The following is a 72,089-nucleotide window of genomic DNA, read 5'->3' as shown; positions in this document are numbered from 1 at the left end:
ATTCTTGAACCCATCATAAATCACACGCCTATCATATTGCCAAGGTCTTCCCAATAAAACATGTCCGGCATACATGGGAACCACATCACAAAGCACCTCATCCTTATATCTCCCAATGGAAAAAGAAATTAGCACTTGCTTATTTACCTTCACAACACCACTATCATTCAACCATTGCAACTTGTAAGGCCTTGGGTGTTTGGTAGTTGGTAATTTCAATTCTCCACAAGCAAAGTACTAGCAACATTAGTACAACTTCCACTATCAACAATCATGTTACACAACTTATTAGCAACTAAACAATGAGTATGAAACAAATTCTCACGCTGCTCTCGATGTTCATCGTGTTTACATTGCAAACTAAGTGTGCGTTGTACTACTAACACATCCCCTTTAGCATACTCAACATCACTAACATCCTCTAAAGTTGGCATGTCATCATTCTCATCATCATTTTCATTTTCACTTTCAGATTCAACAATTCCATCTCTAACAATCATGGTCCTCTTATTAGGGCAATCACGTGCATAATGACCATGTCCAAGACACTTAAAACACTTCAAGCTTCTAGATTGATTAGCCTGATTCTCAACTTTGTTTTTGCTGCCTATTTCATTTTTATTCTTATTCTCATCCACTTTAGGCTTAGCAAATTTATCATCCTTTTACACCAATTCGATTTCCAATTAGAAGAACTAGAACTCGAATTAAGTTTAGAATCAAACTTACTTGCACCTTTCGCTTGAGTTGCCTTTCAATTTTCATGGCCACATTCACCATGTCCTCAAGCTCCACGTAATGTTGCAACTCCACAAGATCAGCAATATTCTTGTTTAGACCATTCAAGAATCTTGCCATGGTGGCCTCTCTATCCTCCTCCATATTTGCTTTAATCATTGCCATTTCCATTTCTTTGTGGTACTCCTCCACACTCATGGTTCCTTGCCTTAGAGTTTGCAATCGTTGATGCAAATCTCTATAGTAATAGTTAGGAATGAACCTCTTCCTCATGATGCGTTTCATCTCCATCCATGACCCTACGGGTCTTTCTCCATTTCGTCTCCTTTCCTACACAATTGATGCCACCAAACACTAGCGTAATCACAAAACTCAACGGCAGCAAGTTTTACCTTTTCTCCTCCGAATAGTTATGGCATTCGAAGATCATCTCCACCTTTGCTCCCATTCCAAGTAGACATCAGGATCATTCTTTCCTTGAAAGGAAGGAATTTTCATTTTGATGCTGCCTAGGTTGCGATCTACACCATCTTGCCTTGATCTCCTATTGTGTCTCCTAGGATGGTCATCTCCACCAAAAGTGGTTGCTTGGTCATCCTCCAAATCATCTTCGGCATCATAATCCTCTTGTTCAAAGGCTAGTTGCCTTTCTCTTCTAGGCTCGTTTTGAATTCTTGTAATAGTTTCACCTTGCCTTCTCACACTTTCAACAACATCATCCATTCGCCTATACATTCTTTCAAACTCTTTTGCATTGCTTGCAAAGTTTGCTCAATGGATGCTCCAACACTACTTGAAACTTGTTCTTTTGACATTGCGTGAAAAACCTGAAAACAAGTTAGTATAGCCTCACAAAAACACTCGCTCGTGTTTCACTCCAAAGTTTTGGCTTTTCTCGATGCTAGTCTCACCACTATTGCCTTTTACCTCTCTTGCTTTTGCTTTAGGTTCTTAGATGAACTAATCACCTAAACAAACCAAATCAGATTATGGCAATTCAATGGAGTGAAAAGAAGAAAAAAAAAAAGGTTGGTCTAGATTTTGTTAGGTCAGGCCAAATTTAAAGTAGCTAGACACAAGAAAGCAATAAAATAAAATAATAGAATAGGATTTCTATGCCGCCCAAACTTTCTCTTTTTTTTTTTTTTTTTTGATCTGGTGATTCTTTTTTTTTTTTAATGATAATAACACAAGTGAAAAGAAATTATGAACAACACAATTTTCTTTTAGCAAGGGACAACGAAGTTTTACTTTATGCGCATAAAGGTGTAAACTTTGAAAAGAATGAGTACTTAGAAGGAAAATATTGAAACAAGAAGAATTTGGCACAAAAAAAATAAAGAAGATGAGAAACTTTAATAACACACAAAACACAAAGATAAGCAAACCTCAACTTGAAGCAAGCTCTGATACCAAATGATAGGAAATCATCATCATCTTAGCAACCATACACCCCAATAACTAATGAGTTACGATACATATGGAATGCAAGAAAACACCCTCCAATCAAGATGATTCCAAAACCCAAGGATCTCCTCAAGTGAAGTTAGAAAAAACTAGTTCCAACAATGAAACTAGCACTTGAATTCAACTCCAAACGCCACAAACCAAGTATGATTTGATAAGTTATGAATCAAACACAAGATTTTGGTTAGAGAACGCCACAAACTAAAATTAGTTTGATAAGTTCAAAGTTCATGCAAGAACTTAAGCAAAAACACTCACAAAGAGCAAACAAAGATTATCATTCAAAATTCTATGTTTACAAATGGATTTGGCTTTGATATTTATAGCCAAAACAAGACAAAGAAACCTAAATGGATGTCTTTTTGAGCTTCCCCACGTTTCTCCCTTTAATTCCCCTTAAAACTTATTAAAAGTGGCTGTTTTTTACATTGATGTCACTCATTTTTGTAACTCCCAAATGACAACTAATTATGTGCATCCATTTTGTAACTCCAAATTATGACTAATTATGTGCATCTATTTTGTAACTCTAAAAGACAACTAATCACACCATAACTTAAGAAAAAACCTAATAAAATGAAAATAAAAAAAAAAGGCTTCAAATGAATCTTATTGGACCTATGAGTTCAGCCCAAACTTATTGCACTAAATTGATGATTTTGGATCCTTTTTGCAATCCTAAATCTTGGACTGAGCCTTGTTGTGTTTGAACATTCCAAATGTCTTTAATTAAGCCCAACAAAGCTTCTTGCATACTTTTGGACTTGGATCTTGTCATTGGACCTCCTTGAAAGCTTAAAGGATCATTTGTAATTCTTATCTTTATTGCATCAAAGACTATCAACAGGAATGTACAGTTGATGATGCTAAGTTGCAGTTTGAGGAATTGTTGGTAGATTTTCCACAAGTCCCTTTGATGATGGAAGATGAGCACGAGTTATCCAATGAAGAAGTCTTGGAGGAGCTCGAGTTTCTTCTAGCAAGTGAACCAAGCCAAGGACTGAAGAAAACCATCGACACTCCTGAAGAAATTGCCCAACCATCGATCCTTCTAATTGTTAAAACTCCAGCTTTCAAATTGGAAGAGCTCCTACAGCATCATGACTACATTCAATTATACGAGGAGCGAGTTTTGCCCATCATACTGGCAGCTTGCTTGACAGTCGGGAAGAGGAAGTCGACGATTATCCCTTTAAGCGGATACTTGAACCAATTTGCTTGGAAGAAGGATGGATGGTCGTCAATCCCCACCGTTTGCTTTTCACCATGAGTCCAGCTAAGAAGACTCATCACATCAAAAAGAAGCGCTTTTGGGAGGCACCCCAAACTTTATCTTTAATCTCTAATATTTTAACCTTTTGTTTTGAAACATTTTATTAGTTTTAGTTTTCATATTTTATTTAATTTTTGTTTCAGTTTTGATTTTAAGTCTTTATTTTATTATTTGCAGCCACTCCTCCACCACAGACCAGCCAACGCCCTAATATCCCTGATGATGCACCTCTTTTCACTCCGGAGCCATAGTCAGGGCAGTATTAGTTCTTTTTCCCTTTTCATTTCTTATATATTTTGTACACTGGGGATAGTGTGTCCTTCAAGTGTGGGGTGGGTGATATTTATCCCATCTCAGTTATTTGTTTATTCTTTGTGCAATTTTTTGTAAAATTTTGAAATTTTTCACTTTGTTTCGATGCTCTTACTGTTGACTTGCTTTTGAAATCCTGTTTATGTCCATGTGATCGAGTAAAACCGATAGTTTTGAGTTTTGCGGAAGAATGTAAGATAATTAGTTTGAGTTTTGCACTAAGTTGCTTTGGTTTATTTAATTCTGTTTTGATGATTTTTGTTTGGAACCTACTCAAAAGCACACTTGTGAGAAATTGAGCCTAAATTGTAAGCATACACTTTATATGCTTGTATTTATTTCTTGTTGAGAGTGCCAATTACTGTCTTTACTTTTAGAACTTGCTCGGTAATGCTTATGAGGGCCACAAGGAGAGTTTAACACTTTGGTATGATAGAGGCACTTAGGTTTTTCATTCTAGCCAAATAGCCTTCATTCGTTTATTGATTCTGTAGATAACCCCTTCTTTCACCATTTTTTTATCATATTCCATTACCACTTAGTTTTATTCTGCTTTGGGTTATGATTTTGCACATGAGTTGTTTTTATTGGAAATTTTTATCTTGGGAATAGCTTTGGAATCTTGTAGCAGCTTACTTCAATCCAAAAAGAAATTCACTCTATTATGTGAATGTTCTTCCCTTATGAAAAAAAGAAAAAAAAAAGAAAGAAGAAAAATATATAAAAAGAAGAATAAGAGGGAAAGGTGATGAAAAGAAAGAAAGTAAGTGAGCTAAACATTTTGACTTGATTCCTATTTCCCACCTTAGACTATTGTCCACTGTTTACCCCTTGTGATCATTGTGACTTGTGTGCAGGTCATGTATTTCATTGTAGAACACCATAGGTTCAACTCTTACCAAATTTACCTACCCCTACCTAATCCCTATTACAACCCTTATAAAGACCTCTTGACATGGTTGTTGACTCTCCATAAGTGGTAGGAGTAAGATTTAAGAGCAAGCATATAGTAAGTGAGGCAGTAGTTGATGCATTAAGCGATTAAACACTACCCTCTAAACACTTTGAGTGATTTAGAGTGAATCTGGTGAGGAGTTGGTTCTGAATAATTTTGTTGAGACAGTATTTTGTGAATTATTGGCATCTTGGTTGTGATACTTGAATTGATTGCTTCGTTTCTTTTTGTTTGACTTACGCTTGTTAAGGATATGTGCAGGAGCTCTCTAGCTTGTCTGTCAGTTTAAGTATTGTTCCTTAGTGGTTTATTTTCCTTATTTTACTTTTGATTGCTTGAGGACAAGCAATGAGCTAAGTGTGGGGCTATTTGATGTGCGTAAAATACACACATCTAAATGGGGTTTTTAAGATTGATTTTATGGACATTTGGATGTGAATTGGTCCCAACACTCACCTTATACGTCTGTTTGTGTGCATTAGGTCCAAAAGAAGTCAAAGGATGATAAAGGGAAGAATTAAAGCATTATTGGACGCCGAAGCTGCCGAAACAAGCTAAGTACGAGCAAGAGGAAGCTGAACATGGACGTGTTGGTTTCAACACTGGCCGTGTTCCCAACACGTTCACCAACAAGGCCGTGTTGGTGCATCAAACATCAAAGAAACATAAGTTTTAGGGAGCACAGCCACAGAGAGTAACACGGGCATCAACACCAGCCCGTGTTGGGAACATGGGAATCAACACGGCCATGTTGGCAGGCGACAGGGGGAATTAGTTAAAAGAACGAAGAGAGGAAAGAAAAAAGGGAGAGCGAGGGAGAACGTCCCAAACCCTAATATTTCTCTCTCTAAGGGTTTTCTAAGTTGAAACCAAGGGAAAAGGAGACTTGGATCAAGGTTTCAATCAGATTCCCTTCAAGGATTGAAGATTGGGCGAGGTTCGTTGATTGGTTTTCAAATCGAGCAAGAGGAACAAGAATCGATTCAATTTGAGCAAGAGGAATTGGGGCTGTTTACTCTCATCCAAGGGTGTAATCGGGTTTTTTCTACCTTTACTCATTGTTGTAATTGTATTCTTGTGGATTTTGATAATGGACATGATTAGCTGGATTGATTAAATCCATTGGGATTCCTTTACTATGTTGGCTTAGTATTATATTGTTGGATTGTTTGGGTCAGTTTTGTATTCTTCTTGCTCCCAGTATTAATGAGATAATACATTATTCATGAGACGTTGTGAATTGTGTGTTTAGATTGCTTTGTGTGATTGAGAAGTCCATTTGGCAATTGGAATTTTGAATAGCAAGAACTGGTTAATAATCGCTTAGAGATAAGGATAATTTAAGAATTAACAAAGCTTAATAGAGGCAGATTAAAGCTTAATGCTAATTTAAGAATCAATCGTTAGGAAGAGATTCCAACTTTAGGTTATTAGGTTTAGGAATTTGGTTATCTCGAGAGAGAAACCGAATTCGGTTAAGAATTCGTCCATGGGTAGCATAATTAGACTCACCAATCCTTTATCTTTTGTTTGATTGCTAACTAGTTTAGGTTCCCTTTGGGTTTGCTTTCTTGTCTTGGTTATTTTAGTTATCAATTACTCCTGCAGCTCCCTTAGAACTTAGATTATAGCTATTAGCTAGTTTAGAAAGTATTCATCACTCATTTTAGGTTAATATAACAAAGAACAAAGGAGTAACTCTGGGCTTTCACTTTCCCGAGGAATACGACCTTGATACTCGCCACTACTGCTAGACTGCATCGATAGGTACACTGCCTTAGATTGTGGCTAACACAAGTAGCACCCATCAAGAAACTTACTTGAGTTGGCCATGAAAAATAAGAAAATGTGAGAAAAGGAAGAACGCCTTAGAATTCAGTGAGTGATAACATTCAAAAGGTTGAAGATAGGCACGGGGGTGGGCACGGGGGTGAGCATGGTCGTGCTGGTCAGCACGGCCTTGACTCAGGCCATGCTGAACCTTAAAGAGAATTTACGTGCGTTTCCAGCACGGGTTGTACTCCAGCCGTGCTGTTGAATCCCATGATTCCCTCAGGAGACGTGGTTAACAAGCCATTTTCGAGCCTTTCCTTGTCCTTCTTCAGCACATTCTTGACTCGGCCCGTGCTGACCAGCACGGCCTTGACCACGGCCATGTTGAACCTTCGAGTTCGACATCTCAAACTGTTCAACTTTCTGCCTGCATTTGATGTGGAAAAGGAATAGGATCGTTTTTGGAATGAGTTTGAGTACTTTGAATGGTAGGGAGCAAATAAAAGAACACGACACTAAGTAAAGCACTCTCAAACTTCTACTCTCAAACACTAAGTAGTAAGAGCAAAAGGGCGTGTAAACACAAAGTAAAACACTTAGAATAATTTCACAAAGAAATCAGATTTGTTTTCAACTCTCAATGCCTATAACACTTGGCCATGAGTTCTATTTATACTCAACCACTAGAAGAGTTACATGACATAGATAAACTCTTCAACTTCCTCCTAAAAACTGACCAGCTACAAGGATTCACATTCCCTTGTAACATCCCTAATTAAACAGCAAATAAAAGTGCTAAATAAAGAAAATCTTTGTAACAGCTATTAAAGGCTGATTACAAAGGTTTTATTACACATTTAAAACTGAAATTCTAACAGCAAATTAAACAAAGAATAACTCCAAAACGTCCACCTTTATGAACAGCAAAAACTGAACATAATGAGCAACAAATAGAGTAAGGAATAACTCCAAAACGTCCACCTTTATGAACAACAAAAACTGAACATAATGAGCAGCAAATATTCCCCTTCTCAAGCTTTTATTCAACCATCCAATTAAGGCAAGTGATAAAGGTTTGTTTTGATGAGAATCCCATGAAATGTTCTGATCTTTGCTTAGCATTTTCATGCACTAGCAAGGCATGGACCGTAGCATCATTATCTTGCACTTGAGCTGTGTGATGGACCTCTTGTTGGACTGATTCCATATCATTCTCCCCCTCTTCGAAAAAGTTTGTCCTCAAACTTTCATTATCAAGGTATGGAGTTAAATCCCCCACATTGAAAGTTGCACTTACACCACCATACTCACTTGGAAGTTCAAGTTTGTAAGCACTTTCTCCAATCTTTTCTAACACACGAAATGGACCATCTGACCTAGGCATGAGTTTGTTTTTCCTAAGATTAGGAAAACGTTCCTTCCTCAAATGTAACCACACTAGATCACCCTTAGCAAAGGTAGGCTGTTTTCTTCTCTTGTTAGCTCTTGCCTTGTAAACTGCATTCATTGCTTCAATTTTCTCCTTAACTTGAGTACATGTTTTCTGAAATGCTTCCCATCTTTTCTTTGAATCAACATGGACTAAGTCCTTTCTTGGCAATGGAACAAGTTCAACAGGAAGAAGAGGATTTACCCCATAGACCACCTCAAAAGGAGCACGACTTGTAGTTGAAGAAGGTGATCTATTATAGGCAAATTCAGCATGTGCCAACTTGATATCCCAATCTTTCTGCGTTTTACTCACAAGTCCACGCAACAAAGATCCAAGTGTTCTATTAGTCACTTCCGTTTGGCCATCAGTTTGAGGATGATGAGAAGTACTAAAAAGAAGCTTAGTACCTACCAACTTCCATAAAATTCTCCAAAAGTGACTTAGGAATTTAGAATCCCTATCTGAAACAATTGATCTTGGAACACCATGCAAACGAATGATCTCACGAAAATACAAGTCAGCAATTTTGGATGCATCATCCGTCTTATGGCACGCAATAAAGTGAGCCATCTTTGAAAATCGATCAACCACCACCATGATGCTATCCTTTCCCCTTTGAGTCTTTGGAAGCCCCACAATAAAGTCCATACTTACACTTTCCCAAGGGGCATCAGGGACGGGTAAGGGATGGTAGAGACCTTTATGGAAGGTACTCTTGGACTTTTGACAAGTAGAACATCTCTCCACCACATGAGTCACGTCTTTTATCATGTGTGGCCAATAAAAGTGTTCATTGAGTATGTCCATGGTCTTATGAACACCAAAGTGACCAGCAATTCCACCTCCATGGACTTCCCTAATCAAAAGCTCACGAACACCACACTTAGGGATACAAAGTTTGTTCCCTTTAAATAAGAAACCATCTTGAACTATGAACTCCTGAGTAGGCTTTTGAAATATAGTAGCAAAGTGTTCATCATTCTCATATAAACCTTTTAAATGTTCAAAGCCTAGAACTTGAGTATGGACAGTAGCAAGTAGGTAACGTCTCCTTGAGAGAGCATCCGCAACAACATTGTTCCTTCCCTCCTTATACTTCGAATGGAAAGTGAAAGATTGCAGGAACTCTACCCACTTGGCATGTCGGTGATTCAGCTTTTGTTGGCCATGTATGTACTTCAAGGCCTCATGATCCGAATGAAGAACAAAAGGTTTTGGCCTTAGATAGTGAGACCAATGTTCTAAAGCTCTAACAATCGCATAGAACTCACGATCATAGTTGGAATAATTCAGCTTGGCTCCACTTAGTTTCTCACTAAAGTAGCAAACTGGACGCTTCTCTTGAATAAGGACAGCTCCAATACCCACGCCGCTTGCATCACATTCCACTTCAAAAGCTTGTCAAAATCTGGAAGAGCAAGGATGGGTGCATTGCATAATTTTGTTTTGACTTCTTCAAAGGATTTTTGGGCCGCTTCACTCCATTTGAATTCTCCTTTCTTCATTAACTCCGTCATCGGGGCTGTAGTTGTTGAGAAGTTCTTGATGAAGATTCTATAGAAAGAAGCAAGGCCATGAAAGCTCCTAACTTCATGAACATCCCTTGGAACTAACCATGTGGAAATGGCCTTCACTTTCTCTGGATCAACCTGTATCCCTTCACTAGAAACAATGTATCCTAGGAAAGAAATACTATTACACATGAAAGTACATTTTTCCATTTTTCCATACAACTTGTGAGTTCTCAATTTTTCAAATAAATCTCTCAAATGCAACATATGCTCACTTTCAGATTTGCTATATACTAAAATATCATCTAAGTATACAACAATGAACTTATTGAGAAAAGGTCGAAGTACCTCATTCATAAGTCTCATGAACGAACTAGGGGCATTGCAAAGTCCAAATGGCATGACAAGCCACTCATACAACCCTTGTTTCGTTTTGAAAGCTGTCTTCCATTCATCACCTTCTCGAATTCTCATTTGATGGTAGCCACTCCTCAAATCAATCTTGCTGAAAATTCTGGCACCACTCAATTCATCAAACATATCTTGGAGCCTAGGCATAGGAAATCTATATTTGATAGTTATGTTATTGATTGCACGACTATCAATACACATTCTCCATGTTCCTTCTTTCTTAGGCACTAAAAGAGCCGGAACAGCACATGGATTAAGGCTCTCACGCACATAACCTTTCTCCATTAGTTCTTCCACTTGCCTTTGCAACTCTTTAGCTTGCTCGGGATTGCACCGATAGGCTGCTTTGTTAGGCAATGGGGCTCCCGGGATTAAGTCAATTGCATGCTCAATCCCACGAAAAGGTGGCAGTCCTTTCGGTAAATCACTAGGAAATACATCAGAAAATTCTTCAAGCAAATGACTCAAAAACAAAGAGTTAGTGGCATAGGAGACAACATTAGAAATGGGTTTAACAAGAAGTACAAACCCTCCTCCCTCCATTGCACACTCTTTTTCGAACTCTTTCCTCGAAATCAGAAAATTAGGTCTCCTTTCCACCATAGGTTCAACCTTAGGAGGCAAAGGCAACAATCTAATCTTTTTCCACCCGTGGTAGTAACCAGATATATATTAGAAACACCATCATGTACAGCATTTCTATCAAATTGCCATGGTCTACCAAGCAAAATATGACATGCACTCATAGGCAATACATCACACCAACGTTCATCATGATAATTGCCAATTGTAAATGAAACTAAAGCTTGTTTCTTGACCTTCAAACTAGTTTCATTATTCAACCAATTCAATTTGTAAGGCTTAGCATGATTTCGAAGAGGAAGCTTAAGCTTACTGACAAGTTCTGTGGATGCCACATCCGTGCATGATCCTCCATCAACAATCACATCACATGTCTTATCAAGAACCTTGCACCTTGTATGGAAAAGGTTCTCTCGTTGCTGCATGTCTTTGAGAGGTTCGGAATGTAAGACTCTCCTAACAACTCCACAAAGAGGGTTGTCATTCTCCTCCGCATCATACTCCTCAACATCTTCATTGTTACTTTCAGATTCATAGCTGTAAGAATCCTCCTCACTCGGGTGAATTGTGAGAATATTCCTTTTTGGGCATTCACTAGCAATATGCCCACGTTCTTGGCACTTGTAACAAGTCCTTTTGAATCCTTCTTGCTTAAAACTAGATTTTCCACTTTGAAACTTTGAAGGATTAGTAGAAGAAAGTTGTTTAGAAGAGCTAGAAGAAGACTCACTCTTCCTAAAAGGTATGTATGGTTTATATGGAGTCTTGACGCCACTTGTGTTCGCCTTAGGCTTCTCCTGTTTCACTTGTGCTTCCACCTTCCTAGCTACTGTCACAACTTCATCAAAAGTAGAAAAGCTCATAAGATCTACCTTGTGAGAGATGGGTTTGGACAGCCCTTTAGTGAAACGAGCAATCTTGAGGGCTCCTTCTCTTGCAAGTCACACATCAAGCCTAGCCTCTCAAATTCACGAACATACTCATCAACACTGAGATCGCCTTGAGTTAGTCGAGTTAGCTTGACATATTGATCTTGCTCATACTCACGTGGTACCCAACGCCTCTCCATTTTCTTCTTGAGTTTCTCCCATGACTCGATCTTTTCTTTCTCTTCTCTTCGTCTCTTGGCTTTTATATTGTCATACCAAAGCCCAGCAAGCTTTGTTAATCTAAGGACAGCCATCTTACACCTCCTCCTATCATCAAAGTCTTTATAATCAAAGACACTTTCCATTCTTCGAACCCAATCTAAGAAGTTTTCCGGATCACTTGAGCCATCAAATTCAGGAAGTTCCAATTTGAAACTCCTATCTTCTTCTTGAAAATTTCGATAGGTAGGATTCCCACCGGAGCTTGCTGTGTTCTCCAAGTCTCCAACACGTTCTCCCATCTTTAAGGATAGTTCCGCAATGGCATCCATCCTAGCTTCATGTTTCCTCAAGTCTCCTTGTAGCTCACGAAGTTGCTTCATGATAGCAGCCAACATTTCAGAATTAGACTGATTTGTTTCCATTACAATAGCGTGCAATTTTAATCAACCAAAAAAAAATATCAAACGGACTTCAAAAATTTTGTAACTTTACAATCACAAAACTCTCAAAGAGAAAAACAATTTAAACTCAAGAAACACTCAAAAATCTTCAGGAACAAGGGAGATACGAATCAAAACCTTCAGACCTGTTTTCAGCAACGTAATCTGTTTTTTTTTTTGTACGAAACTCACACTCTCCAAAGCCTAAGCTCTGATACCAATTGATGTGGAAAAGGAATAGGATCGTTTTTGGAATGAGTTTGAGTACTTTGAATGGTAGGGAGCAAATAAAAGAACACGACACTAAGTAAAGCACTCTCAAACTTCTACTCTCAAACACTAAGTAGTAAGAGCAAAAGGGCGTGTAAACACAAAGTAAAACACTTAGAATAATTTCACAAAGAAATCAGATTTGTTTTCAACTCTCAATGCCTATAACACTTGGCCATGAGTTCTATTTATACTCAACCACTAGAAGAGTTGACATAGATAAACTCTTCAACTTCCTCCTAAAAACTGACCAGCTACAAGGATTCACATTCCCTTGTAACATCCCTAATTAAACAGCAAATAAAAGTGCTAAATAAAGAAAATCTTTGTAACAGCTATTAAAGGCTGATTACAAAGGTTTTATTACACATTTAAAACTGAAATTCTAACAGCAAATTAAACAAAGAATAACTCCAAAAACGTCCACCTTTATGAACAGCAAAAACTGAACATAATGAGCAGCAAATAGAGTAAGGAATAACTCCAAAAACGTCCACCTTTATGAACAACAAAAACTGAACATAATGAGCAGCAAATATTCCCCTTCTCAAGCTTTTATTCAACCATCCAATTAAGGCAAGTGATAAAGGTTTGTTTTGATGAGAATCCCATGAAATGTTCTGATCTTTGCTTAGCATTTTCATGCACTAGCAAGGCATGGACCGTAGCATCATTATCTTGCACTTGAGCTGTGTGATGGACCTCTTGTTGGACTGATTCCATATCAGCATTTAACACACATACATACGCATTCAGGCTATAAGTCAAGTAAAAATGTATCAAACATTGAAGCTAATGTTCACCAATAACCAAAAATCCAACTTAAGTTATTAAAAACTTTAACTTAACCAATTAAGTTCAATGATTAAGCAAGTGCTCTAACTACAACCGAACATGCAAGCAACTAATTAAAAATGTAAAGCTAAATATGAGAATGCCTCCCAAAAGTGCTTCTTTTTGGTTTAGTCTTTTAGCTGGACTCAACAACAGACTACTCTTGCTAGAAAAGCACCATGTTCACTCGCTCCTCAACTTCTAACGAGTTCTCATGATAATGCTTCAGCCTATGCCCATTAACCTTGAAGTCTCCCTTCTCTGGATGATGTAGCTCCACTATGCCATATGGAAGACTTGCTTTACTATGAACGGTCCTGACCATCAGTTCTTCAGCTTACCTGGAAACAAATGAAGACGTGAGTTATATAAAAGAACCCTGTCTCCAACTTTGAACTCTTTCGAGCCTTTCAATAATTGATCATGCCACTTCTTCATCCTATCCTTTGAAATTAGGGAGTTGTCATAAGCTTGCTGACGCCACTCCTCTAACTCATTCAGCTGCCATTGTCTTTCTTTACCTGCAAATCAATACTAAAGTTGCATGATTTTAAAGCTCAAAGGGCCCTGTGTTTCAATTGAACAGGCAAATGACATGTCTTACCATAAATTAGCCTATATGGTTAAACCCAATAGAAGTCCTATAGGCTATTCTTAAAGCCCACAATGCATCATCTAACTTGGCAGCCCAATCCTTCCTACTAGTCCTTACGGTTTTCTCTAGAATGCGTTTCAAACCCCTATTAGTTACCTCCACTTGCCCACTAGTTTGTGGGTGATAGGGTGTAGAGAACCGGTGTGTGACCCCATAGCGTTTAAGTACTTTCTCTAATTGGGAATTACAAAAATTGATCCCCCCCTATCATTAATCAAAGCTTTAGGTGTATCAAACCTAGCAAATAATTTCTTAAGGAACCTAGCAACGGCCATAGCATCATCAGTGGAAAAAGCTTGCGCCTCTGGCCACTTAGAAAAGTACTCAATATCCACATGTATATACTTATTTCCATAAGAAGAAGGAAAGGGTCCCATGAAGTCGATGCCCCAAACATCAAAAGTCACAACAACTTGTATACTAGTCTGGGCATCTCAACACGGGAGGACATGTTACCTGACCGCTAACATGCATCACAAACCTGGACAAAGGCTCTCGCATCCTGTAAGATCGTAGGCCAGTAGAATCCTGCATCTAGCACCTTTCTAGCAGTACGATTGGGCCTCATGGCCTCCAGTTAGTCCCTTATGGCAATGCTTAAGGATTTGGAGAGTTTTCTCCCCATATACACATCACCTAATCACTTGATCTGTACATACACGAAACAGAAAGAGGTCTTCCCAAATGTAGTATTTCAAGTCAGCAAAGAATTTCTTCTTTTGTTGATATATCATACCCTTTGGTAAGACCTTTGCCACCAAATAATTCGCATAATCAGAAAACTAGGGAGAATCGTTGTATACCTACAATGAACACAAATGCTCATCAGGGAAACTATCATCAATGGCTCTCTCATCAAGTGCCGTGATAAGCATCATACTACACATGTTTTCATGCCCGATTGTTTACATTTTTATGCATGATTATCCCGTTTTATGCTAGAATCACCTGTCTTTTGTTTCCTTTCTCGTTTCAGGTCATTTTTGAAGGACACCATCAATAATCGAGGGAAATACGTGTGATTACGGACCAAAATCCATCAAATTGGGTGAGAACTAGCACCCCGAGGGTTGAGCACGGCCTGGACTCCGGCCGTGCTGAATTACCAAGAGGCTATCCCCAATTGTGCCATTTCAGCACGACTTCCGTAGCCACCACGGCCTCCAAAGACGGCCTGTGGTGGCTCAGCACTTGGGCATCGGCTTGGAAGGAGTCGACAACAGACTCCACAGACCGCTCGACTCGGCGTCTGAATCAACTATATAGGCAATTTCAAGTTCTTTTAGAGAGGAGACGATTTTTGGACTCAATTCCAAGACACACACTCAATCAATTGTTTTCCTATACCTCAATTGTAGACCTTGAGAGATCAAAAATTCATCAATTGAAGGAGGGATTTCACTTGTTCCAACATCAAATTGAAGATCAAGACAAACTTTGGGAGCATTCAAGAGGCAACTAGGGTTTGAGATTTCGAATTTGCAATTTTAGTGTTTCTCATTCAGCTTGAAAGAGAAGGGTGTACATGCCTTTAATTTGTTTTTCCTTATTTTGTTCCCTAATTGCTTTAACCATGAACATGAGTAGCTAGATCTTTTGAATCCATTAGGGTTCACCTTTGTTGATGGATTATGCTTAATTGTTAGTTTTTATAATTGTCATTCTTGCAATCTTCTTGCTATTCAGTAATAAAAGTTTGATTCAGTTAATTTGAGACGTTGGATTAATTGTTTATTAGGTTGTTTCTTGACATTGAGAAATGCTTGTTACAACTGGACATTGAATAGTAAGGACTGGTAGTTAAACTTAGAGATAAGGTTGATTTACTCGCCGGATTAAGAACTAATAACTCTTAATAGATTTAAATCATACTTAATGCTAATCTGTAGTAATCCGATAGGAAGAGATTCCATTAGGTTAGTGCAGGTTTAGGAATCCGGTAAGCTCGAGAGAGGAACCGGGATTCAATTCAGGATTTAGACACGGGTAAGCAAGATCGGCAATCCATACAATCCATTTTTAGAATTCCATCACTTAGTCTCCCTTTTGGGTTTGTTTCTCTCTTTGCAATTGTCTTTTGATTGTCCGTTGTTCTTCATTTATTTATTTGCACTCATAACCATTAGCTGGTGCGTTAGAACTTTCACACCCTATTTCAGACTAGATAACATAACAAACAGTAGTAACTCTAGGTTCACCCGATCTCCAGGGATACGACCTTGATACTCACTAGTGCTAGGCTGCATCGGTAGGTTCACTGCCTTAGGTGTAGATTGCATAAAGAGCCCATCAAGTTTTTGGCGCCGTTGCCGGGGAACACAGTAACGGTGAACTATAGTGAATTGTTTTTGTGTTAATTTAGTCATTATTTGTTTATTCATTTATTCTTTATTTATTTTTTATTTTTATTTTTTAATTTTTTTTATTATTTATTATTTATTATTATATTGTTTTTGTTGATTGGTGGTTGTGTGGACTTTCGATTTCAGGTAGTTTATGACCAGGAGCTCAAACTCGAATCTTATAGAGCCTCTATCTGATCCAGAACGATCCCTCAGACTCTTAAGGAAGAGGTTGCAATTAGAAGAGGAGGAGATTGAGGTTGAGGTACCTGTGGATAGACTAGACACGATGGAAAACCATGACCCCCAGGCCAACGATGATCAAAGGACGATGTACGAGTTTGCTCGACCATCTTTAGATGGGACGAAAATGAGTATAATCAGACCTGCCGTAGCGGCCAATAATTTTGAGATAAAGGACAATGTTATCCAGATGATCCAGCAAAGCGTGCAATTTGGAGGATTGCCAGCGAGGATCCCAATGCATATATCTCCAACTTTTTAGAGATTTGTGACACATTCAAGATAAATGGAACAACCGATGATGCCATTAGGCTGAGATCGTTTCCATTTTCCTTGAGGGACAGAGCAAAGAGATGGCTGTAATCTCTTCCAGAACAGACGATCACTACCTAGAAGGCGTTGGGTGAAAATTTTTTATATAAGTATTTTCCTCCCGCTAAAACTGCTAAACTTAGAAATGACATATCTTCTTTTGTGCAGTTTGATGATGAAAGCATGTACGATGCATGGGAGAGATTTAAAGATCTTTTGAGATGCTGCCCACATCACGGATTGCCAGTGTGGATGCAGGTTCAGACCTTCTACAGCGGGTTGAACCTTGCAACGAGGCAGATGGTGGATGCTGCAGCAGGTGGGGCGCTAAACAGTAAGACGCCCGAGCAGGCTCAGAACTTGATAGAGGAAATGGCCATGAACAACTATCAGTGGCAATCCTCTAGGAGCCGACCAGGAAGACAGGGAGTGGTCAACCAAGTGGACTCTACAGCAACCTTGGCAGCTCAAGTGGAGCTTCTAGCCAAGAAGATCGACCAACTCCAGATGCCGGTTCATGCAGCGAACGTTGGCTGCGAGTTTTGTGGTGGCCCGCATTACAGTGCGAACTGTACCGCGGGAGGTATGTTTGCTTCATCCTCTACTACTTTTCCATCTAATTCTGCTATGTCTTCTGATGTTGAACAGGTTGATTATATGGGGAATGCCCCAAGGCAGCAGAACGATCCTTACAGCAATACATACAACCCTGGGTGGCGCAATCATCCCAACTTCAGTTGGAGGAACAATAACGCTCAGGGTCCACCTGGTTTTCAGAGACTTCATCAGCAGCCGCAGCAACATTCAGCTGGGCCTGCACAAGCTCCTCCTCTACCAGAAAAGAAGTCAAATTTAGAGGAGCTTATGATGAAGTTTGTGACGTCTATAGAGATGAGGTTCCAGCAAACTGATAGTGCACTTAGGAACCAGCAGGCCTCGATTCAGAACTTGGAGACCCAGATTGGCCAAATCTCTAAGATGTTGTCTGAAAGGCAGCAAGGAGCGCTCCCGAGCACCACTGAGTCTAACCCGAGGGAGCACGTGAACGCCATCACTTTGCATTCAGGTAAGTTAGTTTCAGCTCCTTCTAAGCCTGTTTTTGATGACGCCACTATTGATGTGCAGGTTAAGGCAAGCAGTAAGGTTAGGGAACCTGAGGGACAAAAGGTGAAATCAATTCCAGTCAGGGAATATCAACCTAAGATTCCTTATCCTGCTAGAGCTAAACAAGCAGAGGCGAAAGAGCAGTTTGATGCAACCAAAGATGCATCTAAGTCAACTAGCATGGATCCACTAGCCTATGGAGGACCGATGACACGAGCAAGGAGTAAAAGGTTCAAGCAAGCCTTAAATTCTTACTTGGAGCATGTTTTGAAGATGGCTAATGATGGTGCTTTTAATGAAGATAACAACGCCTTGAAGATAGTGACATTAATTGCTATTAATGAAGCTTAAACTTCTGGTCATGGAACAAGGTCAAGGTCAAAGATCAGGGATCAAAGTCAACAGGCTTTCCTAGGGTTTCTAGAAGCATTGGGCCGCACATTAGGGTTTCTAGAAGTATTGGGCCGCACATTAGGGTTTCTAGAAGCATTGGAGGTCTCACCTAACCCTAGGGCAGCCACCACTTATGCTTAGAGAAGGAGGCAGCCGCACATTAGAAGTCTTTTAGGGTTTGATTCTTTATTGCTTATCTCTTAGTCCTTTTAGGGTTAGAATCATTTCAAAACTCTATAAATAGAGCTATGTATTTCGGCTAAAGGACATAAGATCAATATACATTTCTGAATGAAGTTTAATTTGAGTTGTTAACTCTTATTCCTTAAGGTGTTCCTTATTGAATTTCTTGAGATTAAATTAACTTGTTTGATTTAGTTTCACATCTACATGTTTGATCAATCAATTAACTTTTTATTAGTTTCTTGAGTTGTTTGAACATTCTTCATCTATTTATAACTAAAGGGCTTAGTAGTTCTATTGCTAAGTTTGTTAGTTCCATAATCAATTGCAAACTTTCAAGTTAGATCTTGGGGCGACAAATTCGAACTTATTGGTAAGGGTGCTTCCTCTTAAATAGGGAGAGCGTTTATCAGTTTGATTTTCTCACCATTACTTATCTTGGTGTTTGAACGTATCCGGTTCGAGTTCGTATCACAGTTCAGTAAGTTTTTAGATATTTTTAGACAACTGCATATTAACTTGCCTTTTATTGATGCATTGGAGCAGATGCCGAAGTATGCTAAGTTCTTAAAGGACATACTTAGCAAAAAAAGGAAGTTGGAGGAGGTCGCCTATGTTCAGCTTAATGAGGAGTGCTCAACGGTGTTTCAGAGCAAGTTGCCAGAGAAACGTCACGATCCAGGGAGTTTCACTATTCCCTGCACTTTAGGTAATTTATGTGTTGATGATGCATGATATGGAATCAGTCCAACAAGAGGTCCATCACACAGCTCAAGTGCAAGATAATGATGCTACGGTCCATGCCTTGCTAGTGCATGAAAATGCTAAGCAAAGATCAGAACATTTCATGGGATTCTCATCAAAACAAACCTTTATCACTTGCCTTAATTGGATGGTTGAATAAAAGCTTGAGAAGGGGAATATTTGCTGCTCATTATGTTCAGTTTTTGTTGTTCATAAAGGTGGACGTTTTTGGAGTTATTCCTTACTCTATTTGCTGCTCATTATGTTCAGTTTTTGCTGTTCATAAAGGTGGACGTTTTTGGAGTTATTCTTTGTTTAATTTGCTGTTAGAATTTCAGTTTTAAGTGTGTAATAAAACCTTTGTAATCAGCCTTTAATAGCTGTTACAAAGATTTTCTTTATTTAGCACTTTTATTTGCTGTTTAATTAGGGATGTTACAAGGGAATGTGAATCCTTGTAGCTGGTCAGTTTTAGGAGGAAGTTGAAGAGTTTATCTATGTCATGTAACTCTTCTAGTGGTTGAGTATAAATAGAACTCATGGCCAAAGTGTTATAGGCATTGAGAGTTGAAAACAAATCTGATTTCTTTGTGAAATTATTCTAAGTGTTTTACTTTGTGTTTACACGCCCTTTGCTCTTACTACTTAGTGTTTGAGAGTAGAAGTTTGAGAGTGCTTTACTTAGTGTCGTGTTCTTTTATTTGCTCCCTACCATTCAAAGTACTCAAACTCATTCCAAAAACGATCCTATTCCTTTTCCACATCAATTGGTATCAGAGCTTAGGCTTTGGAGAGTGTGAGTTTCGTACAAAAAAAAAAAACAGATTACGTTGCTGAAAACAGGTCTGAAGGTTTTGATTCGTATCTCCCTTGTTCCTGAAGATTTTTGAGTGTTTCTTGAGTTTAAATTGTTTTTCTCTTTGAGAGTTTTGTGATTGTAAAGTTACAAAATTTTTGAAGTCCGTTTGATATTTTTCTTGGTTGATTAAAATTGCACGCTATTGTAATGGAAACAAATCAGTCTAATTCTGAAATGTTGGCTGCTATCATGAAGCAACTTCGTGAGCTACAAGGAGACTTGAGGAAACATGAAGCTAGGATGGATGCCATTGCGGAACTATCCTTAAAGATGGGAGAACGTGTTGGAGACTTGGAGAACACAGCAAGCTCCGGTGGGAATCCTACCTATCGAAATTTTCAAGAAGAAGATAGGAGTTTCAAATTGGAACTTCCTGAATTTGATGGCTCAAGTGATCCGGAAAACTTCTTAGATTGGGTTCGAAGAATGGAAAGTGTCTTTGATTATAAAGACTTTGATGATAGGAGGAGGTGTAAGATGGCTGTCCTTAGATTAACAAAGCTTGCTGGGCTTTGGTATGACAATCTAAAAGCCAAGAGACGAAGAGAAGAGAAAGAAAAGATCGAGTCATGGGAGAAACTCAAGAAGAAAATGGAGAGGCGTTGGGTACCACGTGAGTATGAGCAAGATCAATATGTCAAGCTAACTCGACTAACTCAAGGCGATCTCAGTGTTGATGAGTATGTTCGTGAATTTGAGAGGCTAGGCTTGATGTGTGACTTGCAAGAGAAGGAGCCCTCAAGATTGCTCGTTTCACTAAAGGGCTGTCCAAACCCATCTCTCACAAGGTAGATCTTATGAGCTTTTCTACTTTTGATGAAGTTGTGACAGTAGCTAGGAAGGTGGAAGCACAAGTGAAACAGGAGAAGCCTAAGGCGAACACAAGTGGCGTCAAGACTCCATATAAACCATACATACCTTTTAGGAAGAGTGAGTCTTCTTCTAGCTCTTCTAAACAACTTTCTTCTACTAATCCTTCAAAGTTTCAAAGTGGAAAATCTAGTTTTAAGCAAGAAGGATTCAAAAGGACTTGTTACAAGTGCCAAGAACGTGGGCATATTGCTAGTGAATGCCCAAAAAGGAATATTCTCACAATTCACCCGAGTGAGGAGGATTCTTACAGCTATGAATCTGAAAGTAACAATGAAGATGTTGAGGAGTATGATGCGGAGGAGAATGACAACCCTCTTTGTGGAGTTGTTAGGAGAGTCTTACATTCCGAACCTCTCAAAGACATGTAACGAGAGAACCTTTTCCATACAAGGTGCAAGGTTCTTGATAAGACATGTGATGTGATTGTTGATGGAGGATCATGCACGGATGTGGCATCCACAGAACTTGTCAGTAAGCTTAAGCTTCCTCTTCGAAATCATGCTAAGCCTTACAAATTGAATTGGTTGAATAATGAAACTGGTTTGAAGGTCAAGAAACAAGCTTTAGTTTCATTTACAATTGGCAATTATCATGATGAACGTTGGTGTGATGTATTGCCTATGAGTGCATGTCATATTTTGCTTGGTAGACCATGGCAATTTGATAGAAATGCTATACATGATGGTGTTTCTAATATATATACGGTTACTACCACGGGTGGAAAAAAGATTAGATTGTTGCCTTTGCCTCCTAAGGTTGAACCTATGGTGGAAAGGAGACCTAATTTTCTGATTTCCGAGGAAAGAGTTCGAAAAGAGTGTGCAATGGAGGGAGGAGGGTTTGTACTTCTTGTTAAACCCATTTCTAATGTTATTTCCTATGCCACTAACTCTTTGTTTTTGAGTCATTTGCTTGAAGAATTTTCTGATGTATTTCCTAGTGATTTACCGAAAGGACTGCCACCTTTTCGTGGGATTGAGCATGCAATTGACTTAATCCCGGGAGCCCCATTGCCTAACAAAGCAGCCTATCGGTGCAATCCCGAGCAAGCTAAAGAGTTGCAAAGGCAAGTGGAAGAACTAATGGAGAAAGGTTATGTGCGTGAGAGCCTTAGTCCATGTGCTGTTCCGGCTCTTTTAGTGCCTAAGAAAGAAGGAACATGGAGAATGTGTATTGATAGTCGTGCAATCAATAACATAACTATCAAATATAGATTTCCTATGCCTAGGCTCCAAGATATGTTTGATGAATTGAGTGGTGCCAGAATTTTCAGCAAGATTGATTTGAGGAGTGGCTACCATCAAATGAGAATTCGAGAAGGTGATGAATGGAAGACAGCTTTCAAAACGGAAACAAGGGTTGTATGAGTGGCTTGTCATGCCATTTGGACTTTGCAATGCCCCTAGTTCGTTCATGAGACTTATGAATGAGGTACTTCGACCTTTTCTCAATAAGTTCATTGTCGTATACTTAGATGATATTTTAGTATATAGCAAATCTGAAAGTGAGCATATGTTGCATTTGAGAGATTTATTTGAAAATTGAGAACTCACAAGTTGTATGGAAAATGGAAAATGTACTTTCATGTGTAATAGTATTTCTTTCCTAGGATACATTGTTTCTAGTGAAGGGATACAGGTTGATCCAGAGAAAGTGAAGGCCATTTCCACATGGTTAGTTCCAAGGGATGTTCATGAAGTTAGGAGCTTTCATGGCCTTGCTTCTTTCTATAGAATCTTCATCAAGAACTTCTCAACAACTACAGCCCCGATGACGGAGTTAATGAAGAAAGGAGAATTCAAATGGAGTGAAGCGGCCCAAAAATCCTTTGAAGAAGTCAAAACAAAATTATGCAATGCACCCATCCTTGCTCTTCCAGATTTTGACAAGCTTTTGAAGTGGAATGTGATGCAAGCGGCGTGGGTATTGGAGCTGTCCTTATTCAAGAGAAGCGTCCAGTTTGCTACTTTAGTGAGAAACTAAGTGGAGCCAAGCTGAATTATTCCAACTATGATCGTGAGTTCTATGCGATTGTTAGAGCTTTAGAACATTGGTCTCACTATCTAAGGCCAAAACCTTTTGTTCTTCATTCGGATCATGAGGCCTTGAAGTACATACATGGCCAACAAAAGCTGAATCATCGACATGCCAAGTGGGTAGAGTTCCTGCAATCTTTCACTTTCCATTCGAAGTATAAGGAGGGAAGGAACAATGTTGTTGCGGATGCTCTCTCAAGGAGACGTTACCTACTTGCTACTGTCCATACTCAAGTTCTAGGCTTTGAACATTTAAAAGGTTTATATGAGAATGATGAACACTTTGCTACTATATTTCAAAAGCCTACTCAGGAGTTCATAGTTCAAGATGGTTTCTTATTTAAAGGGAACAAACTTTGTATCCCTAAGTGTGGTGTTCGTGAGCTTTTGATTAGGGAAGTCCATGGAGGTGGAATTGCTGGTCACTTTGGTGTTCATAAGACCATGGACATACTCAATGAACACTTTTATTGGCCACACATGATAAAAGACGTGACTCATGTGGTGGAGAGATGTTCTACTTGTCAAAAGTCCAAGAGTACCTTCCATAAAGGTCTCTACCATCCCTTACCCGTCCCCTGATGCCCCCTTGGGAAAGTGTAAGTATGGACTTTATTGTGGGGCTTCCAAAGACTCAAAGGGAAAGGATAGCATCATGGTGGTGGTTGATCGATTTTCAAAGATGGCTCACTTTATTGCGTGCCATAAGACGGATGATGCATCCAAAATTGCTGACTTGTATTTTCGTGAGATCATTCGTTTGCATGGTGTTCCAAGATCAATTGTTTCAGATAGGGATTCTAAATTCCTAAGTCACTTTTGGAGAATTTTATGGAAGTTGGTAGGTACTAAGCTTCTTTTTAGTACTTCTCATCATCCTCAAACTGATGGCCAAACGGAAGTGACTAATAGAACACTTGGATCTTTGTTGCGTGGACTTGTGAGTAAAACGCAGAAAGATTGGGATATCAAGTTGGCACATGCTGAATTTGCCTATAATAGATCACCTTCTTCAACTACAAGTCGTGCTCCTTTTGAGGTGGTCTATGGGGTAAATCCTCTTCTTCCTGTTGAACTTGTTCCATTGCCAAGAAAGGACTTAGTCCATGTTGATTCAAAGAAAAGATGGGAAGCATTTCAGAAAACATGTACTCAAGTTAAGGAGAAAATTGAAGCAATGAATGCAGTTTACAAGGCAAGAGCTAACAAGAGAAGAAAACAGCCTACCTTTGCTAAGGGTGATCTAGTGTGGTTACATTTGAGGAAGGAACGTTTTCCTAATCTTAGGAAAAACAAACTCATGCCTAGGTCAGATGGTCCATTTCGTGTGTTAGAAAAGATTGGAGAAAGTGCTTACAAACTTGAACTTCCAAGTGAGTATGGTGGTGTAAGTGCAACTTTCAATGTGGGGGATTTAACTCCATACCTTAATAATGAAAGTTTGAGGACAAACTTTTTCGAAGAGGGGGAGAATGATATGGAATCAGTCCAACAAGAGGTCCATCACACAGCTCAAGTGCAAGATAATGATGCTACGGTCCATGCCTTGCTAGTGCATGAAAATGCTAAGCAAAGATCAGAACATTTCATGGGATTCTCATCAAAACAAACCTTTATCACTTGCCTTAATTGGATGGTTGAATAAAAGCTTGAGAAGGGGAATATTTGCTGCTCATTATGTTCAGTTTTTGTTGTTCATAAAGGTGGACGTTTTTGGAGTTATTCCTTACTCTATTTGCTGCTCATTATGTTCAGTTTTTGCTGTTCATAAAGGTGGACGTTTTTGGAGTTATTCTTTGTTTAATTTGCTGTTAGAATTTCAGTTTTAAGTGTGTAATAAAACCTTTGTAATCAGCCTTTAATAGCTGTTACAAAGATTTTCTTTATTTAGCACTTTTATTTGCTGTTTAATTAGGGATGTTACAAGGGAATGTGAATCCTTGTAGCTGGTCAGTTTTTAGGAGGAAGTTGAAGAGTTTATCTATGTCATGTAACTCTTCTAGTGGTTGAGTATAAATAGAACTCATGGCCAAAGTGTTATAGGCATTGAGAGTTGAAAACAAATCTGATTTCTTTGTGAAATTATTCTAAGTGTTTTACTTTGTGTTTACACGCCCTTTTGCTCTTACTACTTAGTGTTTGAGAGTAGAAGTTTGAGAGTGCTTTACTTAGTGTCGTGTTCTTTTATTTGCTCCCTACCATTCAAAGTACTCAAACTCATTCCAAAAACGATCCTATTCCTTTTCCACATCAATGCATTAGCTGATTTAGGGGCTAGCATAAATGTCATGCCCACTAGTTTGTTCAATAAGCTAGGTTTGGGGGAGGCAAAATCCACTAGGATGTGCATTCAATTAGCTGACTGTTCTGTTAAGCTTCCTAGGGGAATTGTGGAAAATGTGCTAGTTAAGGTAGATAAGTTCATATTCCCTGTGGACTTTGTGGTTTTGGATATGGACAATGAGCATGGTGTACCATTAATTTTGGGGAGACCTTTCCTTGCCACAGCTAGAGCTAAAATAGACGTATTTGAGGGGAAGTTAGAACTTAATGTAGGGGACGACTGTGTCACTTTTAGTTTACCCTCATTTGATAGTTCTTCCACCGACCATGTTCATGCCATTTGTTGTATTGATGGAATTGATCTTGCATGTAATACACAACCACAAGATGTACAAATGGATGATGCTATACATGTTTCTTCCCCTACTAGTATGTGTTATTCATCTGAAAAAAATAACTTGTATCAATATGAGACTTTGTGCTGTGATAGACCCGAGAAGGGTAGTTGCAAGTTTGTTTTTGACAGGTCACTTAGCCGGAATTCGGAGTGGATGAATGGACATCCCAAATCGGTCCAGAGAGCACCTCCTTAGTCACCTACTGCACACATCAGACCTTTTCATTACGCTTATATGCCTCGAGCCCCAACTTACATTGAGCCTACCTTCTTAATTTGCCCGCGATGCAGGAATGCTGATCTAGAGTCTAGCTAGACGACTCGAACAAAAAGAAGCGCCTTCGGGGGGCATTCCCGAATCTGTTTTTGCTTTCTGAATTTTTGGACATTTTTTTTATTTTATTTTATGTAGTCATTTGCAGTTAGATATTTTAGTCTGTTTTTAGTAAGTTTGATTTTGAGGAGATGCTATCTTATTGAACCTTTTACTAGATGTTGCTTGGAATGTGTTTATTCTTGAATTTTGCAGGAGTTAGCCTACTTGATGCTCGTACGTAATTTTGAGGACTAACATATTTTGAAGTGTTAAAGTATACATCAAGGGCAGTATCTAGTAGACTTTCTAGTTTTTATCTCTTTTTGTCGTCTTGTTTTTCTCTTAGTTTTCTAATTTCTTTTATGGACTCCCATAATTAGCTTCATTTTACGTATTTTATTCCTTTTATTTTGGAGTGCCTACCTTGTTCACACTGAGGACAGTGTTTTTCACAAGTGTGGGGTAGGTACCGTAGATTTGTGCAGGTACCAATTTTATCTTTGCTATTTTTATCTTGTTTTAATATCCCTTATTGATTGAGTCCATTCATTATTACTGTCCTTATCTTGAGTTTTGTTTTAATCGAGTAGTTAATGATTTTCTCCTTTGAATGGATTCCCTTATAGCTTTTATCGAACCTTGTTGGAAGAAGGCAATGAACGAATCTCTTAATTACAATCCAGCCAGGTAAAACTGGTATTTTTCCTTAAATTCTTCCATTTTACTTTATCTTAGATATAGAACACTGTTAATATTGTTGCTTATTATTGTGATTGACTGTTTAAACTTTGGTTTGAGAATTCATGCAATTTTAACCCACTCAAATGGTGAGATTTTGAGCCAATTGGTGCATCACTATTATGCTCTCTTTTCTTTCATTAGTGAGCATTGTACAGAATCTCTATTTCTAGAACTTGCTTTACGATATCTTTTGAGATTACATGAATTGTCAATAATCGTGAGATGATTTGGGCACTTAGGATTTACACAATTTGGCCAAAAAGCCTAACCCTGTTTTTCCCTTAGTGAACCAATTTTGAGCCTTAGCCTTTCCTTTTGTGATAATAATAACAGTGATACTCATTTTATCACTTCTATTCATTTGACCATTCTTTCTACCATTGTTGCTGGAAATTATGTAAGTTTATACTGCATTTTATTTTGGATCAATCTGCAATCATATATTTCACTAAGTTGCTAGATTTTTCATAGATGCTCCCTTCAATTAATTAAAAAAAAAAAAATTTCAGTCTTATTGTATGTGTCGATAACCAACAACCCCTACATAAGCTGTTGTAATATATATACATAGTATATATATATTCAATAAAAAAAAGAGTATTAATTTAGTTCATTTTGAGCATCATCTTATTTTTAGAGCAACTTAGTATTCATTTTGGTACAACACTTGATCCTTCGTTGCTTTCTTGCATTACTTGCTTAACTTCCAGCAACTTGTAGCCTACTTTCCATATTTATACGTACCCTACCTTAACCCCATTACAACCTGGCTCAAGACCCTTTGATCATGATTATTGATTATTTCGTAGTAGTGGAGATTGGATCTATAAGCAAGCCTATGGTAAGCACTTTTTCTGTATTTTTGCATTGAGAGCTTGGCGATATTCTTTCACCTATATACACTTGTGTGTTTTGAGTGACATCTTGTGAGGCATGGTTCTCAATTTCTCAATTTAGATGGTTTATCATTTTAACTTTAGCAACTTTATTAAGTTTGTTCTCTCTCTTAAGGATTTAGTGATTTGGGGATTTTGGGAAAAATCATTATGGAGTTTTGAAATTTGTTTTGAGCTAACCTCTTGCAATACATTGGATTGAGTTATTTGGTATCTGTTTGAGGAGTGAGTTGTTGATTGCTCGAGGACAAGCAAAAGTTTAAGTGTGGGGTAATTTGATAAGCATCATACTACACATGTTTTCATGCCCGATTGTTTATATTTTTATGCATGATTATCTCGTTTTATGCTAGAATCACCTGTCTTTTGTTTCCTTTCTCATTTCAGGTCATTTTCGAAGGACACCATCAATAATCGAGGGAAATACGTGTGATTACGGACCAAAATCCATCAAATTGGGTGAGAACTAGCACCCCGAGGGTTGAGCACGGCCTGGACTCCGGCCGTGCTGAATTACCAAGAGGCTATCCCCAATTGTGCCATTTCAGCACGACTTTCGTAGCCACCACGGCCTCCGTACGACTGTGGTGGCTCAAAGACCGGGTTGGGCACGGCTTGGAAGGAGTCAGCACAGACTCCACAGATTCAAGATCGCCAGACTCTGTCAATCATCACAGCCTGGACTCCGGCCATGCTGAATCATCACTGCCTGGACTCCGGCCGATCTGAATCAACTATATAGGCAATTTCAAGTTCTTTTGGAGAGGAGACGATTTTTGGACTCAATTCCAAGACACACACTCAATCAATTGTTTTCCTATACCTCAATTGTAGACCTTGAGAGATCAAAAATTCATCAATTGAAGGAGGGATTTCACTTGTTCCAACATCGAATTGAAGATCAAGACAAACTTTGGGAGCATTCAAGAGGCAACTAGGGTTTGAGATTTCGAATTTGCAATTTTAGTGTTTCTCATTCAGCTTGAAAGAGAAGGGTGTACATGCCTTTAATTTGTTTTTCCTTATTTTGTTCCCTAATTGCTTTAACCATGAACATGAGTAGCTAGATCTTTTGAATCCATTAGGGTTCACCTTTGTTGATGGATTATGCTTAATTGTTAGTTTTTATAATTGTCATTCTTGCAATCTTCTTGCTATTCAGTAATAAAAGTTTGATTCAGTTAATTTGAGACGTTGGATTAATTGTTTATTAGGTTGTTTCTTGACATTGAGAAATGCTTGTTACAACTGGACATTGAATAGTAAGGACTGGTAGTTAAACTTAGAGATAAGGTTGATTTACTCGCCGGATTAAGAACTAATAACTCTTAATAGTTTTAAATCATACTTAATGCTAATCTGTAGTAATCCGATAGGAAGAGATTCCATTAGGTTAGTGCAGGTTTAGGAATCCGGTAAGCTCAAGAGAGGAACCGGGATTCAATTCAGGATTTAGGCACGGATAAGCAAGATCGGCAATCCATACAATCCATTTTTAGAATTCCATCACTTCGGCTCCCTTTTGGGTTTGTTTCTCTCTTTGCAATTGTCTTTTGATTGTCCATTGTTCTTCATTTACTTATTTGCACTCATAACCATTAGCTGGTGCGTTAGAACTTTCACACCCTATTTCAGACTAGATAACATAGCAAACAGTAGTAACTCTAGGTTCACCCGATCTCCAGGGATACGACCTTGATACTCACTAGTGCTAGGCTGCATCGGTAGGTTCACTGCCTTAGGTGTAGGTTGCATAAAGAGCCTATCATGCCGCGAAACTCAGGTTTTCCAACCTCCACAAGTGATCCGATCCTAAGTTTTCAATGCCCTTTTTATCCTTAATCTCTATATCAAACTCCTACAAGAGTAAAATCCATCTAATCAGTCTCGGTTTAGCATCATGCTTTCTAAATAAGTACCTCAATGCCGAATGGTCCGTATAGACAATGGTCTTTGATAGCACAAGGTATGGGCGGAACTTGTCGAAGGCATAAACCACAGCTAACAACTCCTTTTTAATGGTGGTATAATGCTTTTGGGCATTCCTCAACATCTTGCTAGCATAACAGATAGGTTGGAACTTCTTCTCAAACCACTGTCCAAGAACAGCTCAAACTGCAAAATGACTAGTTTCCCACATAAGTTCAAAGGGCAGCCCCTAATCAGGTTAAACCATGATAGGAGCTATGGTTAGTAGCTTTTTCAATAACTCAAAAGCCTATAGGTAATCAACATCAAACACAAAAGTCACATCCTTAACAAGCAATTGAGTAAGAGGCCTAGCTATCTTAGAAGAATCCCTAATGAATCTCCTATAAAAGCCAGCATGCCCAGGAAAGCTCCTAACAGCCTTAACAGAACTAGGGGTGGCAACTTCGATATGGTCTCTACCTTAGCTCTATCTACCTACATCCTCGCATGTGAAATCTTATGCCCCAATACAATACCCTCCCTCACCATAAAATTGCATTTCTCCCAATTAAGAACCAAGTTTTCCTCAACACAACGTGTGAGCATATGCTCTAAATTAGACAAACAATGTGAGAAAGAGTTACCGAACACTGAGAAGTCATCCATGAAAACCCCCATAGAGTCCTCAATCATATCGTGGAAGATCGCCATCATACACCTCTATAAAGTAGCAGGTGCATTGCATAAACCAAATGGCATCCTCCTGTATGTGGATGTCCCATAGGGGCAAGTAAAGGTTGTCTTCTCCTGATCCTCAAGTGCAATTGGTATCTGGAAATAACCTGAAAAGCCATCAAGAAAACAGTAAAACATATGGCCCGCTAAATGCTCAAGTATCTGATAAATGAATGGAAGAGGAAACCAGTCCTTCTGGGTTGCATCATTGAGCCTCCTGTAATCGATGCAAACCCGAAAACTAGTTACCGTCCTAGTCGGTATCAACTTGTCCTTCTCTTCTTTTATCACAGTCATCCCTCCTTTCTTTAGCACAACCTGCATAGGACTCACCCAAAAGCTATCAGATATGGGATAAATCAAACCTGAATCAAGAGGTTTAATTACCTCCTTTTTCACCACCTCCATCATGTTCGGGTTAAGTCGTCTTTGTGGCTGCACCACTGGCCTGAAACTATCCTCCATCAGGATTTTATGCGAATAAAAACTGGGGTTGATTCCAGCAATGTCAGCAATCTTATATGCAAAGGTCGTAGGGTACTTCCTGAGAGAGGATAAAGTCATTCCCCTCTCCGCAGGAGTCAAGTCTGCTACAACAATAACTGGCAGCCTCTATGCCTCATCCAAGTAGGCATAAAACAGGTGCTTGGGTAATTCCTTCAACTCTAGGACTAGGGGTCCTTAATAGAAGGTTTCACCTTCTGCACCTCTGACCTGTCAAGAGAAATAAACGGGTCAGTAGAATGGCTGGGCTCACTAGCCAGCAAATAAGCGAGTTGCTCCAACACTTGCTTGTTGGACAACTCCTTCTCATCTCCCTGTAATGCAATCTGTAAAGGATCATCAAGCAAAATCTCCTGCATATGAGACTCAACAAGATCATCCAAGACATCCACAGAAAATACAGTATCATCATGGTCTAAAGAATGTCTCATGGAAGTCGCTAAGTCAAAGGTGATAGTTTCATCATTTTTCTAAGTTGGAGCTTTCCATCACAAACATCTATAACAACCCTAGATGTAGCAAGGATAGGTCTTCCTAAGATCAATGGCACAATATTCTCACATTCCATATCCTTGACAACGAAATCAATAGGAAATATGAACTTGTCTATCTTAATAAACACATCCTCAACTATACCCCTAGGAATCTTAATAGTCCTATCTGCTAACTGAATGATCACCCTATTAGGTTTAGGCTCACTCAAACCAAGTCTATCAAATAAGCTAGTAGGCATCAAGTTAATACTAGCTCCTAAGTCAGCTAAAGCACCACTAATAGGTAATTCACCAATAATACAGGGTACAGTGAAACTTTTGGATCATGCCTTTTAACAGGCAGCTTGTTTTACAGAATGGCGAAGTACTCCTCGTTCAGGGTCAGCAATCCCAAGTCCTCCAGCTACCTCTTATTGCTCAATATCTCCTTCAAGAATTTTGCCTACTTCGGCATCTGCAAAATACCTCAACAAAAGGAAGGTTAATGCGTAGTTGTTTAAAAAGGTCTAGACTTAGCAAACTGTTGGTCCACCTTTTCCTGCTTCAGTCAAGCAGGGTATGGGATAGGTGGCTGGTACTCTCTCACAGGACTCTTCTTCTTATCCTCAGCTCTCACAGGCTCTATCTCCTTAGGCTTTGGCTTCTTCCTGCCTGGCTCATCCTGCATAGCAACATCCTCATCATCAGCTACAGGTAAAGAACTAGATAACTGCAACATCTACCATCTTCCTAGTAGCAAGGTTCAAACCGCTATAGGAAGTCTGAACCTGCATCCATACTGGTAATCCGTGGTGCGGGCAACATCGAAGCAAGTCCTTGTACCTCTCCGAGGCATCATACATGCTCTCGTCATCGAACTGCACAAAAGAAGATATGTCATTTCTCAATTTAGCAGGATGAAAGCACTTATATAAGAACTTCTCAGCCAAAGAACTCCATGTCATAATAGTGTTGGTTGAGGGTGACTGCAACCATCTATTTGCTCGGTCCCTCAAAGAAAATGGAAATAGCCTCAATCGAATGGCATCATCAGTCGTTCCATTTATCTTGAAGGTATCATAGATTTCTAAAAAATTGGCTATGTGAGCATTTGGGTCCTCGCTCGACAGTCTCTCAAATTATATACTATTATAGACCATTTGTATCACTTTCAGCTTTATCTCAAAGTTATTGGCTGCCACAGGTGGTCGCACTATACTCGTCTGTGTCCCCGCAAGAGAAGGTCTAGAAAACTCGTACATTGTGCTGTTTTCATCCGCAGCCTGATTGTTATTGTTGTCTCCTATCTCTGTTGGTCTATTCATAGGGGCTTCAATCTCTATCCGCGCCTCCTCTTCTTCTTGCTTATGCTTCCTTAAAAGATGGGGGGATCGCTCTAGTTCAGCAAAAGGGTCTACAGGAGTAGGATTAGAGCTCTTGGTCATAAACTACCTGAAATTAAGAGGCAGCAACCAAAGAACACATAAATGAATAAAAGAATAAAGAATCAAAAGACAAAAAATAAAAATGGCTAGAGTAACACACACACAAAATCACTCTGGTTCACATAAATAGTTCCCCAGTAACAATGCCAAAAACTTGATGAGCTTTTTTATGCAGCTACGATCTAAGGCAGTGAACTTATCGATACAGACTAGCACTAGTGGCGAGTATCAAGGTCGTATTCTCGGGAAAGGGTGAGCCTAGAACTACTATAGTGTCTTTGTTATATAACCTTAACTAATAGTGAAGAAGTTACTAATCTATGACTAGGTGCAAGCTAAATGATTAGTTAAATGCCAAGCAATCTACAAAGGTTTAATAAAACAATCAAGGAAAGAAAGCAAACCCAAGGGGACCTAAGCTAGTTAGATTTTAACAAAGATAGAAATTAGATTGGTTACTAATTATGATTACTCGTGAGCGGATTCTAAATTGAATTCGAGTTCCCTCTCGAGAACACCAAATTCCTAAGCCTAAGAACCTAAATGACAGAATGTCTTCCTAACGATTGATTTTAGGTTAGCCTTAAGATTAATCCATTGCTATTAAGAGTTGTTAATTCTTATCTAGCTAATTAATTACCTTTATCTCTAAGTGATTATTAACCAGTTCTTACTATTCAAAATTCCAATTACTAAATGAACTTTTCAATTACAGAAAGCAATCTAAAGAACATAATTCACAAGTCTCATGAATAATGCCATATCTTATTAATACTGAAAGCAAGAAGAATACAAGAATTGAAAATCAAAAGCTCATAAACATGAAGTGCAATCTAACAAACAAAGGAACCCCAATGGGTTCAGCAGCTCTAGCTACTCATGCTAATGAATAAAACAAAACAAGGAACAAATGCCGAAGAGAAAATTGGAAACATGTACACTCTTCTTCTTCAAATTAGATGAACAATCTATAATCTCCAAATCTGAATAATGAACCTCGAAATGCCTCTTGGATGCCTCAAAACCCACTCTTGATCTTCAATGTGATGCTTGAATCATTGAAATTCGTCCTTCAATGTGTGAAATGGTCTCCCAAAGTCGAGCGTCAAAGTTTGGAAAGATATGGCTCGCGTGCGTATATGAGATCTAAGGTTAGAATATATAGAACCCCTTAAAACAAAGTGAAATAGCCTATATAATTATCTTAGCACGGCCGTGGTCAAGCCCGTGCTGATCAGCACGGGCCGAGTCCAGGCTTTGCTCAACCTCTGAGTCCAAAGTCAATCCTTTGCTCCTTAACCATGCCTTCGCCGGTGCTGAGCCACCCTAGGCTGTGCTGAAGACCGTGGTGGCCTCGGAAACCATGCCAAAAAGCTATATTTGAAGATCAAAGGCCAACGGTTCAGCACGGCCATAGCCAGACCGTGCTCAACCTTGAAATGCGAGCCTTTGTCTAATTTTGATGAATTCTAGTCCGTATTCACACATATTGCCCTCAAACATTGATAATGTTCATCAATGATCACCTAAAACATGAAATACTACATTTGGGAAGACCCCTTCCTATATCGAGTGTGTGCAGACCAGGTCATCCACCGATGTGTTTATGGCGAAGAGTCTCCAGATCTTGAGGCATTGTCATGAAGGACCTGTAGGAGGCCATCAAGCGGTGAACCATACTGCTAGAAAGGTGTTTGATGTAGGCTTTTATTGGCCAACTATCTTCCAAGACACTAAAACCTTTGTTTAGGTTTGCGACGCTTGTCAGCGCTCAGGTAATATCTCTGCCCGTGATGAGATGCCCCAAAACAGTATGCATACAGTTGAGATATCTGACATTTGGGTTATTGACTTCATGGGACCCTTGCCTTCCTCAAATGGTAATGAGTATATCCTAGTAGTTGTTGAATATTTCTCCAAATGGCCGGAGGCACAGGCCTTACCCATTGGCAATGCTAGAGTTATTTGCAGGTTCCTTAAAAAGTTATTTACTAGGTTCGGCACACCTGGAGCGCTAATTAGTGATAGGGGAACGCATTTCTGCAACTCTCAATTGGAGAAGGCACTAAGGCGCTATGGTGTAACGCAGCGGTTCTCCACTCCCTATCACCCACAAACCAGTGGGCAAGTTGAGGTTACTAATAGGGGTTTAAAACGTATATTAGAGAGAATTGTGGGTGTAAGTCGGAAGGATTGGGCCTCCAAACTAGATGATGCATTATGGGCATTTAGAACTGCATATAGGACCTCCACAGGTTTTATGCCCTATAGGCTGGTATATGGGAAGTCTTGTCATTTACCTGTCGAATTAGAACACAAGGCTCTTTAGGCCCTTAAAACTTGCAATTTTGATGTTGATTCTGCAGGTAAGGAAAGACAGTGGCAACTGGGTGAATTGGAGGAATGGCGTCAACAAGCGTATGAAAACTCCTCAATTTACAAGGCGAAGACAAAGAAGTGGCACGATCAGAGGCTCAAAGGTCCCAAGGAGTTTCAAAGTGGAGATAGAGTATTGCTATATAACTCACGATGCTAGAGTTATTTGCAGGTTCCTTTAACTCAACTGCTTGTAAAGGATATACCTTTTGTATTTTCTAATAATTGTTTATAGGTTGTTGAGCTGCTGAAAGAGAAGCTAACCACAGCCCCGATTACAGTTTCACCTAATTGGGAGCTACCATTTAAGCTTATGTGCGATGCTAGCAATTTTGCAGTTGGAGATGTTTTAGGATAGAGGAGAGACAAGAAGTTCCAACTAATATACTATGCTAGCAAAATATTGACTGATGCCCAGGAGCAATATACCACCACTGAAAAAGAGCTTATGGCTGTTGTTTTTGCATTTGACAAGTTTAGATCTTATTTGGTACTATCAAAGACTGTGGTCTACACGGACCATTCAGCACTCAGGTACTTGTTTAGCAAGAATGATGCAAAGCCTAGATTATCATTGGATTCTGTTGTTGCAGGAGTTCGACATTGAGATCAAGGGTAAGAAAGGTGCTGAGAACTTAGCAGCAGACCACCTTTTTAGGCTAGAAAACCCGACTTTGGAGGCGCTTGAAGAAAGTGCGATTGATCATAATTTTTTGGCTGAATTCCTATGCTCAGTTCAGGTTAATTCTGATATCCCTTAGTTTTATGATTCTGCAAACTATCTAGTTGCTAAAGTCCTTCCAAAGGGTATGACATTTCAGCAAAAGAACAAATTCTTTTCTAAATTGAAATAGTAAATTTGGGAAGACCCTTTCTTTGTTCAGAGTTTGTGCAGATCAGGTTATTCAGCAATGTGTACATGGGGACAAAATCCTCCAGATTTTGAGCCATTGTCATGAAGGACCAACGGGTTACGAATCACACAGCTAAGAAGGTGTTAGACTCTAGATTCTACTGGCTGAAGATCTTTAGGGATGCTATAGCATTTGTTCACGTTTGTGATCCATGCCAAAGATCAGGTGACATCTCTACTCGTGATGAGATGCCCCAAACGAGCATTTAAGCTATTGAGATTTTTAATGTTTGGGGCATCGACTTCATGGGACCTTTCCTTTTCTCCTATGGCAATAAATACATCTTGGTTGCCATTGAATACTTTTCTAAGTGGGCCGAAGCATAAGCTTTTCTCACTGATGATGCCGGGGTAGTTACAAGATTCCTCAAAGGACTATTCCCTGTTGAACTTCAGGATAAAACATTGTGGGCTTTGAAAACCTGCAATTTTGATTTTGTTAATGCAGGTAAACATAGATAGTGGCAGCTTAACGAGTTGGAAGAGTGGCGTAACCAAGCATATGGCAACTCCTTAATCTACAAGGAGCATACCAAGAAGTGGCATGACAAAAGGCTAAGGAGTGGTGTAACCAAGCATATGGCTGACGTTCTCTCCCTCTTTTCCTTTAATTTCAACTGTTTTTCTGCCAAATCAAGTAAGTTTCTTCTTTAACTTTGCTCAATACTCCATTGTAGTATGTTATTTTACTCTTTTCTTTAATTTAGTTGATTATTTTTGAAATTATTGATTTTGTTTCTTATTTTTAATATCTTTGTCAATTCTGTTATTTTGTTCAATTTCTTGCTCTTCCTTTGCTGTTATTATTTATTTTTGTTTATTAGTTACTATTATGTATATCCTAGATTTCTTTTATTGTGGTATGTTTCTTTTGACAAAGCCTGGAAGACCATCTCAGAGGGGGATGAGCCTTACTACCCGAGCAAGTCTAAGGCATCCAGCCTCTTTGATAGCCTGCGCTATCTTCACCGCATGCTTGCATATACACTAATAGGGCGAGGGGACAATTTTGGAGTGGTCATCTAGCCTAACGTGTTCTGTTTATGGGTGCTGCATCAGAGAAGGAGGGTGGACATGGGATATGTGTTAGCCAGGCAGTGCAAGACTGTCATTGAGGACTAGAAGAAGACTTAGATCTATTTCAGACCTTATGTGACTAGGATTGTTAGGAGGATGGAGCTATTAGACAGAGATCTACTGGATGAGTTGACGCTTGTAGGCAAGATGACCCATGCTGGCCTATCTACTATGTAACATATAAGGATGATCATTCGGAGGATAGGGCCCATGGGGCTAGAATACATGCTTATTCAGTCATAGCCCGAACTGCTCGGGAGGAGCAGGGGGAGCACCCCAGACCTATAGATATTCCTAGCTCCTTCTAATCTTCATCCTCATCATCTCCTTGGCCATCTAGTGTGCAGATTAATGAGCTGACTGTGAGACTTTATCAGATCACTGACATGCAGCAACAGCACACAAATAGGCTCGAGAGCTTTGAGCAGGAGGTTCAGGCATAGTTCCAGCATTTTGATGCTACGTAGAGGTAGATTATAGATCTGCTAAATAAGCAGTTGGCCTAAGGAGATAGGATAGAGGCAACCTTGCAGAAGAATAGGACAAACGATTTTGACTTCGATGATTTTAATGAATTCTTCGCACCTCCAACTGGCGATAATGCACCTCCTACAGCAGCACCACCTCCACCTCCACCAACCCAGCAAGATGAGTAGGGCAATATATCTTTTTCTTTTTGAGTACTTAGTATGTTACTTCCCAACTCTTTTATACATTATGGATACTGTGTCCTTCAAGTGTGGGGTGGGTAAGCCGTTTTTATGGCTTTTCTTTTTCTTATGTTTACCGATTGTTATTTATTATGTTATTGATGATGTATATATTTAGGATACTTAGGAAGTTTATTAGCTTTTTTTTTATCTTTGAAAGATTGATGGTTATGATTATGACCATGAGATTTTTCCTCCTTATTTTTTGTTGCTTTTGGAATATTACTGAGCAGTTTTTAGTTTATCATAGTGGCTAAGTTAAACCAATGTTACTTGACCATCCTTTAAGTTAGTAATTTGAATTGTTAGTTGTTGTGTTTTGTGTATGAATTGTTTAAATGATGATTTGATTGATGGTATTTGGACACCTTATGCAAATAAACACTTATAAATGCTCCTTTCTTCTTGTTTGAGTGTGCATTGCATCCTTCTTATTTATAGAACTTGCTCGGTAATGCTTATTGAGGTCACATGAACAATCAAATGTTATGAAATGATAAGGGCATTTAGGATTCACCATTGTAACCAAAAGCCAACTTGTAGATATTTTCAATTAGTTAGCCAAGTTTGAGCCTATCCATTTTCTTTATTTTTACCATTTTGCTTTATCATTACACCTTGTTAAGCCTTTCATTTGTTAATCCCTATCCTATTTCTGGAATTTTTATAATGTATTCATTGGGTTATTGGATAAAATATTGGTTTTATTGAATTTACTAAGTCTCTAAAATTTTTTTGTTTAGATGCTCCCTTCATATGCTTGGTTTTATCGTGTTTACCACGCATCAGTTTGGTTCTATTCGAGTAGCATAAACACGAGTGTTGAGTGAAAGCGCGTGTAAGTGGCAATCATAGGCACCAATCCATTGCTTGGACATATGTGAAGACATCAAATTAGTTGATTAAGTATTGATATCATAGCGATAAAATTAGATTAGTTGATCGAGTATTGATATCATTCTAGAATGATCGCAGATGAACCTTTTGGAGGAAAGAAAGAATGATGGGAATTGAGGCACACCTAAATATTCCGATTCAGGATTTGGACCGTTAGAATCTCCATCATTCCTTGTTATCTAGTCATGAGGACTCCTGATGACACAAGGATTAGCATAAGGAATCATGAGAATGCAACAAACAAGCATGATCGGTGCCATTGATGCTTTGCTTGATGATCAAGCAGGATGAGACGTAAATCCACTCGTGTAAGGGAGAAATCATGTTGTTTTCATTTAATCCAACCGTAATACAAGCAAAAACGACACCTTTTTGATGTTTGGGATGTATATAATGAAGTAATTTATGTCGGAGTGTTATTAGGTAGGCCAACACGAATTTCTCCTTATTTTCGTTAAGCTGGCTCATAGAATCTCAGACTACTGTTAACCAGTCAACTCCTCTCTCATTCTTAATTTTACTTTAGTTTATTCATCATTCTCTATTTATTAATTCACATTAGCTTCTAGTTTCTTTTTCTTATGAAATGAGGGATTTCGCATTATAAAAACCACATGCAACTAAAGACTTGAGGCTAGTGGCCATACTATTTCAATTTTCTATCTTGTGGGAAATCACGAGTCGCCCTAGCAATCATAGACTTATCACTCGCGTCCTTCCTTTTTTTTGTGTTCAAGTCTGAAGTAAACTGGATCAAGCTGATGCCAGTTTGTGATCTGTTGCTGTAGGAAGAAGGTGCTTAGGAATTCAATAGTGAGCTCGCGATAGGTAGGCTCAATGATGTCGAAGAAGCGTGCACAAGGTAGTGTGTCAAACAGTGCACGAACATCCTGAGCAAATCCCACTCTCTCCAAGGATACAAAGTCAATGCATCATCCGGCCATTACTTGCTTCCATCTCCTCGCTTGGAAGCGGCTCTCGTTATCAGCATTTTAAAATGTCCATAAGCTATGTCGACCGCGTGCGGGTGGATTTGCAGCTGCTGTTCTTCTTGCTCGGACTAGTTGCTGTTGTGGTGGGGGTGCTGGTGCTAGTGGATGCCCAGGTGAAGGTGAAGTAGAAGAAGAAGTTCGCTCGCCACGCGAGCGCTTGCTAGTAGCAACTGCTGGTGACGGAATTGATCTCAGTCCCTCATATTGCCTAATACAATCAATCATTAGTATTCGAACAAGAAATCAAGTTAACATAAATTACACTGAAAGTTTAGCAACATAACGACTAGAATTTGATTAACAGGAAACTTTAGGCTTAAAACTAAGACTAAAGCCTCAATTTCCTGCAGAAAACTAATTTCCAATGGCATTCCAGCCCACACTTAGCATGTCATTATTAAAATGACAAATACAGAAACTAATTTGAGCCAAATATAATCCAAATCAAACTCGACCAGTGTAAATAAAAATAAAAAACAATAAACCAATCAAAGCAATAAATATTGACAAATACTATAGCATATCAAAATGTGTAAATAATAAAAAAAATACATAAAAAACTCAAACTTAACCAAATAAAAAGCAAAAGGTTTGAAAAATCGAGAAGAAGAAGAAAAGCACTTTAGAACTTTAGAGAGGAATAGTTGTAAGAGGTTTGAAATGGCCTCCTTTTATAGTCATGGGGGTCAGCATAGGCGAGGGCTTGGCCATGCTGTCAGCATGAGCTAGACTCAACACGTGCTGAAGCTTAAAGAGTCATCCATGTGCAAGTTCACCACGGGCAAGGGCGTGGCCATGCTAGTCAGCACGGCCTGGTGTTTCCGCCCATAGTGCCTTCAAAAGCTGTGGTGGACGGCCAATTCTAAGTTGCGCTACGTGCATGTTCACCACGGGCAAGGGCATGGCCGTGCTATCAGAAGAGGAAGAGCTGAAGTGTTGTAGTTCAAATTGAGACAGGTCTGAATCTGAAATATACGATTCAGTTGAGGAGGGAGTCGACTCCGTAGAGACAGGAGGGTTTTGCTGTATAGCCAATAGTAAAAACAAATGTTTCTTCGTCTGAAGAACTTTCATCATCTGTGCTGGTATCTGAATATGGAATAGCAAATAGAGTCTGAATGAAGTGTGGAGGGATCTCTAAAGTTACATATTGCTCTGTTGTTACTAAAGAAAGAACACACTGAGAAAGAGCAGATGATTGTACATACTCTTTCACTGCAACAGAGGGTCTAGAGATAATATGTCTTAGGCTCTGATACCAATTAGGGGGCAATATGTCAAAAGAAAACAGATGAGAAAAATCAAGTTTCTGATGTGCAGGATCCTCTGACGAGGCAAACACAAAGCATAAGATTGATGATAGAGAGGATGAAAAATAGTAAAGGTAAACAACAAGGATCGAACAAGACACTGAATAGTTATCTGATTGACACTCTATGTGTAAGGGCCCTCCTTCTTTTCCAGTAATACTAGTTCTTCAGATTTTAGACTGTATCATAGGTGGACTATCATTTGCAGTTGGACGCTGTGGGGGATGTTGGTCTTTCTAATATAAGAAGTTTCCTTAAGTGCAGCCTGTGGTGGCTTCAGAAGCAATGGTGGACGACCAATCCCAAACTCTTATACGTGCTTGTTCATCACGAGTAGGACTCCAGCGGTGCTGATCAGCATGACCTGCAGATCCAACCCGTGATGCCCACGAAAACCGTGGTAAACCACTGACATCTCAGCCTTTCTTCAACATCTTGAACCGCCCAACTCCTACCTGCATTCAACACATATACATACACATTTAGGCTATAATTCATGTAAAAATGTATCAAACAAGGAAGTTCATATTCACCAATCACCAAAAATTCGACTTCAGTTATTAAAACCCTAGCTTCAAACAATTAGGTTTACTCACTAAGCAAGTGCTCTAACTACCATCAAACATGCAAACAACTAATAAAATAAAAAAAATGTAAAGCTAAATATGGGAATGCCTCCCAAAAGCGCTTCTTTTTGGCTCTCGAGTCATTTAGCTGGACTCGACACCGGACTACTTTCGCTCGAAAAGCACCATGTTCACTGGCTTCTCAACTTCTAGCGAGTTCTCATGATAGTGCTTCAGCCTATGTCCATTAACCATGAAGTCTTCCTTCTCCGGATGATGCAGTTCCACTCTGCCATATGGAAAGACTTGCTTAACTACGAACGCTCCCGACCATCTGCTCTTCAGCTTACTTGTAAACAACCGAAGACGAGAGTTATATAAGAGAACCCTGTCTCCAGCTTTGAACTCTTTCGAGCCTTTCACTCACTGATTGTACCACTTCTTCATCCTAGCTTTGTAAATTATGGAGTTGTCATAAGTTTACTGACACCACTCCTCTAACTCATCCAACTGCCATTGTCTTTCTTTACCTGCAGAATCACCACTAAAATTGCATGATTTGAAAGCCCAAAGGGCCTTGTGTTCCAATTCAACAGGTAGATGACACGTCTTACCATAAACTAGCCTATACAGTGGAAAGCCGATAAAAGTCCTATAGGCTGTTCTAAAAGCCCACAGTGCATCATCTAACTTAACCGCCTAATCCTTCCTACTAGTCCCCACGGTTCTCTCTAGAATGCATTTTAGACCCCTATTAGTTACCTCACTTGCCCACTAGTTTGTGGGTGATAGGGTGTAGAGAACCGGTGTGTGACCCCATAGCATTTAAGTACTTTCCCAAGTTGGGTATTACAAAAATGGGTCCCCCTGTCACTAATCAATGCTTTAGGTGTACCAAACCTAGCAAATATTTTCTTGAGAAACCTAGCAACTACCTTGGCATCATTAGTGGGGAAGGCTTGTGCCTCTGGCCATTTAGAAAAATACTCAAAAGCCACAAGTATATACTTATTTCCATAAGAAGAAGGAAAGGGTCCCATGAAGTCGATGCCCCAAACATCAAAAATGTCAAAAACTTGTATACTAATTTGGGGCATCTCATCAGGAGAAGAGATATTACCTGACTGCTGGCATGCATCACAAACCTAGACAAAGGTTCTCACATCCTGAAAGATTGTAGGCCAGTAGAATCCCGCATCCAACACCTTCCTAGCTGTATGATTGGCCGATTGATGGCCTCCACTTGGTCCCTTATGGGAATGCTTAAGGATTTTTAAAGTTTCCTCCCTATATACACATCGTCGAATCATTTGAGTTGCACAAACATGAAACAAAAAGGGGGCTTCCCAAATGTAGTATTTCAAGTCAGCAAAGAATTTTTTCTTTTGCTGATATGTCATACCTTTTAGTAGGATCCTTGCAACCAAATAATTAGCATAATATGAAAACCAAAGGGAATCAGTATATACCTGCAATGAGCACAAATGCTCATCGGGGAAGCTATCATCAATGGCCCTCTCATCAAGTGCCGCCAAGCTCGGGTTCTCCAACCTCGATAAGTGATCTACTGCCAAGTTCTCAGCACCCTTTTTATCCTTGTTTTCTATGTCAAACTCTTGCAAGAGTAGAATCCATCTAATCAGTCTTGGTTTAGCATCATTCTTTTCAAACAAGTACCTCGATGCCGAATGGTCCGTATAGACAATGGTCTTTGATAGCACAAGGTATGAACAGAACTTGTTGAAGGCATAAACGACAGCTAACAACTCCCTCTCAGTGGTGGTATAGTGCTCTTGGGCGTTTATCAACCTCTTGCTAGCATAATAGATAGGCTAGAACTTCTTCTCGACCCACTGTCTAAGAACAGCTCTAACTGCATAGTCACTAGCATCGCACATGAGTTCAAAGGGTAACCACCAATCAGGTGAAACCATGATAGGAGCTATGGTTAGTAACTTTTTTAATAATTCAAAAGCCTATAAGCAATCCGAATCAAACACAAAAGGTACATCCTTAACAAGTAATTGAGTAAGAGGCCTAGCTATTTTAGAAAAGTCCTTAATTAATCTCCTATAAAAGCCAACATGCCCGAGGAAGCTTCTAATAGCCTTAACAGAACTAAGGGGTGGCAATTTCAATATATTCTCTACCTTAGCTCTATCTACCTCCATCCCCGCATGTGAAATCTTGTGCCCCAACACAATACCCTCTCTCACCATAAAATGACATTTTTTTTAATTTAGAACTAAATTTGCCTTAATATATCATGCAAGCATGCGCTCTAAATTAGACAAGCAGTGCGAGAAAGATTTACCGAACATTGAGAAGTCATCCATGAAAACCTCCATGGACTCCTCAATCATATTGTGGAAAATCGCCATCATACATCTCTAAAAAGTAGCAGGTGCATTACATAAACCAATGGCATCCTCCGGTATGCAAATGTCCCATAGGGGCAAGTAAATGTTGTCTTCTCCTGGTCCTCATGTGCGATTAGTATTTGGAAATAACCTGAGAAACCATCAAGAAAATAGTAAAACATATGGCTGGATAGACGCTCAAGCATTTAATCAATAAATGGAAGGGAAAAGCGGTCCTTCCAGGTTGCATCATTTAGCCTCTTGTAATCAATGCAAACCCGAAAACCAGTTACCGTCCTTGTTGGTATCAATTCATCCTTCTCATTCTTTATCACAGTCATCCCTCCTTTCTTTAGTACAACCTGCACAGGACTCACCTACGAGCTATTAGATATGGGATAAATTAAACCTGAATCAAGAAATTTAACTACCTCCTTTTTCACCACCTCCTTCATGTTCGGGTTAAGTCGTCTTTGTCTCTGCACCATTGGCCTGAAACTATCCTCCATCAGGATCTCGTGTGAGCAAAAACTGGGGTTGATTCCAAGGATGTCTGCAATCTTATATGCGAAGGTCGTAGGGTACTTCTTGAGAGACGATAGCATCATCTCCCTCTCCTCAGGAGTCATGTCTGCTGCAATAATAACTGGCAGCCTCTTTGCCTCATCCAAGTAGGCATAACTCAGGTGCTTGGGTAGTTCCTTCAACTCTAGGACTGGAGGGTCCTCAATAAAAGGTTCCACCTTCTGCACGTTTGACCTATCAAGAGAAACAAACGGGTGAATGGAACAGCTGGGCTTACTAGCCCACAAACAAGCGAGTTGTTCCAACACTTGCTCATTGGACAACTCCCTCTCATCTCCCTACAATGCAACCTGCAAAGGGTCATCAAGCAAAATTTCCTACATATGCGACTCAACAACATCATCTAAGACAGCTACATAAAATACAGTATCATCATGGTCTAGGAAATGTCTCATGAAAGTCACTAAGTTAGAGGTGATAGTCTCGTCATCTACCCTAAGTTGGAGCTTCCCATTACAAAACTCTATAACGACCCTAGATGTAGCAAGGAAAGGTCTACCTAAGATCAATGGCATAACACTCTCACCCTCCATATCCATGACAATGAAATCTACAGGAAATATAAACTTGTCTACCTTAACAAGTATATCCTCAACTATACCCCTAGGAATCTTAATAGTCCTATCGGCTAACTGAATGCTCATCCTAGTGGGTTTAGGCTCACTCAAACCAAGTTTATCAAACAAGCTAGTGGGCATAAAATTAATACTAGCTCCTATGTCAGCTAATGCACCACTAATATGTAATTCACCAATGACACAAGCTACAATGAAACTCCCTGGATCACGCCTCTTAACAAGCAGCTTGTTTTGCAGAATGGCAGAGCACTCCTCGTTCAGGGTCACCAATTCCAAATCCTCCAGTCTCCTCTTGTTGCTCAATATCTCCTTCATAAATTTCACATACTTCGGCATCTGTTAAATAGCCTCAACAAAATGAAGGTTAATGCACAGTTGTTTAAAAAGGTCTAGAAACTTACCTAACTGCTGGTCAACCTTTTCCTGCCTCAGTCGAGCAGGATATGGGGTGGGTGGCTGGTACTCCTTCACTGGATTCTTCTTCTTGTCCTCAGCTCTCAGAGGCTCTATCTCCTCAGGTTCTGGTTCCTTCCTGGTAGGCTCATCCTGCACAACAACATCACATTATTAGGTACAGGTAAGGAACTAGATAACTACCTACCTGATCGCAAGGTGATAGCCTTGCAGTGCTCCCTTAGGTTAGACTCTGTAGTGCTCGGGAGTATCCCTGGTTGTCTCACAGCTAACATCTTAGAAATCCAGCCTATCTGGTTCTCCAGATTTTGAATGGAGGCCTGCTGATTCCTAAGTGCGTTGTCCGTCTGCTGAAATCTGTTATCGGTAGAGGACACAAATTCCATCACCAACTCCTCGAGATTAAGCTTCTTCTCCTGAGGTGGAGGTAGTTTGCGTGGACCAGCTTGCGGCTGTGGCTTTTGCTGATGCAATCTTTGAAAGCCAGGTGGTCCCTGGGTGCTGTTATTCCTCCAACTGAGTTGGGATGATTGCACCAACCAGGGTTGTATGTATTGTTGTACAGATTGTTCTACTATCTTGGTGCATTACCCATATAGTCTACCTGTTCAAGGTCAGTAGAAACAATAGAGGATGAAGAAGTGGAAGGTGAAGCAAACATACCTCCCGCATTACAATTTGCACCATAGTGTGGGCCATTACAGAATTCACAGCTTATCCGGGCTGCATGAACCAACATCTGAAGTTGGTCTAATTTCTTGGTTAGAAGCTCCATTTGAGCTACCAAGGCTGCCGTGGAATCTAGCTGGTTGACCACTCCCTGCTTGACTGGCTGAATCCTAGAGGATTGCCACTGGTAGTTGTTCATGGCCATCTCCTCTATTAGATTTTGTGCCTGCTCCGACGTCTTACTATTCAGAGCGCCACCTACTGTAGCATCTACCATCTGCCTAGTAGCAAGGTTCAAATCGCTGTAGAAAGTCTGAACCTGCATCCATATTGGTAGTCCATGATGCGGGCAACATCGGAGCAAATCCAGGCATCATACATGCTCTCATCATCGAACTGCACAAAAAAAGATATGTCATTTCTTAATCTAGCAGTTTTAGCAGGAGGAAAGTACTTATATAAAAAATTTTCAGCCAAAGATCTCCATGTTGTAATATTGTTGGCTAGGAATGACTGGAGCCATCTTTCCGCTCAGTCTCTCAAAGAGAAAAGAAACAGCATTGAATGGCATCATCAGTTGTTCCATTTATCTTGAAGGTGTTGCAGATCTCCAAGAAGTTGGCTATGTGAGCGTTTGGGTCCTCGCTGGGCAGATCCCCAAATTGTACACTATTCTAGACCATTTGTATCACGTTTGGCTTTATTTCAAAGTTATTGGCTGCCACAAGTGGTCGCAATATACTCGTCTGTGTCCCCTCAAGAGAAGGTCTAACAAACTCGTACATTGTCCTGCTTTCATCCACAGCCTGGTTATTGTCTCCCATCCCTGCTGGTCTATTCACGGGGGCTTCAATCTCTATCCGCGCCTCCTCTTCTTCTTGTATATGCTTCCTCAAAAGACGGAGGAATCGCTATGGTTCAGCAAGAGGAACTACAGGAGTAGGATTAGAGCTCCTGGTCATAAACTACCTGAAATTAAGAGGCAGCAACCAAAGACCACATAAATGAATCACAAAAAGAAATAAAGAATAAAATGAAGGAAAAGACAAAAAATAAAAAATGACTAGATTAGCACAAATACAAATTCACTGTAGTTCACACAAAAGTTCCCCGGCAATGGCGCAAAAAACATGATAGGCTATTTATGTAGCAACATTCTAAGGCAATGAACCTATCGATACAGACTAGCACTAATGGCGAGTATCAAGGTCGTATTCTCGGGAAAGGGTGATCCTAGAACTACTACAGCGTCTTATGTTATCTAACCTGAACAAAATCGATGAAATTCCTATTCTATGACTAGATGCAAGCTAAGTAATTAACTAAATGTCAAACGGTCAGCAAAGATTTAGTGAAACAATCAAAGGGAGAAAGCAAACTCAAGGGGACCTAAGCTAGTTGGATTTTAGTAAAGGTAGAGATTATATTGATTACCAATTATAATTACCTATGAGCAGATTCTAAATTGAATTCGATTTCCCTCTTGAGAATATCGAATTCCTAAACCTAAGAACCTAAACGATGGAATCTCTTTCTAACGATTGATTTTAGGTTAGCCTTAAGATTAAATCCACTACTATTAAGAGTTGTTAATTCTTAATCCGTCTAGTCAATTACCCTTATCTCTAAGTGATCATTAACTAGTTCTTGCTATTCAAATTTCCAATTACTAAATGAACTTCTCAATTACATAAAGCAATCTAAACAACACAATTCACAACGTCTCATGAATAATGCGATTTCTTATTAATAATGAAAGCAAGAAGAATACAAGCATTGATAATCAAAATCTCATAAACATTAAATGCAATCCAATAACAAAGGAACCCCATTGGGTTCAACAGTTCTAGCTACTCATGCTAACAAATAACACAAAGTAAGGAACAAATACAGAAAAGCAAATTGAAAACATGTACACCCTTCTTCTTCAAGTCAAATGAACAGCCTTAAATCCCCAAATCTAAATAATGAACCTCAGATTACCTATTGAATGCCTCCAGATCCACTCTTGATCTTCAATGTGATACTTAAACCACTCGAATCCGTCCTTCAATATTCGAAATACTCCCAAAGTTGAATATGGAAGTCTGAAAAAGGGTGGCTTGTGCGTGTATGTGAAATCTCAAGTCAGAAAATCGAACCCTAGCAAAATAATTCGATTTTGCCTATATAGTTGTCCCAGCACGACCGTGGTCAAGCCCGTGCTGGTCAGCACGGGCGGAGTCCAGGCCGTGCTGGACCTTCGAGTCCCGAAAAATAGCTATTCTCCCTGACTGTGCCCTCGCTGATGCTAAGCCACGATGGGCCATGATGGAGGCCATGATGGCCTCAGAAACCGTGCCTAAAGGACACTTTTGAGGGTCAAATGTCGATGGTTCAGCACGGCTAGAGTCCAGGCCGTGCTCAACCTTGAAATGGTAGCTTTTGCTCAATTTTAATGGATTCTGGTCTGTATTTGCACGTATCTCCCTCGACTACTGATAATGGCCATCGATGATCACTTGAAACATGAAAGGAACTAAAACACAGGTGATTCTGTCATAAAACGAGATAACTATGTACAAAAATGGAAGTAATTGGGCATATAAACATGTGTAAAACAATGCATCCATCAAATTTCTTTTTTGGTATCTATTCTAAGGTTTTTTCTTTCTTTGACCGGTCCCTGGTGTACTTCCTTCCCCTATGTCAGCACTCCTTTTCCGGATCTAGATATCGAGAAAAGAATGAAAATTCCTATGATGAAAGTTACTGCCTTCTTGGGTATCATGAGATGTAAGACAGGTGAATCCGAGGCTAGGGTTGAGGTTAATCCAGCCGGAATGACCTTTTAAAAATCAATGTAGACTCAATTTTCAAGAAAGATAAAATGTGAGGGTCAAAATGACAGTTTTTATAAATTCAATAACATAATTGCAAAGTCTTCAAACTTTCCTGTGTAGAGCCAATTGGCTCTACAAATTGGCTCTACGTAGCGCCAATTGGGTTCTTATAGTCCTACGTCATTTTTCTTGACTATTTTACATACAAATACAGATTCTAGAAGATTTTCTTGATGATAATCATGATTTTTATTCATAGTTATTTAAATTTTGAAAAATAAATTTGGATATTTATCGATATTATTTGAAATCTATCATCTCCCTAAGGGTTTCTCTTGAAACCCTACTTCTATAAATAGAAAGAGGTAATTAGGGTTAGGGTTAACAATTAAGAACTGGAATTTGGCAACAAGTAATAACGACACTTGAAAAACACTTAGAAAGAAAACACACTGAGAAAAACTAGTGAGAAAAGAAAGAAAAGACTGTCGTGCTTATTGATGTGTGCTACTTATGTTAGTTACAATCTAAGGCAGTGTACCTAACGATGCAGTCTAGCACTAATGGCGAGTATCAAGGTCGTATTCATCAGGAAAGTGAAAGCCCAGAGTTACTCCTTTGTTCTTTGTTATATTAACCTAAAATAAATGATGAATAATTTCTAAACTAACTAATAGCTACAATGTAAGTTCTAAGGGAGATGCAAGAGTAATTGATAACTAAAATAACCAAGACAAGAAAGCAAACCCAAAGGGAACCTAAACTAGTTGGTAATCAAACAAAAGATAAAGGATTGGTGAGTCTAATTATGGTACCCGTGGATGAATTCTTAACCGAATTCGGTTTCTTTCTCAAGATAACCGAATTCCTAAACCTAATAACCTAAAGTTGGAATCTCTTCCTAACGATTGATTCTTAAATTAGCATTAAGCTTTAATCCGCCTCTATTAAGCTTTGTTAATTCTTAATCTGGCTAGTTAATTATCCTTATCTCTAAGCGATTATTAACCAGTTCTTGCTATTCAAAATTCCAATTGCCAAATAGACTTCTCAATCACACAAAGCAATCTAAACACACAATTCACAACGTCTCATGAATAATGCATTATCTTATTAATACTGAAAGCAAAAAGAATACAAAACTAACCCAAACAATCCAACAATATAATAGCAAGCCTACATAGTAAAGAAATCCGAATGGATTTAATCAATCTAGCTAATCATGTTCATTATCAAAATACACAAGAATTCAATTACAATAATGAGTAAAGGTAGAGAAAACCCGATTACACCCTTGGATGAGAGTAAACAGCCCCAAATCCTTTGGCTCCAATTGAATCGATTCTTGTTCCTCTTGCTCGATTTGAAAACCAATCAACGAACCTCACCCAATCTTCAATCCTTGAAGGGAATCCGCTTGAAACCTTGATCCAAGTCTCCTTTTCCCTTAGTTCCAGCTCAGAAAACCCTTAGAGAGAGAAATATTAGGGTTTGGGACATTCTCCCCCGCTCTCCTTTTTCTTTTTTCCTCTCTTCTTTCTTTTAACTAATTCCCCCTATCGCCGCCAACACTGCCATGTTGGTGGCCGTGTTCCCAACACGGGATGGTGTTGATGCCCGTGTTACTCTCTGTGGCCGTGCTTTCTAAGAACTTATTTTTCTTTTATGTTTGATGACACCCAACACGGCCGTGTTTGTGCCCGTGTTGGGAACACGGCTAGTGTTGAAACCAACACGGCCATGTTCAACTTCCTCATGCTCGTACTTAGCTTATTTCGGCAGCTTCGGCGTCCAATTATGCTCAAATTCTTTCCTTTATCATCCTTTGACTTCTTTTGGACCTAATGCACACAAACAGACGCATATGGTGAGTGTTGGGACCAATTCACATCCAAACGTCCATAAAATCAATCTTAAAAACCCCATTTAGATGTGTGTATTTTACGCACATCAAATAACCCCACACTTAGCTCATTGCTTGTCCTCAAGCAATCAAAAGTAAAATAAAGAAAATAAACCATTAAGAAACAACACTTAAGCTGACAGACAAGCTAGAGAGGTCCTGCACATATCCTTAACAAGCGTAAGTCAAACAAAAAGAAACGAAGCAATCGATTCAAGTATCACAACCAAGATGCCAACAATTTGCAAAATACTGTCTCAACAAAATTATTCAGAACCAACTCCTCACCAGATTCACTCTAAATCACTTAAAGTCTCAAGATATCGGCGGACTGCAGCTGCAAGTCCGACGATTTCCAGTGCTGGCCAGTCTATCCTACGCCCCTTTCCCAAATCTTTATGCCTTATTGATTGATATCTCTGCTCAAAGGTGGGTTGCCCTTGGAAAAGTAGGAATCGATGGCGCTGCGGTGGTCTAATTTAGCCTGAACTAGTCAGTGCAGCGCCTGACGATCGAGAGGAAGAGGAACCATCGGTCCGCCTCCTCTTGTAAACTCCTGATCCTCGTCTGGTGGACATGGTACCTGAAAAAGAAATTTTTAGTACTAAGGATCAATGAAATTCTGGCAGCATAACGGCATAACATGGACAAACCAAAGGATTTAAATTGATAAAATTAAACTGCTCAATGTCCTACAAAGAAAATTTAATCCACAACACTGCCAACCAATGCTAACCAATTAAATTTTCAATTCATCCACATGGAGTTTAACTTTGCCATAATCCATCACAGGGCAAACCAACATGCTAATATAAAACAGATACCACAAAGTCCACTATAAATGACAGAGCCTATTGTTTAGCTGCCAACAATAATAATTAAGAGGAAAATAAAGAATTAATCACAATCATGAATAATGGTAGAAAAGAAAAACAGAAAATATGAGCAAGTTAGGTATATAAACTAAATTAAAGAAAACAAAAGAAAATTAAGCACAAACATGAATGTAAATGCATGCACCAAATAATAAAATAAGGAAATAAACTAAAAAAAAATTGAAACACAAATTCGAAAACAAAGAAAAACATAAATTCGAACTAATATCAAAATAAAACAACGAAAAATGAAGTTGGAGGGTACTTACTTGACAAACGCAATATCCAAAGCCTTCGAGATGAGAAAAAAGAAGTGAGAGAGTAAGAGAGGAGAGAATTGCTAAAACTAAAAGGAGAGCAAAATTTTTGGCCATTTCGAAATGAAGTGGTATATATAGGCAGTGTACGAAACACGCCCGTGTTCACCAACAGGGGCCGTGTTCATGAACACGGTCTGGATATAGGGCCGTGTTAAGCGAATTAAAATGTGCTGACTTACCAACTTTTGAGAACACGCCCGTGTTTATAGAACACGGGAACGTGTTAGGGATACGGTCGGGCATAAATGCCCGTGTGGCCTACTGTGAACGTGTTCATCTTAATTTGATTTTCTTCAATTAGAACACGGTCCGTGTTAATGAACATGGTCTTGAACACGCCCGTGTTGATCTCCAGAAAATGCAAAACTTGCGATTCTCAGCACTTTCTTACTTTTTCTCACTTGCACAACCAATAAGTCCTCAACTCATATACTCAACATAAATAAAACTTACCAAAAACAAACTGTAAAATCTAATCAAACTAAGTTCACAAAAAAGGGTAAATTATTAAAATTGAAAATAGAATTTGGGGCGCCTCCCAGAAGCGCTTCTTTTTGATGTGATGAGTCTTCTTAGCTGGACTCATGGTGAAAAGCAAACGGTGGGGATTGACGACCATCCATCCTTCTTCCAAGCAAATGGCTTCAAGTATCCGCTTAGAGGGATAATCCTCGATTTCCTCTTCCCGACTGTCAAGCAAGCTGCCAGTATGATGGGCAAAACTCGCTCCTCGTATAATTTCACATAGTCATGATGCTCTAGGGGCTCTTCCAATTTGAAAGCTGAAGTTTTACCAATTGGAAGGATCGACGGTTGGGCAATTTCTTCAGGAACGTAGAAGGTTTTCTCTAGTCCCTGGCTTGGTTCACTTGCTAGAAGAAACTCGAGCTCCTCCGAGATTTCTTCATTGGATAACTCGTGCTCATCTTCCATCATAGAAGGGACATGTGGAAAATTTGCCAAAAATTCCTCTAACTGCAACTCAGCATCATCAACTGTACGTTCCTGTTGGTAGTCTTACAGAGGGATCATGTTTGCCTCTTCCTTTTCTGGTTCTATCTCCATGTTCAAAGAGTCGTCCTGCATAGAAGCATCATCGTCAAACATAATAGATAAACTAGAAAAATTCTCACCTGAACGCAAAGTGACGGCGCTCAAATGTTCCTCGGATTCAGTAGCGTTTCATGGAGTTCCCAATTGCTCTTCAGCTAGTAACTTGAAGATTAAGCCTACTTGATGCTCTATGTTCTTAATCGAGGCTTGTTGATCTTCAAGTATCCTCTCTGCTTGTTGGAATCTATCCTCAAGACTTGCAATAAACCTCATCATCAGCTCCTCTGACACTAACTCTTCACCTTGAGTTGATGGTGCAAGATTAGGCTGCTGAAATTCTGGTGGTTCTTGGCCATCTAAGCTCCATCCAAAGGTGAATGATGCTCAACTCTTGATTGTAGGTGCTTCCATACGAGTCATTTTGCCAACTTCCCGTATAATTCACCTGTTCATAGTTATAAGAACAATGAGCAACATCACTATATAATGGACAATAATTACTCAAATGTAAACCACAACAAAATTCATAAAAAACATGAGATGAAAGGATAGGAGTGGAGAGTTGATCGGTAGCCCTGTAAAACGATTCCACTCAAGCTTCTAAAAATGCACGGGTATTCCAATTTTTAGCATTCTCTTGGTTCCTGATCCCATTTTCCAACATGTTATACAAAGAGTTTAGCATTGAACCTCCTTATCATCCACTATCTAAATCATAAACTTAACTAAATAAATATGTACAAACAAAATATGAATAAAAAACTGGCTAAATTAACAAATAGCAAATTTCACTCTAGTTTTCAAACATTCCCCGGCAACGGTGCCAAAAACTTGATATGTGCTACTTGTGTTAGCTATAAACTAAGGCATTGTACCTATCGATGCAGCACTAATGGCGAGTATTAAGGTCGTATTCCTCGGAAAAGTGAAAGCCCAGAGTTACTCCTTTGTTCTTTGTTATATTAACCTAAAATAGATGATGAATAATTTCTAAACTAACTAATAGCTACAATCTAAGTTCTAAGGGAGATGCAAGAGTAATTGATAACTAAAATAACCAAGACAAGAAAGCAAACCTAAAGGGAACCTAAACTAGTTGGCAATCAAACAAAAGATAAAGGATTGGTGAGTCTAATTATGGTACCCGTGGATGAATTCTTAACCGAATTCGGTTTCTCCATCGAGATAACTGAATTCCTAAACCTAATAACCTAAAGTTGGAATCTCTTCCCAACGATTGATTCTTAAGTTAGCATTAAGCTTTAATCCGCCTCTATTAAGCTTTGTTAATTCTTAATCCGGCTAGTTAATTATCCTTATCTCTAAGCGATTATTAACCAGTTCTTGCTATTCAAAATTCCAATTGCCAAATGTACTTCTCAATCACACAAAGCAATCTAAATACACAATTTACAACGTCTCATGAATAATGCATTATCTTATTAATACTGAAAGCAAAAAGAATACAAAACTAACCCAAACAATCCAACAATATAATAGCAAGCCAACATAGTAAAGAAATCCCAATGGATTTAATCAATCTAGCTAATCATGTTCATTATCAAAATACACAAGAATTCAATTACAACAATGAGCAAAGGTAGAGAAAACCCGATTACACCCTTGGAAGAGAGTAAACAGCCCCAAATCATTTTCCTTCAATTGAATCGATTCTTGTTCCTCTTGCTCGATTTGAAAACCAATCAACGAACCTCACCCAATCATCAATCCTTGAAGGGAATCTGCTTGAGACCTTGATCCAAGTCTCCTTTTCCCTTGGTTCCAGCTCAGAAAACCCTTAGAGAGAGAAATATTAAGGTTTGGGACGTTCTTCCCCGCTCTCCTTTTCTTTTTTCCTCTCTTCTTTCTTTTAACTAATTCCCCCTATCGCCACCAACATGGCCGTGTTGGTGGCCGTGTTCCCAACACGGGATGGTGTTGATGCCCATGTTACTCTTTGTGGCCGTGCTCCCTAAGAACTTATTTTTCTTTTATGTTTGATGACACCCAACACGGCCGTGTTTGTGCCCGTGTTGGGAACACGGCCAGTGTTGAAACCAACACGGCCATGTTCAGCTTCCTCATGCTCGTACTGATCTTGTTTTGGCAGCTTCAGCGTCCAATTATGCTCAAATTCTTCCCTTTATCATCCTTTGACTTCTTTTGGACCTAATGCACACAAACAGACGTATAGGGTGAGTGTTGGGACCAATTCACATCCAAATGTCGATAAAATCAATCTTAAAAACCCCATTTAGATGTGTGTATTTTACGCACATCACTTATTTTGGCTGAAGACTCAAGCTACTAAGAGAGAAGCCACTAAAGAAAGAATCATTTTTGGAAACCTGTTTTCTAAATCGACAGTAGTTCCTTTACACCAGATCCAACAATAGATTCCTACCCGATTTTTGACTCAACTGCATCGTCATTGCTTGAGACTCGCAGATTCATTAGCTACGGTGACAACTTAAGGGTTCCTTCAAACATGCATTCTCCATCATCATAAAATTGGTTCTTTCGTTCTTTTTGTCTTTTTGTTATTTAGTTTTTAGAAACATGATTGGGGATATGATTTGTGATCAATATGATTAGATTAGGATTTTTGAATATGCATGTTAATTGGATTTTGAATGTGATAATATGAACTATAGGGTTTTGAATCTAATAATTTTCCAATTATGTTTTTTGGATCTGATTAGAAATATGCCATAGGCTTAATGTTAGATTTATGTTTCCATTGTGATTAGGCAATAGACATGTCTAATGTGATTATGATTGATTTGCCATCTATATGTTTACTGTACTTTCAATTTTTAGGCTTTTTATAAGTTTTAGGGTTTTAATTATTCAATTGAACTCCTATTGCTTTTATTTTAATGTTTTCATTTCATTTTTTTTATATTCTAATTAATTTCTCTATCTGTGAATGCAAAATATACTGAAGAATCGATGAAAGACCGGCCTAGAACCCTAGAGCCGATCGGCTCTATGTTTAGAGCCGATCGGTTATGTAAGACCAACCCCATCTTTTTGCTTTTTAGACGATTTTTTGATGTATTTCGGCATTTTGTATAGTTTTTAGGTCTTTTTCTTTCACATTGTAGGCTGGATTGTGATAATTAAGTTTACTTTATGTTTTTATTTTGTTTATTTTGCTTATTGTATAGTTAATTAAATATGTGTTTATGTGATTGATTAATTAAAATGGCCCACACAGACTTAGGACTAAAAGTGGATCCAACATGAATATGGTAGTCCAATAGACTAATCAACATTAACTAGGCCTAGAACCATAAAATTTAAGTAGACTTAGTGGGCCTTGGCATGCTTTAGTTAGGATTGGGTTTAATTAGAATTAGGATCACAATGAATGGGCCTTACAATAAAAAGTAGTCTATTAGGTCTAAAGGTTGGAAATCAAAAGCATAACATGTAACTGGGTTAGACTAGGTGGGCTAGACATATAATTAATTAGTAAACTAGGCTAACAACCTCAATACGGGCTGGGCTTGAATAAAACGTGTAAGATTTAGGTGTATTATGTGTGTTATTTGGTACACCTATATATAAATTGCTTGCATTTATAGAGAATCATTTGTTAAACAATAAAATTGAAGACTAATATACATAAATAAGATAGTTGGCTTTCGGATCCATTTCTAGATTTTGTGGCGTAAGCTTCCATATGGAATTTGAGAAACACCACTCACTAGTAAAAGTGTCCTAGTGATTACCTAGGTGGCGACTCTCATCTTCACATTAGTCTCAGTGACTAGTTAGTGTATTCCTGATTAGGTTGAAAAGCCTTATAATACCGTAGTCACTAAAGACACTTAGGTGTTCACCTGAAACCGCCTCTCACAGTGGTGACTCCATGAGGGATAAGAGAAGCTGATTCTAGTGTATGTTTGTCTTTAATTTTATTATTAACAGATTATTCTTGCATCACTACACTTTCACACACTGTACCCTTTGGTTCCTATAGCCCCGATGGCGTCCGCTAGCGGTTCTTTGGTTCCACCCGATCCTAGAACTGCGACATAAGCTACCATCACTCACAAGTAATGAGTGAATTTTCTTCGCTGCATGGACTCTTGAATAGGGAGACGACCCAAAGAAGAACACTAGTTACTTGTGGAAGCCTTTTATCCTTACCCAAACTCAGCTCATGGTAATGACTGTAGTAATCTCTTTCCTAGGAACCCTGTTGCTTGCTATTATAAGATGTTTTTCCTTGTAAGGATCTTAACCCTAAATATTGAAAGGCCATGGCCCATAAATGTGGAGCTAGGCTATAGGCCCAAAATATACAAGCTTTTATGCTTATATTGAGAAAAATCACCTTATTTGTTTAAGTCTACTTTGAGAGCTTTTGGCATGTGCGTCGAGCCTACTATTCCTATCCCCTGCTGATAGAAAGCCCAAGCCTAAAATTTTAGGGAAAGACTTATCAAGAACCGCGTGCGTGAGTAATAAAGTTGGAAGGATGAATTGTATACTAATGTGTGTGCTAACCTCTTTTTCTTTTGTCTCTATGCATTACATGCGCATCATGCATCTCATACATTGCATGCATCATATACTAATCTTTATTTTTTTAGCCATATAGACTCTCATATGGGTGGAAGAGGCAAGATAGTAGGAAATTGGAAAGAGTGCCCATTTCTCCAAGAATCAGAGTTGTGTTAGAGCACCTAGAAAGACCAAGACGCCAGGCTACCGAAGAAATGGCCAACGAACGAGCTATTGAAAAAGACGTTGAGATCCTTAACAATGCTGTCATCAATAATGACTTGAGGGGTGTGATTCAGGAAGAGCTCCAACAACTCTTGGTTGGGATGACTGCAAACCAAGCCCCAACTGCTGCTCTTGTTCGACTAACTCCCTTGTTATTGTTGACCCAGCTATGGTTACCGCTGAGACCGTTGTTGCCACTACAGTCGCTATTGCTGCCATGGTTAATACTAATGCTGAAGATCTAGCTAGAAAGGGAGTGCCCCGTAGCTTTTAGACTTTGATAAGTTTATGATAGACTAGGCTAAGAGGGAAACTGCCCTTGGCACCGACGAAGCTATGAGTGGTCTGAGTGCCCAGCTTGACAAAATGCAGGGTATGCTGGAAATCAAAGATTTGGATCCAACCTATGATTTCAAGGAACTAGTTTTAACGGGAGAAGACAAGCTGCCTGCGAAGTTTAGAATGCCCAAGATGAACAAGTTCAACGAGACTGGTGACCCGAAGGTTCATCTAAAGCAGTATGTAACCATCATTGGAACTACTCAACTAAGCAGGACCTAGATTGTCAAGTTGTTTATATTGTCACTATAAGGACCTGTTGTCAACTAGTATCATAGTATGGAAAAATCTTCCAGAGCTGAATAGTGTGATTTATGCAATTCGTTTGTCAAGCAGTATGACTACAACACTCATTTGGAAGTGTCAATCAGGGATTTTGAATCCACCAAGCAGAAGTCGAATGGGTCCTTCTCTGATTTCCTAACCAGATAAAGGAATAAGGCAGGACTGATGGAGAATAAGCCCTTTGAAAAGGACCGAGTTCATATGGTGGTCTGAAACATTCTTCCAGGATGGGTAGAAAGGTTGCAGATGATGAACCCTAAAACTTTGATGGATTTATACGATGATAGGCTACAAGTCGAGGAAATCGAGAACGACAAAAGAAAGACTGTGAGAACCAGTGGAAGGACGAACTACGAGGTTATAGGGAGCAGGATTCTAGATGTGAATGTTGTGCATCAACCGAGGAAGTTCTCCAACTTCGAGCAACCTCTTTCTAACATCTTTGAGAGATTGGTTCAGAATGGCATGCTCCAACCTACCACCCTAAAGAACCCACCAAACCTTAATGGACCCGGATATAAACCCAACACCTACTATAAATTCCAACAAGTACCTGGCCACCACATTGATAATTATATCCTACTAAAATATGAAATCCAAGACCTTATCGATGCCGTAAAGCTCACTGACCCTGACTAACCAAGCACTAGAAGAAACCCCTTACCAAACGACAACAATACACCACCGCCAAGTCAAGTGTCCATGATCAATCCTGATTTTAACGAAGAGGAGATCATGAACTCTTTCATAGATATATCTCAAACTGAGCCAAAAGCCAAACCAGATAGCCTACAAGGAACCTTCACTAAGCTGGGGGCACCACAATCTGTGGTGTTTCGACACTTAAAGTGGAGAGGGAAGCTTAAGCCCCAATCACTGAAATATAGTCCTAAGCCTGAAAATGGTCAATATTGTGAGTATCACCAGGCTTTCATGCATGTGACGAACCAGTGCAACTATCTCAAGCACAAGATTCAGGACTTAATCAACTATGGAAATGGGAGGTTGAGAAACTTCCTTGGTATGAGTGTGAAGATTTGCTTGGGAAGCCCTCGGGCAAAGTGTGAAGACTTCATGGTTCGATATTCGAGGACACCCTTAGTTGATATTCGAATTGAGGATATTATGCCAAGTGCTTAGGGAACACATGATGATGCACTAAATCGTGTTAGCTACAATCTAAGGCAGTGTACCTATCGATGCAGTCTAGCACTAATGGCGAGTATCAAGGTCGTATTCCTCGGGAAAGTGAAAGCCTAGAGTTACTCCTTTGTTCTTTGTTATATTAACCTAAAATGAGTGATGAATACTTTCTAACTAATAGCTATAATCTAAGTTCTAAGGGAGATGCAAGAGTAATTGATAACTAAAATGACTAAGGCAAGAGAGCAAACCCAAAGGGAACCTAAACTAGTTGGCAATCAAACAAAAGATAAAGGATTGTTGAATCTAATTATGCTACCCATGGACGAATTCTTAACCGAATTCGGTTTCTCTCTCGAGACAACCAAATTCCTAAATCTAATAACCTGAAGTTGGAATCTCTTCCTAACGATTGATTCTTAAATTAGCATTAAGCTTTAATCCACCTCTATTAAGCTTTATTAATTCTTAATCCGGCTAGTTAATTATTCTTATCTTTAAGCGATTATTAACCAGTTCTTGCTATTCAAAATTCCAAATGCCAAATGGACTTCTCAATCACACAAAGCAATCTAAACACACAATTCACAACGTCTCATGAATAATGATTATCTTATTAATACTGAAAGCAAGAAGAATACAAAACTAACCCAAACAATCCAACAATATAATATCAAGCCAACATAGTAAAGAAATTCCAATGGATTTAATCAATCTAGCTAATCATGTTCATTCTCAAAATACATAAGAATTCAATTACAACAATAAGCAAAGGTAGAGATAACCCGATTACACCCTTGGATGAGAGTAAACAGCCCCTAATCCTTTTGCTCCAATTGAATCGATTCTTGTTCCTCTTGCTCGATTTGAAAATCAATCAACGAACCTCGCCCAATCTTCGATCCTTCAAGGGAATCCAATTGAAACCTTGATCCAAGTCTCCTTTTCCCTTGGTTTCAGCTCAGAAAACCCTTAGGGAGAGAAAAATTAGAGTTTGGGACGTTCTCCCCCGCTCTCTCTTTTCCTGAAGAGAATCCAATTGAAACCTTGATCCAAGTCTCCTTTTCCCTTAGTTTCAACTCAGAAAACCCTTAGACAAAGAAAAAGATGAGTTTTTTATGTTCTAACCCTAGCCGCCTCCTTCATTTCCTCTCTTCGTTCTTTTAATTGACACCCCTTGTCGCCTCTAACACGGCCGTGTTCCTGTCCGTGTTGGGGACACGAGATGGTGTTCCTGGCCGTGTTACTCTCTGTGGTCGTGCTCCCTAAAAGCTTCTTTTCTTTGACGCATCGAACACGGTCGTGTTGGTGGCCGTGTTAGTAACACGGCGAGTGTTGAATCAGACACGGCCGTATTAACCTTCCGCATGGGCATACTTAGCTCGTTTCGACAGCTTTGACGTCCAATTATGCTCCAATTCTTTCCTTTATCATCCTTTGACCTCTTTTAGACCTAATGCACACAAACATACGTATAGGGTGAGTGCTGGGACCAATTCACATCCAAATGTCCATAAAATCAATCTTAAAAACCCCATTTAGATGTGTATATTTTACGCAAATCAAATAACCCCACACTTAGCTCATTGCTTGTCCTGAAGCAATCAAAAGTAAAATAAGGAAAATAAACCACTAAGGAACAATACTTAAACTAACAGACAAGCTAGAGAGCTCCTGCACATATCCTTAACAAGCGTAAGTCAAACAAAAAGAAACGAAGCAATCAATTCAAGTATCACAACCAAGATGCCAATAATTCGCAAAATACTGTCTCAACAAAATTATTCAGAACCAACTCCTCACCAGATTCACTCTAAGTCACTCAAAGTGTTTAAAGGATAGTGTTAAATCGCTCAATGCATCAAATACTGCCTTACTTACTATATGCTTGCTCTTAAATCCTACTCCTACCACTTATGGAGAGTCAACAACCATGTCAAGAGGTCTTTATAAGGGTTGTAATGGGGATTAGGTAGGGGTAGGTAAATTTGGTCAGAGTTGAACCTATGGTGTTCTGCAATGAAATACATGACATGCACACAAGGCACAATAATCACAAGAGGTAAACAATGGGTAGTAGTCCAAGGTGGGAAATAGGAATCAAGTCAAAATGTAAACTCCGAGAAGCAATTAAACAATTAGCTTACTTACTTTCTTTCTTTTCATCACCCTTCCCTCTTATTCTTCTTATTATATTTTTTTTCTTCTTTTTTATTTTTTTTTCCGTCTTTTTTTTTCTTTTTCTTTTTCATAAGGGAAGAACATGTTCTTTTGGATTGAAGTAAGCTACTACAAGATTCCAACGCTATTCCCGAGACAAAAATTCCCAATAAAAACAACTCATGTGCAAAATCATAACCCAAAGCAGAATAAAACTAAGTGGTAATGGAATATGATAAAAAAAATATGGTAAAAGAAGGGGTTATCTATAGAATCAATAAACGAATGAAGGCTATTTGGCTAGAATGAAAAACCTAAGTGCCTCTATCATACCAAAGTGTTAAACTCTCCTTGTGGCCCTCATAAGCATTATCGAGCAAGTTTTAAAAGTAAAGACAGTAATTGGCACTCTCAACAAGAAATAAATACAAGCATATAAAGTGTATGCTTACAATTTAGGCTAAATTTCTCACAAGTGTGCTTTTGAGTAGGTTCCAAACAAAAATCATCAAAACAGAATTAGATAAACCAAAGCAACTTAGTGTAGAACTCAAACTAATTATCTTACATTCTTCCGGAAGACTCAACACTATCGGTTTTACCCGATCACATGGATATAAACAGGATTTCAAAAGCAAGTCAACAGTAAGAGCATCGAAACAAAGTGAAAAATTTTCAAAATTTTACAAAAAATTGCACAAAGAATAAACAAATTACTGAGATGTGATAAATATCACCCACCCCACACTTGAAGGACACATTGTCCTCAGTGTACAAAATATAAGAAATGCAAAAGGGAAAAGAACTAATACTGCCCTGACTATGGCTCCGGAGTGAAAAGAGGTGCATCATTAGGGATATCAGGGCGCTGGCTAGTCTGTGGTAGAGGAGTGGCTGCAAATAATAAAATAAGGAACTAAAATCGAAACTGAAACAAAAACTAAATAAAATATGAAAACTAAAACTAATAAAATGTTTCAAAACAAAATGTTAAAATATTAGAGATTAAAGATAAAGTTTGGGGTGCCTCCCAAAACCGCTTCTTTTTTATGTGATGAGTCTTCTTAGCTGGACTCATGGTGAAAAGCAAATGGTGGGGATTGACGACCATCCATCCTTCTTCCAAGCAAATGGCTTCAAGTATCCGCTTAAAGGGATAATCGTCGACTTCCTCTTCCCAACTGCCAAGCAAGCTGCCAGTATGATGGGCAAAACTCGCTCCTCGTATAATTGATTGTAGTCATGATGCTGTAGGGGCTCTTCCAATTTGAAAGCTGGAGTTTCAACAATTGGAAGGATCAATGGTTGGGCAATTTCTTCAGGAGTGTCGATGGTTCTCTTTACTCCTTGGCTTGGTTCACTTGCTAGAAGAAACTCGAGCTCCTATAAGACTTCTTCATTGGATAACTCGTGCTCATCTTCCATCATCGAAGGGACTTGTGGAAAATCTACCAACAATTCCTCTAACTGCAGCTCAACATCATCAACTGTACGTTCTTGTTGATAGTCTTTCAAAGGAATCATGTTCGACTCTTCCTTTTCTGGTTCCATCTCCATGTTCAAGAAATCGTCCTGCACAGAAGCATCATCATCAAACATAATAGATAAACCAGAAAAATTCTCACCTGAACGCAAAGTGACGGCGCTCAAGTGTTCCTCGGATTCAGTAGTGTTTGATGGAGTTCCCAATTGCTCTTCAGCTAGTAACTTGAAGATTAAGCCTACTTGATGCTCTATGTTCTTAATCGAGGCTTATTGATCTTCAAGTATCCTCTCTGTTTGTTGGAATCTATCATCAAGACTTGTAATGAACCTCATCATCAGCTCCTCCAACACTAACTCTTCATCTTGAGTTGAAGGTGCAAGATTAGGCTGCTGATGTGGTTGCTGAGATTCTGGTGGTTCTGGGACATCTAAGCTCCATCCATAGGGTGAATGAGTGCTCCACTCTTGATTGTAGGTGCTTCCATACGAGTCATTTGGCCAACTTCCCGTATAATTCACCTGTTCATAGTTATAAGAATAATGAGCAACATCACTATACAATGGACAATCATTACTCAAATGTAAACCACAACAAAATTCACAAAAAACTTGAGATGAAAGGATAGGAGTGGAGAGTTGATCGGTAGCCTTGCAAAACGATTCCACTCGAGCTTCTAAAGATTCACGGGTATTCCAATTTTTAGCACTCTCTTGGTTCCTAATCCCATTTTCCAATGCATCGTACAAAGAGTTTGAGTTTAGCATTGAACCTCCTTATCATTCACTATCTGAATCATAAACTTAAACTAAATAAATATGTACAAATAAAATAAAATAAATAAATAAATAAAAATAAAAATCATAAAATAATAAGAAAGAAAAAAAAGGCTAAATTAACAAAATGCAAATTTCACTCTAGTTTTCAAACAATTCCCCGGCAAAGGCACCAAAAACTTGATGCGCTAAATCGTGTTAGCTACAATCTAAGGCAGTGTACCTATCGATGCAGTCTAGCACTAATGGCGAGTATCAAGGTCGTATTCCTCGGGAAAGTGAAAGCCCAGAGTTACTCCTTTGTTCTTTGTTATATTAACCTAAAATGAGTGATGAATACTTTCTAAACTAACTAATAACTACAATCTAAGTTCTAAGGGAGATGCAAGAGTAATTGATAACTAAAATAACTAAGGCAAGAGAGCAAACCCAAAGGGAACCTAAACTAGTTGGCAATCAAACAAAAGATAAAAGATTGTTGAATCTAATTATGCTACCCGTGGATGAATTCTTAACCTAATTCGGTTTCTCTCTCGAGATAACTGAATTCCTAAATCTAATAACCTAAAGTTGGAATCTATTCCTAACGATTGATTCTTAAATTAGCATTAAGCTTTAATCCGCCTCTATTAAGCTTTGTTAATTCTTAATCCGGCTAGTTAATTATTCTTATCTTTAAGCGATTATTAACCAGTTCTTGCTATTCAAAATTCCAAATGCCAAATGGACTTCTCAATCACACAAAGCAATCTAAACACACAATTCACAACGTCTCATGAATAATGATTATCTTATTAATACTGAAAGCAAGAAGAATACAAAACTAACCCAAACAATCCAACAATATAATATCAAGCCAACATAGTAAAGAAATCCCAATGGATTTAATCAATCTAGCTAATCATGTTCATTCTCAAAATACACAAGAATTCAATTACAACAATAAGCAAAGGTAGAGATAACTTGATTACACCCTTGGATGAGAGTAAACAACCCCAAATCCTTTTGCTCCAATTGAATCGATTCTTGTTCCTCTTGCTCGATTTAAAAATCAATCAACGAACCTCGCCCAATCTTCGATCCTTCAAGGGAATCCGATTGAAACCTTGATCCAAGTCTCCTTTTCCCTTGGTTTCAGCTCAGAAAACCCTTAAGGAGAGAAAAATTAGGGTTTGGGACATTTTCCCCCACTCTCTCTTTTTCTGAAGAGAGTCTGATTGAAACCTTGATCCAAGTCTCCTTTTCCCTCAGTTTCAACTCAAAAAACCCTTAGACAAAGAAAAAGATGAGTCTTTTATGTTCTAACCCTAGCCGCCTCCTCCCTTTCCTCTCTTTGTTCTTTTAATTAATACCCCCTATCACCTCTAACACGGCCGTGTTCGTGTCCGTGTTGGGGACATGATAGGAAATCATCATCTTAGCAACCACACACCCCAATAACTAATGAGTTATGATACATATGGAATGCAAGAACACACCCTCCAATCAAGATGATTCCAAAACCCAAGGATCTCCTCAAGTGAAGTTAGGAAAAACTAGTTCCAACAATGAAACTAGCACTTGAATTCAACCCCAAACGCCACAAACCAAGTATGATTTGATAAGTTATGAATCAAACACAAGATTTTGGTTAGAGAACGCCACAAACTAAAAATAGTTTGATAAGTTCAAAGTTCATGCAAGAACTTAAGCAAAAACACTCACAAAGAGCAAACAAAGATTATCATTCAAAATTCTATTCTTTACAAATGAATTTGGCTTTGATATTTATAGCCAAAACAAGACAAAGAAACCTAAATAGATGTCTTTTAAGCTTTCCCACGTTTTCCCTTTAATTCCCCTTAAAACTCATTAAAAATGGCTGTTTTTTTACATTGATGGCCCTCATTTTGTAACTCCCAAATGACAACTAAACATGTGCATTCATTTGTAACTCAACACAACACACATATAACTCACACCTAATAAAATAATCCTTAATTAAATAAAAATAAACTAAAACAATTACTTAAGCTAAAACCCATATAAATATGAATTAAGCCCAAAGGTCTAATCATAGCTAAATGGCTTTTATTCTTCAAAATGGACTGAATGCTTCATTATAAGGTTGGATTCTTGTTTTCATGCATGAGTTGCATTTCCATTTTGGGCCTTTTGGTGCATGCCTTTTCAATGGAATCTCATGGCAGCCTTGATTCATATCAGGACACGGGATGGTGTTCCTGGCCGTGTTACTCTCTGTGGTTGTGCTCCCTAAAAGCTTCTTTTTCTTTCATGTTTGACGCATCCAACACGGTCGTGTTGGTGGCCGTGTTAGTAACACGGCCAGTGTTGAATCAAACACGGTCGTATTAACCTTTCGCATGGGCATACTTAGCTCGTTTCGGCAGCTTTGACGTCCAATTATGCTGCAATTCTTTCCTTTATCATCCTTTGACCTCTTTTGGACCTAATGCACACAAACATACATATAGGGTGAGTGTTGGGACCAATTCACATCCAAATGTCCATAAAATCAATCTTAAAAACCCTATTTAGATGTGTGTATTTTACGCACATGACATGACAACCAAGCCGCTTGTGAGCCTTGTCTCCTAGAGGTTTGGAAAGAAGGGGAAAAAAGTCAGTCATGGCTATCGACATCTGGTATAGCTCTAAGGATTAGAGTGAAGTTAAAGAATGCCAAGGCCGAGGACATCTATGCGGACAGTGATTCGGAGACTGAGCTAGCAGGTAAGGGTAAGCAAGTCGGGATATAAGAGCTGAAGCAAGAGAAGCAAACACCTGAAGAGGGGGATACCGTATTGCTAGAACGGTAGAGGAAAGAGAAAAAGACAGTCGACGTCTAGAACTGCTGATGCATTCATCAAACCATAGAAAGGCTCTAGTCTAGGCCTTATTTGGTATAAGTGTTAGCACAACAGCTATCCCCGAGGAGATGATAAAAAAAGGTAACTGGCAAGACCACCGCTTGAGGTAAGAGACCATAATAAGGCTCTCTACATAGTAGAAAAAGTAAAAGGGAAGAGAAATCCATATGTGATGGTTGATGATGGGTCAACTATCAACGTGTGTCCTTCTCACATACTCCCAAAACTAGGGATGATTGTGAAGGACCTAAAACCATCAAATATGGTTACAAGAGCCTATGACGAGATGAAAAGAGATGTAGAAGGGACGTTTTTAGCACTAGTGAAGACAAATGCTACTTAATTCTAAGTGGAGTTCACTGTACTGGACATCCCAGTAACTTTTGCACTATTATTGGGAAGGCTATGGTTCCATGCCCTAAGAGGAGTTCCATTCCATAGTACATCAGAAAGTGAAATTCCCTCATGAAGGCGAGATTTTCGCCATCAACGCCAAAGGTGGTAAGGTTGTCTCAGAATCCAAGAAGCTATCAAAGAGGTGGATGCCCCTACTAGATTCCAAGTGATTTTGCTTACTTGTGTGATGTTTTTCCTAATGGTAGTGTGTATTTTGATAATCATGACATGTGTATGTTTGACATCAATTCAATACAATTTGATTCATTTAATTTAGGCATAAATACAAATCCATAAAACATTCTGATAGCTCAGGATATAACTCTTGAGGAGAGAATTTGAGAAAATAATAGAAAAAAGAAAGACGGTTTTGCTTGGTCTTATGACGACATGCTAGGTCTAGATAGGAAAATAATAGAGCACGATATCCTAACTAATCTACACATCAAGCCAGTCAAGCAAAAGATGAGAAGACTGAGGCCGTAATGGGCATAAAAAATATGAGAAGAGGTTGCTAAGCAGGTTAAGGCCAACTTCCTTGATGTAGTTGGGTACCCTGAGTGGTTAGCGAACATTGTTCCACTCTCGAAGAAAGATGGTAAGGTATGAATGTGCATAAATTACAAGGACTTGAATAAGGCACGCCCGAATGACGAATTTTATCTCCCCCATATAAATGTAATACTTGATAATACCGCTTCGAATGCGATGTACTCCTTTACAGACGGGTTCTCTAGATACAATCAAATCATGATGGTAGTAGTGGATAAGCTGAAGACATCGTTCATCACCGAGTAGCGGATGTACTGGTACAAGGTTATGCCTTTTGGACTGAAAAATGCGGGGGAAACTTATCAGAGAGTAGCCACTATCTTGTTTCATAACATGATGCACAAGGAGGTAGAGGTGTATGTTGATGACATGATGGTAAAGTCGAAAACAAGGAAAGAGCATTTTTAGGCTCTTGATAAGTTTTTAGGACGAGTGGAACTGTATGACCTGAGACTAAATCCAAAGAATAGTGTATTCGGAGTTACATTAGGAAAGTTGTTAAGGCACATAGTAAGTCAGCAGCGTATAGAGATCGATCTGAATAAAGTCAAAGCTATTCAAGAGATGCCGGTGGCCAAAGACAGAAACAGAGGTCATGGGTTTCCTAGGATGCTTGTAATACATCAGTAGGTTCATTTCGAAGCTCACAATGGTCTGTGATCCTATCTTTAAGCTTTTAAGGAAGCATCAGCTCGATGTGTGGGATGAATACTGTCAGAAGCCTTTGATGGAATCAAGAAGTATCTAATGAAGCCACCGGCACTCAAGCCATCGAAGGATGGCAAGCCGCTGATCCTTTACTTGGCCTTGGAGGAGGAAGCTATGGGGCAATCGTAGCATTGTGGGAACCGAGCAATGTAGAGCATATGGCCTATTATCTCAATAAGAACTTGCTGCCTTACGAGTCGAAGTATAACCTCATGGAAAAGACATGCCTAGCTATCATATGGGCTACAAGGAAGTTGAGGCGCTACTTTTAGTCTTATAAGGTGCAAGCAATTTTAAAAATAGACCATCTGAAGTATTTATTTGAAACTCCATCTCTTATAGGGAAGCTGGCTAGATGGTCAGTACTCCTAATAGAATTTGATATTGAGTATATCACTAAGAAGGTAGTCAAGGGTAGGGCTGTAATTGAGTTTCTAGCTCATAACATGATTAAAGGTGACGACCCTTGGGATATGGAATTTTCTGATGAGAATCTAGGAGCAATCAAGATCTAGTAGTGGAAGATGTACTTCGATGGAGCCATGAATGCAAGAGGGCAAGCTTAGGAGTAGTTCTTATCATGCTAGAAGGAGAGATGCTGCCAATAGCCAAAAGATTGGACTTTAAAGTGACCAATAACATGGCAGAGTATGAAGCATGTTTATTTGGATTAGAAGCGGTCGTGGTAGCAAGAGCTAAGCATTTTATGGCACATAGATTTTATGTTGGTAATCCAACAAGCCCTCGAGGAATGGGAGGTGAAATAAGAAAGGTTGAAGCCGTACGTCAATTATCTCAGAACTTTAGTGTGCAACTTCTTTAAGTGTTCTTTTATACACTTGCCTCGGGATGAGAATTTGATGGCGGATGGACTAGCTACTCTGTCGTTTATGTGTGTCAATCCCTCATAACTATCAATGAAGCCTTGATGATCGTGAAATTAGGTGCACCTTGCTATTAAGGGGATCAAATAATGCAAGTTCATATAGGATCAGAAGAGAAGCCATGGTTCTACGATATGAACAGGTTCATAGAAAGCAAGGAGTATCCAGAAGAAGCGATAGCTAAGGAAAGATATATGTTGCGAATTCAAGCCAGGAACTACATCAGCCATAAGGGAGCCTGTATAGAAGAATGGTGTCAGGTGTATAGCTCCGATGTGTGACTAAAGTAGAAGGTCAACTAGTGATGGTGGAAATACATAAAGGAGTTGATGTGCATCATTTTAAACATATTTATATGCCTAATTATTTATATTTTTGTGCATAGTTATCTTGTTTTATGCCAGAATCGCCTGTGTTTTGGTTCCTTTCACGTTTCAGGTCATTATCGAGGGACATTATTAGTAATCGAGGAAAATACACGCAATTACGGACCAGAATCCATCAAAATTGAGCAAGGACTAGCATTCCAAGGCTGAGCACGACCTGGACTCTGGTCGTGTTGAACCATCAAATAGTTTCCTTTCAAGAGTGCCATTTTGGCACGGTTTCTGAAGCCACCACGGCCTCCACCATGGCCCGTGGTGGCTCAGCACCGGCTAGGGCATGGCTAGGAAGAAGTCGTGAGTTGCAAAACACGGAGGTTTAGCACGGCCTGAACGCTGCCCATGTTGATCAGCACGGGCTTGACCACGGCCGTGCTAAGAGATTTATATAGGCAAATACGATTTATTGAAGGGGGTTTGATTTTTCTGACTTGATTTCGCATATACAAGATAAGCCATCTTTTCCCAAACTTTAATACTCGACTTTAGAAGACCATTTCATCTACTTAAGGAATGATTACATTGGTTTTAACATCAAATTGAAGATCAAGAGGAGATTTGGCGCATTCAAGAGGCAAATTAGGGTTCATCATTTTGAATTGAAAATTTAGGGTTTTTCATCCAACTTGAAGAAGAAGGGTGTACATGCCTTCAATTTACCTTTCTGAATTTGTTCTTTACTTTGTGTTGCTTATTAGTATGAGTAACTAAATTTATTAAACCCATTGGGGTTCCTATGTTGTTGGATTGATTCTAATGCTTATGAGATTTTGATTATTAATGCTTGTCTCTTCTTGCTTTCATTATTAATGAGAAATCACATTATTCATGAGACGTTGTGAGTTTGTGGTATTTAGATTGCTTTATGTAATTGAGAAATTCATTTAGTAATTGGAAATTTGAATAGCAAGAACTGGTTAATGATCACTTAGAAATAGGGGTACTTGACTAGCCGGATTAAGAATTAACAAAGCTTAACAAAGGTGGGTTAAAGCTTAATGCTAATTGAATAATCGATCGTTAGGAAGAGATTTCAACTTTTGGTTATTAGGTTTAGGAATTCGGTTATCTCGAGAGGGAGACCGAATTCCATTAAGAATTTGTCCATGGGTAATTGCAATTGATAATCAATATAATCTCTATCTTCACTAAAATCCAACTAGCTTAGGTCCCCTAGGGCTTGCTTTTTCCTTTGATTGTTTCCCTAAATCCTTTCAGATTATTTGACACTTAGTTAACCGCTTATTTATATTTAATCACAGCATAATAACTTCATCGATTTTGTTAAGGTTAGATAACATAAGACACTGCAGTAGTTCTAGGATCACCCTTTCCTGAGAATACGACCTTGATACTCTCTATTTGTGCTAGTCTGCATCGATAGGTTCACTGTCTTAGATTTTAGCTACACAAATAGCCTATCGGGAGTATGTGGGCCTCATATGAACGGCATAGTATTAACCAAGAAGATCATGCGAGAAGGTTATTACTGGTTAACAATGGAAAAGGATTCCATAGCGCTAGTGAGGAGATGCCATGAATGCCACCTGTACAATGACTTGAGTCACGTGCCTCGGGCTGGAGGACCAATGACACGAGCAAGGAGTAAAATGTTCAAGCAAGCCTTAAATTCTTACTTGGAGCATGTTTTGAAGATGGCTAATGATGGTGCTTTTAATGAAGATAACAATGCCTTGAAGATAGTGACATTAATTGCTATTAATGAAGCTTAAACTTCTGGTCATGGAACAAGGTCAAGGTCAAAGATCAAGGATCAAAGTCAACAAGTTTTTCTAGGGTTTCTAGAAGCATTGGGCCGCACATTAGGGTTTCTAGAAGCATTAGGCCACACATTAGGGTTTCTAGAAGCATTGGAGGTCTCACCTAACCCTAGGGCAGCCACCACTTATGCTTAGAGAAGGAGGCAGCCGCACATTAGAAGTCTTTTAGGGTTTGATTCTTTATTGCTTATCTCTTAGTCCTTTTTAGGGTTAGAATCATTTCAAGACTCTATAAATAGAGCTATGTATTTCAGCTAAAGCACATAAAATCAATATACATTTCTGAATGAAGTTTTATTTGAGTTGTTAACTCTTATTCCTTAAGGTGTTCCTTATTGAATTTCTTGAGATTAAATTAACTTGTTTGATTTAGTTTCACATCTACATGTTTGATCAATCAATTAACTTTTTATTAGTTTCTTGAGTTGTTTGAACATTCTTCATCTATTTATAACTAAAGGGCTTAGTATTTCTATTGCTAAGTTTGTCAGTTCCATAATCAATTGCAAACTTTCAAGTTAGATTTTGGGGTGACAAATTCGAACTTATTGGTAAAGGTGCTTCCTCTTAAATAGGGAGAGTGTTTATCAGTTTGATTTTCTCACCATTACTTATCTTGGTGTTTGAACGTATCC

At 39.0% G+C, this 72,089-nt stretch overlaps 2 non-coding genes and 1 pseudogene across 2 annotated transcripts; 2 read left to right on the top strand and 1 right to left on the bottom strand.

The window, feature by feature from the left end:
* Window positions 1-16,776: 16,776 nt before the first annotated feature.
* On the bottom strand, window positions 16,777-16,883 carry LOC112536469. Its single transcript, XR_003080480.1, has one exon. It is a non-coding gene; the product is annotated as a small nucleolar RNA R71 (small nucleolar RNA).
* A 15,010-nt stretch (window positions 16,884-31,893) lies between these two features.
* Window positions 31,894-32,000, top strand: LOC112536471. Its single transcript, XR_003080482.1, has one exon. It is a non-coding gene; the product is annotated as a small nucleolar RNA R71 (small nucleolar RNA).
* A 14,316-nt stretch (window positions 32,001-46,316) lies between these two features.
* Window positions 46,317-46,410, top strand: LOC112536472 (annotated as a pseudogene).
* The last annotated feature ends 25,679 nt before the right edge of the window (window positions 46,411-72,089 follow it).

The sequence above is a fragment of the Ricinus communis genome, chromosome 6 (assembly GCF_019578655.1).
Source record: "Ricinus communis isolate WT05 ecotype wild-type chromosome 6, ASM1957865v1, whole genome shotgun sequence".
NCBI lineage: Eukaryota > Viridiplantae > Streptophyta > Magnoliopsida > Malpighiales > Euphorbiaceae > Ricinus > Ricinus communis.
This window is presented reverse-complemented; position numbering and strand designations above follow the sequence as displayed.